The sequence below is a fragment of the Pistacia vera genome, unplaced genomic scaffold (assembly GCF_008641045.1).
Source record: "Pistacia vera cultivar Batoury unplaced genomic scaffold, PisVer_v2 Contig938, whole genome shotgun sequence".
NCBI lineage: Eukaryota > Viridiplantae > Streptophyta > Magnoliopsida > Sapindales > Anacardiaceae > Pistacia > Pistacia vera.
In genome coordinates, this window is record NW_022196821.1 from 223,446 (window position 1) to 295,534 (window position 72,089).

Sequence of the window (72,089 nt, forward strand, 5' to 3'; positions counted from 1 at the left end):
GGTAATCAAAGAAGACAAGCTTTTATTATCAAATGAATAACTCGTGATTCGGGGAAGAAAGAAAATTGGTACAAATTTGTTTATTGGAGAAGAAACAAAATTGATTGTTTTGTTTGGTGGGGAAAGAAAAAAATTAGTTACAGAATTTTTGTTTGAAGAGAAAAAAAAAAAATTGAGAATTTGGTTTGGTGGGCGAGAAAAAAAAAATTAGAAATCTGTTTGAGGGGCAGAAAAAAAAAATTTCATTTTGAAAAATAATAGATAAAATTATGTTTATATTTATAATGAAGGTTGAAAATGTCATTTTACCGTTTCAACATTTTGATTTCTAACGGTCCGTAAAAAACGGGGGTTAGCTATGTAATAACAAAACTAGCAGGTGCTTAAATGTTAGGCGAAACCTGTGGGGGTGTACTAAATAATCCTATGAATTATCTATTCTATTTATCTCTTTAATGGAAACTATATCACTTATCTCCAAGCCTCTACACAAGGTATCATGAAATCATTCACCAAATTTTTTAATACACCAAAAATCTAATTAATTCTCTATCTATTGAATTACTTAAAACATTATATCCAATCATTCCCAAACACTACAACCACATAATTAGTATCTAAACACCATACAAATCGTCCAAAACAGATCAAGATTGCTTATTATGCAAACATCAGGATACGATCACCTTTCCAAGTTTTTCTTTGCTGCCTTTTTACACTGTTTGGAGACCTTTTCATACTTTTATATTTTCAAGTCTCTCTGGTATCTTTTCCTAGGTCACAACACATCTTTTAATAAACAAAATTGAAATTGAAGACAAAAATCTTGTAAATCCTATTGAATTTCTATTAGTTGTTTAACATAGTTTATGTTAAACCAAACAATAATATTATACTTAAAAAGATTTTCATACAAAATGGAGTGACAAAAAATGATCAGAAGAATGAAACAAAAAATTAAACTCATTATATTCGTTTTTCCATTCATTTTTTGCCACATCACTTTGTATAAAAATCTTTATAAGATTTCATTATAAGTGTAACATTACTCTAGACCAGAACACAATTTTTCCCATTTTTTGCAATTTTTGAAATATGATTTTTATTGCTAAACTTTGGCTTCAATATCATTATTACATATTTGCTTTCCCTAATTGGTTGGATGTTTGACCCCCACACATTTTATTCATAAATTGTCTTTGGTCTTTTTTGGTTGATTTTGCTGGCGACAAGTTTATAATGGGATGCTCCTTGAAGTGGACACTTGTAAGGAGGTTGCGGGTTAGCTCGTCGTTAGTCAAAGTCAAAAAAGAAATGCAATGATCCACAACTAGACCTATTCATAGTAGACTCAATTTTTTAATTTTTTAATTTCTTATTTTATTATTATTTATACACAACCTATTTTTATGCAAACCGATGTATTTTAAGTAGAGCTGGTCAAGAACCGGTCCAAAGCAGACCCAGGCTTGGGCCTGTTTGGGATTGGTCTCATTTGGAATTAGTCGCTCACAGTTCCAAGCCCATGAGCAATTTTAAGACCTGGGACCGGTCCTATGGGTCTGAAAAATTTCTTTTTTCCCTTTATCTTTTTTTTATATATATATTTTAGGGGCGAAATAAAATTCTGTAGGGGGGTTTAGTAATTTTTAGGGGTAGATTAGTAAGTTTTTAAAAGTTTAATTAATTTTAATAAATAATAAAATAATAAATAAATTAATGGTTAATTTTAACATAAATGTAATATTCACACAATCACACATTCACACTTCACAAATAAAAAATTAAATAATTTTTTTTATTAAATTATTCATCTTCATCGTCAACAATATTTAAATCATTAAAATCTATGTACCTAAAGAGTTCTTCAGGGTGTTGTTGTAGTCTTCTCTCTGCATGAGTCCAATCCCGTAAGCATGTTATCACTTCAATTATCTCATCGGTTAAAGAGCATCTTCTGTCTTCAACAATCTAGCCACTCGTTGAAAATGTTGACTCCAATGCAATTATAGAAACCGGTACAGATAAAATGTCACGTGCCATTTGGGCTACCATGGGGAATCGACTTTTATGTTGGTTCCACCATTGAAGCAAATCCATCTCATGTTTCTCCTTCATCGTCATATAGGACATGTCATTTGGTCCGCCATATATGTATGAGCTGGAGCTGCTACTTCCGCCATGTTCCATATACGTCCACATGCTCGATCCTAGATGGAGGTTTCCATTAGGGTCCTGATCGTCTCTCCTGGATGTTCCACTTCCACTTCCACTTCCATTGTACCTGTTCTGATATAAAGAAAAAAGGTTTTCCAATTTTTGCTTAAAGTGAGTCAAATAAGACGTATAATCATGTCCTAAATGCTGGCCTATCTTAGTAATTATACAGTTAACTACATATAATTTAAACCTAGGATCTACAACAAGGCCTAATCCATATAAGAATGGAATATCTAACCAATATTTCTCGTATTTTTCTTCCATCTTTAAAACAATTTCCATTAAAATGTCATTATATTTATATTTAGCAAAAGTTTTAGAAATTTGAAATAAAATATCTAAAGCTAAATTAGTAGTCGAATAATAAATATCACTTAATGTATTATTGGAATCATAAAAAAATTTAAGAAATTAATAAAAAAAAGTTCACAAACCAACCAATCATCATAGCTGACAACTTCCTCTAGATAGTTCTTCTGGTTGACGAAATCTATAATTTGTTTTGCGGTTGGCAAAGCTTTTTCCAACATTAAGTAGGTGGAGTTCCAACGGATAGGCATGTCCGTACATAACTTCAAAGGTCAAACCAGTGGGTCCTCTTGCCTTCAATATTTGATGTACTCCTACCATCTTTTATTGCTACCGCCGACAATAAATCTGATAGCCGCGCACACCCTCTCCATCTTCGAATGTATAGTATCTAAACTTGCTTTAACAATCAAATTGATGATGTGGCAAGCACATCTCTGGTGAAAAAATTTGCCTTCACCATGCGGATCTAATCTCCTTCAAATAAAAAGATTATCACGATGTTAGCAGTTGCATTATAAAGCATTAGCACTACAACTCTATCAGTTAATACATATTCTTGAAAAACTTCAAGAATTGTAAAATAAATAGTGTCAGCACTATGTTTTTCGTATAATGGTTTAAAATCCATCAATTTTTGTTGTAAACCCCAATTATGACCTAAGAAATGTATTGTGACAGTTAAAAAATCTGTTTTTGATCTACAAGGCCATATGTCTGATGTAAGTGCAATATAAAAAATTTTGAAATTCATTTTTAACTTTATTATTTATTTTGTTATAAAGTTTTAGTATATCTCTTCTACTTGTACTAATAGGGGTATATGCTGGACAAAATGCAGTTTTAATCATGTGAATAAAATAAGGATTTTCGGATAAACAAATGGGAGAGTCCGTAGCAACTATGAATCTTGCTATTTCCTCTCATGTAACATGTGCATTGTATTGCCATGTTGTGAAAGTTAAGGATTGTGGATTAAAATTAAGTTGAGTTTGAATTTGCCTACCTGATTCGGTTGAAGATGTACCGGACAGCTGCATTATTTGGGGGTGCTTCTTCTCCAAGTGTTGTTGCATCGTCGAAGTCTCATTCTCAGCGCCAATAATGGTTCCACAGAAATTACATACCCCTCATGATTCTTCCCTCTCCCCATTTGTCTTTTGCCGTTTTAACTTGGTGAAGTGGCGCCATACATCGGACACAACCCTTTTTGATGGTTGGGAGGGTTGGGCCATGCCCGTGCCCGTTGAGTCGTAGCTTGCATATGTTTGGCTACACCTCGTCCCCCTAAATGTGGTTGTTGAATTGCAGTTGCTGCCTCTACAGGAAAGGGTGAAAATGGATTGCACCCTTCCATTTCTTCGGTGGATGGAATGTAAAACTCATTTGGGGATGATCCTCCGAATGCATCATTTCGGGAATCCATTATGAATTTATAATAAAATAATAAATAATTAAAATGCAAAAAATTAAATAATAATATGAATAAGAGATGATATTGAAAAATATAAATAAATAATATGAATAAATTATAAATACAAACTAAGTGAGAATTTGATTGGAGATTTAAAGTAAATAGTAGAGAGATTGAGTGGAAAAAAATGAGAAATTTAGGTAATATTTATAGTTTTTTTTTTGGGGGGGGGGGGGGGGGGGGGGGGGGGGGGGGGGGTTGTTTGTGCGCTGGAATGTGAAAAAATAAACCTTACCCCCCCGGACTGTTGTCTGTATCAAATGAATTTTTTTTCTTAAATTTTGTAAAAAAATTTTAACCCCTACAATTTCTGTTTATTTCAAAATTTACAAGGGATTTTATGTAATTGTACAGGGGGCTAAAAAAAAAAAACCAAGCATGAGCCTTAGAGGAAGGCCCAGTGGAGTGACCGAGCCCTCCTCCTTAGGCCTGGTCCGATTTTGGGACCAGGCCTACTAGGACCGGTCCTCTCAAGGACTGATCCTAAGACCGGGTTTTTGGACTCGATCCCAAATGCCCAACTCTAATTTTAAGATGATTGAGTAATTTTAAATTTAAAAATGAATTAAATAATTAAAAGGGATTATATAGCAAACATGTCAGCCTATCACATTGGTTTATATGGAATAGTTTGTTTATACAGTATAACATTATTCTTAACCAACAATGGATTGGCTGAGTGGTAAAGGCTTGGGGTCAAAAGGTTTGCTTCTCTTGTGGTCTTAGGTATGAATCACAAGAATGGTTGTTCTTATTATTTTGTAGTAAATAAAAAAAATGCACCAACAAATTTTTAGTAAATTTCATTGTGTAGGGAAATTTATCATTCACCTATTAATTTTTTCATAAGTAATGATACACCTACTGTATGGACCAAAATTCGTATTGGGCCTGACGAGGTCCAACCGTAACAGTGATAAGTGATGGCCCAGAGCCTTGGCCCAATCCCGATTGGACCCACGCTTAGAATACCTTGGGAACTGTCTACTCTATGAGTTGGGTCATCCCCCGAGTTAAGCTAAACTGGGTCCGGCCCATTCACCCGCAATAACCCATAACAAGGATCAGAATCTTAACCAAATTCCTCTTTTGACAAGGTCTCGTGCCTCACCCAAAAAGGAAAGCCTTGACAGATAAAGGCAAAGAATCTAATCTCTTCCCGAAAAGAGAGTTCCCCTACCAAGTAGGACTCAAAGTCTTACTAGGATTCTTGCCCCTGCCGTTCACTACATAAGCTAAGGCCAATTCCCTCATTAGGGATCCAGAAAACACCACCCTTAAGCCTTGATTCTCATATCGCCAAACCTATGATCTACTTCAATCCCCTCGCATCGTGAGGACTCCCTTAGAGACACGAGGCAGGTCCATCAAGGTTGTTAGTGGCTCTTTTCACAAGATTCAATCTTCAATTCAATTGTAAATTTTAGTGTTTACGATTTGGCACCCACCGTGGGGCCTTGCCAACCAAACAATCCAGTGTGACCTGTTGTTCAACCCTTCCCATACCGTTCGGCTCCCATGGCCAATCACACCGAAAGTGCAGCGCCAGATGCTACAGTCCAGATCGAAGCACTCACCGCGTTGGTGCAGGAAAGCAACAAGAAGTATCAAGCCCTGGAGACGCAGAATGCCACCATCCACGCTGAGAATCAAGCTCTCTAAGATAAGGTAAAATAATTTTACTCCTTAGATTGGTCATTCAACCAGCGTCATGCATCTACCTCCCGACCCCCCATTCAACCCAGACAATTGTTCCTAAGCCTAGAAGTCAGCACCTTCACCAGCTTCTACACTAACAAAAATCCCAACCTCCCTACGGATGTGGTCGAGCCAAATCAGGAGGAGTATCCCCACGAATCTACCCATCCAACTACTGTGACACATGCCCACACGGTGCCTCCCCAGCAAGTGGACACCCCTCTCGCACACCAACAAATGCGCCCCTTGTAGTCTTTAACCGGAATGACTGACCAAGCCATGCTATTCAGCACGACCATACGCATCAACCAAGAGTGTTCCCCCAATTCCTCCAGAATCTCAGTACCCTTACTCCAACTGCCTTGGAGCAAACACTAACCAAACGACTAGCTGAAGTAAAAGCCATGATCCAATGCATCCTGGGGGTACCAATGCCCCTAAAAGAGAGTCAACCTCAGAGCTACCCCGAGTCGCCATTCGTGGATACCATAGCCTCATAGATATGCCCCGCAAGTTCACCTTCCCAAACAAGAAGCCGTATGACGACACTATCGACCCGGATGACCATATAGCCTCCTACAAGCAGATAATGTTTGTCGCCGCCATACCAAAGGATCTCCGCAAAGCATGCATGTTCAAAAGCTTTGGTTCCAGCCTAATAGGGCTCGCGCTACAGTGGTACACCAACCTCCCAAACCACTCCATCACCTCATTCGCCCAGCTCACAGATACCTTCATGGAGCAATTCGCTAGCAACAAAAAATTAGAGAAGCTATTCGGTGACCTCTACCGTATCCGACAACACCATAGTAAGCCTCTGCGAGACTACATGGGACGTTTCAATCACTGAAAAGGTCTATATCCCATACTGCAACCAAGAGCCCGCGGTCAATGCCTTTAGGAAATGCCTACTCCCAGATGGGGAGTTGTACAAAGAGCTCATTAAGTTCAATTGTAGTACCATGGAGGATGTGCTAGCTCGTGCTTGGGTTGAGATAATGTGGGAGGAAGATAAGGCTCATCGAGCCAGATAAAGCGCCCACAAGGATTGCCGCACTCGACGCCTCGATAAACGACAAGATACGAGACCAGTAGAGCCCTACCCAGTCAGAAAAGTTTTCATTCGAGACAACAGGCACCAGTTGGACCATCATTTGGCTCGGAACAACAAACCCCACATGCCACCCAAGTATAAGCTACCTGATTACAACCTCAATATTGAGCCACCTGAAGTGGTAGTGGTGACAAGGAGATGGGAAATGTGGTCAGATGGCTAGCCAAGCCGAAACACCCCGGAGCCAAACGAGACACCACCAAATGGTACGAATTTCACGGAGATCATAGCCATAACACCGTCGATTGCATTGCACTTTGCCTCAAAGTCACCGAGCTACTAAAGAGAGGACACCTCCGTTAGTTCTTGACGGACAAGGGAAAAAACACACTAACCAATAGAGATTGCCAGGTTACTCCGCTAACAAAAGCCTCTTTAGCAGATGCAATGTGCGGGGTCATTTCAGGCGGATCGAAGGTCAGTGGAGATAGTTACTCCACAGCGAAGCGCCATGCTCGAGCTGCAGCCAACTCACAATTTTAACACTCTAGACCGCCACAACAAAGAGCTACCAACCTGACTATTGAATTCATGGATAAGAAGCGATAACACTATTGAATCCCCATATGATGAGCTCGTGGTCACCCTCTAGATTGCCAACATCATTGTCAGAAGAATACTAATAGATCTCGGTTCCTTTACTAATATCATGTTCCTCGAAGCATTCAGGGTGATGGGGCTGGAGGAGTCTAACATCAACCGCCACCCAACGATTCTCGTGGGATTCAGTTCGGAACAAAGATACACCTTGGTAGAAATTGCCCTACCAATCTATGCCGAAGGGATTAACCAACAAACAACCTTTATGATATTGGACGCCCCTTCTCCCTACAACATGATCCTTAGTTGGCCATGGATTTATAGCACACGAGCCGTACCCTCGACCTTCTACCAGACAATCAGATTTTCCACCAAGTGGGGCATCAAAGAGATAAAAGGAGACCAAAAAACTTCCAGAGATTGCTACCAAAACGCCTTCAAACCGAACCGTGGCACCTCGTAGCAACTACAAATAGCTCCAGTTGGACAGATAGAGCTGAACCAACCAACGATAGAGGAGTTAGATGAGGTCCAGATACACCCAGAGTTTCCAGACTGAAAGACACAAATAGGGGCTTAGCTCTCACTTGACATCCACAGAAAGCTGATCGACTTCCTGGAGAAGAATCAAGATTGCTTTGCTTGGTCTAACTCTAATATGACCGGGATCGACCCCGAGGCCACAATGCACCAACTAAATGCCGATCCGGGCGTCCATCCCGTAAGATAGAAGAGAAGAAGATTCGCCCCAGAGAGAAATAAAGTGATCAGCAAAGAGGTGGAGAAACTGCTTGGAAACGGCTCGGTTTGAGAGGTTCAATACCCAGATTAGTTGGCGAACGTGGTGGTAGTGAAAAAGAAGAACGGAAAATGGAGAGTTTGCATCGACTTCACCGACCTGAACAAGGCCTATCCAAAAGACTCCTTCCCACTCCCCCACATAGATATGTTAGTGGATGCCACCGCCAGACACGAACTGTTCAACTTCATAGACGCCTTCTCTGGATACAACCAAATACTTATGCACCCAGATGATCAGGAGAATACTAATGCCTTCATCACAGAGCGAGACATATATTGCTACAAAATGATGACGTTCGGCCTGAAGAATGTCGGGGCCACCTACCAGTGACTAGTGAACAAAATGTTCTCCAACTTGCTCAGAGACTCCATGGAGGTCTACATCGATAACATGCTGGTAAAGTCACTAATCGCCGAACAACACCTCGAGCACCTTTGGCAGGCCTTCGAGGTGTTGCAAAAATATAACATGAAGCTAAATCTGACCAAATGCTCCTTTGGCGTATCCTCGAGGAAGTTCCTCGAATATATGGTAACACAGCACGACATTGAAGTCAATCCAGACTAGATCGAGGCAGTCCTATGAATCCCCTCTCCAACCATCATAAAAGACATTCAACGCCTCACAAGAAGGATAGTCACCTTGAGCCGCTTCATCTCTAAGTTTGTAGAAAAATGCCATCTCTTCTTCACAGCACTTAGGAAGTAAAAAAAGTTCGAATGGACGAAGTAATGCGAAGAAGCGTTGGTCCAAATGAAGTGGTACCTAACGTCGCCCCCACTACTCTCCAAGCCAAAGATAGGTGAACATCTCTTCTCCTACCTGGCAGTATCGGAGTCATCCATATCGACAGTCTTGATCCGAGAGGAAGAAGGAAGGCAACTCCTAGTCTACTACACCAACAAATCTCTTCTCGATGTCGAGAGTCGATACAGCCAACTCAATAAGCTGGCCCTCACTCTGATCATAGCCGCCCGAAAGTTGCGACCGTATTTTCAATGCCACCCTATAATAGTCTTAACATCCTACCCATTGAAAATGATATTGCATAAACCGGATCTCTCGGGTCAGCTCATTCAATGGGCAGTGGAATTAAGCGAGTTCGACATCTCATTCCAACCCGACACCACTATTAAGTCTCAAGCGCTAGCTGACTTCATTGCCAACTTCGCACCTAACAGCTCCCTTTAGGCAAAAAAATAACTCTTATGCCTGACTGACCACACACTTTCGAAATGGACCTTGGCAGTGGACGGCTCAAGTAACGCCAACGGTAGCGGCCTAAGTCTGGTACTAACCTCCCTAGAGGGAGACATTCTGCACCAAGTCGTTTAGTGCGACTTCAAAGCAACCAACAATGAAGCCGAGTACGAGGCGTTGATTGTCGGACTCTTGTTGGCCAAAGGAGTGAGGATTAAAAAGATACAAGTGAAATCGGATTCAGAAATGGTGGTAAACCAACTCCAGGGCTCCTATTAGGCACAGGACACCAAGATGAACTCGTACCTGACCATAGCCAAAAGACTCCAGTCATATTTTGAAGAATGCATGATTAGCCAGGTCCCGAGGACCGAAAACTCCTATACGGATGCCCTCGCCAGCATTAGCTCAGCTTTTAAGGCCGAACGGCCAACAACAATCCCATTGGTACATTTACAAACATCAGCAATTGCTCCAAGTCTGACCAAAGTCGCCCTAGTCAGCTCAGACGATTTGTGGATGACACCCATCCTGCACTACTTAGAGAACAATAAACTCCCCAAAGATAAAAATGAAGCACGGTGGCTTAGAGCCAAAGCGGCACGGTTCACCATTTATGATGGCCACCTACTTAGAAGATCATTCTTGGGACCATACCTCAAATGCATCACCCCAAAAGAGGCAAAGTACATACTCACGGAGCTCTACGAAGGCGAATGTGGCAATCACACCAGGGGGCGAAGTCTCACAAACAGGGCATTGACAGTCGGCTACTACTGGCCCACCATGCGCTCCGACACAGCCAAATATGCGAAGGAGTATGACAACTGCCAACGCTTCTCCAAAGTTTCACACCTTCCACTGGAGCGGCTCAGCTCTATAATCACACCATGGCCCTTCATGAAGTGGGGAATTGATATCATCGGAAAGTTACCAACAGCGTCAGGGTAACGAGTGTATATGCTTGTGGTCACCGACTACTTCACTAAATGGATAGAAGTAGAAGTCTTCACCCAAATTAGAGATCGAGAAGTTAAAAACTTCATCTAGAAGAACATCATTTGCCGGTTCGGCCAACCTAAGGAGATAGTCACAGACAACAGCTCCCAGTTTGTCAGTTTTGGCTTCCAAGACTTCTGTAGGACATGGAACATCAAACTGAGTGTCTCCACATCTCGATACCCTCAAGCTAATGGACAAGCCGAATCCTTGAATAAAACCATTCTCCAAACATTGAAGAGAAGACAAGGGTGTTTGGGTGGACTAACTTCCTAGAGTACTATGGTCCTACCGCACCACCATATGGTCGTCAACTGGAGAAACACCCTACTCGTTGGCTTACGGCTCGAAAGTCGTCATCCCCACAGAAGTAGGATATCCCTCAGCATGACTTTAGTGGATAAAAGAAGACGGCAACAGTCAACAACTTTGCCACAACCTCGACCTCACCGATGAGCTACGAGACCAAACGTTGATCCGCACTGCTGCACACCAACAAAAGGTAACCTAGCACTACAACAAGAATATCCGAGCAAGAATCTTCAAAGTCGGCGATTGGGTTTTGCGACAGGTCTTCCAAAACACAAAGGTGTCAGGTGCTAGCAAGCTTAGCACCACTTGGGAGGGACCCTATAGAATCATCAAAGTCATAGGCAAAGGAGCATACCAACTACAAACACCAGAGGGCAAGAACATCACTAACAGTTGGAATGTCGCACACCTAAAAACCTATAGTTGGAATGTTGCACACCTAAAAACCTATCACTTTTGATAGTCAGCCGGTCGGGCTCCACCTGCTCCTTTTTCTCTTCAACGGGGGACAGAGTGGGCTTGTCCACTCCAACACCCCCCCCCCCCCCGCCCCCCCCAAAACAAAAATCTCCGTTAGACTTTTTTGTTTTCTCCAAAATAGATTTCGTTGTCACCCAATTAATAAAAAATGTCATTCAAGTTTTATAATTTTTTAAGAGTGGTGGATTTGCTAAGCCAAAGTGATTGACATCCCCAACAACCATTCGGGCCATCCAACCTCAACAAAATTTAACAACTGCCACAACAGAAAATTAACACAGGTCATTCCTATATTGACACCCTATAGGCTAAAATAAAACATCATTCAGTGCACTTAGCACTTACAAAAAGTGCACTCAGCACTCCAAAAAATTTGTCATTATAGAAAATGTATCTAAAGGTCTTTAGTGGTAGATCCGCTTAGCCCGGATTCGTCCCCTATTAGTTGTCCACTCAGCGCCACTTCATTGTCAGTTGTCTCTTGTGGTCCTCCAGCAGATTTGCTAGCGTCAGCCTCCAGCGCCTCAATTTCACCCCCACAGACATCCGATTCAGGTCCGAGATCTCGCTCCATGAGGAATGCTTTGTACTCCTCTATGTCCTCATCCGACTCCTATTCGCCCTGTTTCCCCACCTCTTCCATCAGCTTTGAGCGAGTTTTCAGAACCGCCTTTATAGAGATGGTCTCCAGCCTGCAGATGAGCGAAGCCCTTTCAGCTTCCCATTCGACTCGAGTGCTCTGTAGTTACTGAGTGAAGTCCGTGTGTTCTTTCTCTAGCCGAGCTTCCCTTTCATGTCCCACACGAAGCCTACTTTCCAGCTTAGAGGCAGTATTGGTGAGCTTCTTGTTACGCCGTTCTAATTCCTTGTTCTTTCGATCCTGCGAGTTGACTTACTTCTGGAGATGAGCACCTTTAAAGAAGGCCTGAAAGCACGAAATAATTAACGAATTAGACAAAGTAAAATGGGAGGAAAGTGGCAGAACAGGATGGGATGAATCGCTTGAAAAAGTCGCGCCATTGTCTAATCGGCCGCCTGCAATGCGCCGAGCCTCCTGAGTTGGCCCTCATCCTCGGAAGGAAGGAAAGAATCTACCACGGTCCCGATAAAGGACGTATCGGAGTAGGTCGAAGCGTCAGATGGAATAACGATCTTCACATTATCATCATATGGCACCACCAAGGTAGCAATCAGCAGCATCTTTTACGTGGACTGGGGAACGTCACCCAGATTCGTTTTCGTTGGAGCCGATGAGCTTCCACCCTATTCGGACCTTCGTTTCTATGCCGACTCTGACCAACGCTTCTCCTTTATCTCTTTCACCAACGACACTTTGAACTTGCTCGACATCCTCTCTTCTACAAGACACAATTCTTCAACGGTTAGTGGATGACGTACGGATCTACTAAAGACAATGAGGTTGCTATACTAAGCTAGCAATACATAGAGCAACAGATGTCCGAGTGGAACAGGATACCTTCCTACACCTCGGGAACCTGACTCCACAAAAGAGTTCTCCACAAATTCGCCTCGCTTAACACTTGGTGGTAGTTCCTCTCCTTTTCCGATAAATTTAGAATCGGTCGGCTCCTTTCCTCGGCACAAAGACCCAGCAAATATCTGTTGTAGTTGAGATCTGCAAAAGAAGAAATAATGAGATTCAGTACTAACACTCGAAACAGAAACCAAGCCTTATCACTTGTCGACTGCTAGAAGAAAAGGATGCCCTCGGCTCACTCCAAAAACCATCTCACCCCTGACAAAAAAGTACCCGTCCTTCCACTTTTTGTCATAGGTCTTCAGCCTAGTCACCAAATGCTTCCGGCCATGCCGAAACATGAAAAGGTATCGACCTCTCTCATTATCGTGCTCTTTCAGGTAATACGAATGGAGTAGATCCATTGCCCTGAACTCTACACTATGTTGAACGCTTAAACATTTTGTCGACATGAGCAACCACTAGACATTCGACATCAGTTAGCTTGGAGCGATACCATAGTGACTTAACACTTCACGTACTAGCCGAGGAATGGGGAAACGCATGCTCTCCACCAAGGTCTGCTCATAGATGCTGATCCAGCCCAATACAGACCAATCGACTCTCTCGAACCAGCTTGGCATCCTCATCTCTGTCGAAGCTGGAATCTTGTATAGATACCAAAGCTTCGTAAGTTCCACCAGTTCAATCCGTGATGGAGTGTTATTAGCCAACATCCCTACACTAGGACTACTCAACTCATCCTGACTAGCGCCATTGGTTGACGGAACCTCACTACCGTCAGCCCGACCCATATTGGCAGTGTCTTCTTGTTCAGACTCATCACTAGACCCTCCGTCGGTTAACTCATCATCGCTTGGCTCTACGTCAGTACCCATTCAACTCATCACCAGGACAAAAGGCGATGCTTACCCCTTTGGATGGAGTTGCCTCATCGCCTTCCGAGATCACCATTATGGTTGGTGCATCTTCATACTCATTCCCTCCAGACATCACTGCTTTGCCTTGTTGTCTTCTCTCTTTGTCCATCTCGGCACTGTCCAAGTTGCCCGAAAATCAACCCCACCCAACTCAGATCCTGACCCGAACCAAATAAAGCCCATTTTCTCTGTATTCCTCCCAGATCTAGCTAGAAAACTGCCCCGTTTTACCAGATACAAGCCCAAAACTCCCAGAAACCACCTTTTCTCCAAAAAGTGTAGGATTTCAAACCAAAAACTAGCTAAAACACTCAAAACAGTCTCCTAAACACTATTTTCCTCACCTTTTTGATATAAAAACAATGAAAAACCAAGAAGAAAGACAAAAGAAGCAAAGATTTACTGGATTTAATGGCAGAAAACACAAAACTCCCCAAGGAAACGAGCGAAGTCGACATTCTTTCTCTCCTAAATCAACCTGGACTCAAAGAATGGCAAGAATGAAGAGTCGCCGCCTTTAAAAACTCAAAACTGACAAGCGACAGGTGGCGCAATCCCATTATTCCGCATGTGACTTACAGGGAGCGAGAGGCATATGCGCATTAACCACGCTAGCTCAGGCCCCTTTTAGCTCCTTCGAGCTAAGCTGGCTAGGTCAATCTAGGTGAAATGCCTCGGTTGCACGGCGAGGATCCATGCCATCATGCCTGTGCCCGCTCGGAAGATCGGCGACTACCTCAATAAGCCCCATCAAGGTCGCCAACACGCACCTAGCTGGTTGAACGAAGCCCAAAACATTGCGGGCTAGGTTAACGTCAGATAAACAAGTGGAAACGACCCCAAAGACAAACTCCTCACCCCAATCGGATATCCTTCCTCAAGTTAAACCTCGCCAAGCCGAGCAGGCACGAACTTCATAACCACAACCTCCAAGCCCTCTTCTTTGTTTGGCTCGGCAATTCGAACCGAGCCAACTCATGTGCATCCCACTAGCGCCTTTGACGGCCAAGCGATCTGCTGAGGAGCCATGGCCTATCCACGTCTCGTATGTAGGTAATTGATTCTACTCTGTTAAGCTAAATACTCTTTAACTTAAAAGAGTGGGGGACAAACTGTATGGGCCAAAATTGATATTGGGCTTGACGAGGTCCAACCACAACAGTGATAAGTGACGGCCCAGAGCCTTGGCCTAATCCCGATTGGACCCACGCTTAGAATACCTTGGGAACTGCCTACTCTATGAGTTGGGTCATCCCCCGAGTTAAGCTGAACTGGGTCCGGCCCATTCGCCCGCAGCAGTCCATAACAAGGATCAGAATCCTAACCAAATTCCTCTTTTGACAAGGTCTCATGCCTCACCCAAAGAGGAAAGCCTTGACAGATAAAGGCAAAGAATCCAATCTCTTCCTGAAAAGAGAGTTCCTCTATCAAATATGACTCAGAGTCTTACTAAGATTCAAGTCCTTGTGGTTCATTATATAAGCTGAGGCCAATTCCCTCATTGGGGATTCAAAAAACACCACCCTTAAGCCCTGATTCTCATCTCGTCAAACCCCTTATCTACTTCAATCCCCTCGCATCGCTAGGACTCCCTCAGAGACGTAAGGAGGCACCCCGTAGGTCCATCAAGGTTGTTAGTGGCTCTCTTCACAAGATTCAATCTTCAATTCGATTGTAAATTTTAGCGTTTACAAGTTAAAAAAAAAAAAAGTCGCCATGACATTCACTTTTATCTCTTGAGGTTAGCCGTAATCACTAATCACAGGTGATGATAAAGGTTAATATCATCCATACATAAAAGAGGAATAGGCAAATAATTGTAGTTGATGGGTTGGATTTTACTTGGTCCAATATTGAGTCTCTCGATTGGGCCTCAACTGCCTAAATACGCTTTCTACTTTCTAGAGCACAATGGTTCGTACCATGGAATAGGAAACCAAAACGACAGCGCTTCCCTATTGTGGAATTAAATTACAGAAGATATAATTGGTGCCAAAGACAACAATTTCCTCTACAACCAAAACGCGAAGGTAATCATCAGAAATCTTTCAACAGAGATCTTGATCTTGAGAATTAGAAGAAAGTATGGTAAGTAGTTTCTCATATTTAGTTGATTATTCTTAGATTCAATATTTTGTGCTTTTGTTTGATTTCTCGTTTCCTTCGCTACAGTTAGGGTTTATCATTAGTTTTTAGGGTTATCAATTGATTGCAGATCTTATAGGATTAGACGGTGATGAAATTGAAGGCTCTTAATTGAGTAATTTCTAGTTTCATTTTTTTGATAAATTATGAGTATTTGATTTTGGGTATGATCACGAAAAGATCGTACATAGAAAATTTTGATCAATTCATTGTGTGAAAATTTCTTATTAGTACATCAAGGCTCAAGAATATTTATTGGAAATTATGCGTAATGAATGACCAAGTGTAGGATTGGCTAATGTTTTATGACCAGAATTTGGTTCTTGGCAGTTTGGTTTGCAGAATATGACTAATTGTTTGCAGATTTGTAGGCTGACATAGTGAATTAGGGGAGACAGATATGTGCAGTTAAAAAAGATCCTAGTTTATTATAAAATTTCAGTGGAATGAAATTGAGTTAGTTTTTCTTTTTTTTTTTTTGGTTTTTGTATGTCTACTTAGTTATTGTAATTTTTCTGTTACTTTATTGACAAGTAATTCGTATGAGTCAAAATTGTGTCCTGGATTTGGAATTTTGGTTTATCAATCATGTTTGATTGATAATTAAGTTTTTTCCTGGGTTAAAAAATGATGTTATGGTGTTTTGATTGCTGGCTTTGCCCCTGGATTCTCATCAATTTATATTGTTTCTAAACTTTATTTTTTGTGTTTATGTAGTCTTCACTTGCAGCTGCTAGAGCAGACAATTTTTACTATCCTCCAGAATGGACACCAAATCAGGTATGTGCATGCATGGTGCCCTTGCACTTTTTTAGTTGTTGGATGAGTTTACGATGAAATCTATATTGTGCATTCTCATATTGCTTTTATTTTTCAGGGTTCTTTGAACAAGTTTCATGGTCAACATGCTTTGAGGGAGAGAGCAAGAAAAATAGATCAGGGCATTTTGGTTATAAGGTAACGAATTTTGTTTTCCTGGGAGTTTTAATGTATGACTCTTTCTCAGAATGCTTGATTTGATATTTGAAAAATACTCGTGCTATATTGGCTTCTATGAACTTATTTGATAGTGGGAAATGATAAGAGTTCATGACCGTGCTCAAGTGTATTTTATAAGGATAGCCATTTGGTAATAAAAAGTAACAGGGGTTGTTATCTAGAATCTTGTGATCTATGCATGTGAGGTTTGTAAGAATAAACTTTTTGAATAGGAGCTAGTTATGTTATTTACAGATACTATTGTTGCAATTATGCTGGTTAGCAAGTGATCTTCTAAATGAGAATGAACCTTTGTGATAATGTCTATTCAATAGCTGCTATGTACTTTCTTTTTTGATGTGTCAGAAATTAAATTTGATATAGATAGAGTGGAACAAAAATTCTTCAACAAATATAACAGTTTGGAGAGCACCATTATAGATTAACATATCATTTTTGGAACTATACTCAAGTTTAAAATTGTTTTCACTTAAGAGCTTACCTTTCTCTGAGTATTATAGCTCTGCACTATAAGTGCTAATCTTCAGATTAGTAGTATCACATCCGATCTTTATCATTGGCTTTTTATGATATTATTGTAACTTTTTTTGACTTAAAATATTACCATGCAGAATGTTTTATGCCCAAATGTTAATTTCTGCATCTATTGATATTGTTTTGTTTTCAGGTTCGAAATGCCTTTCAATATATGGTGTGGTGGCTGCAATTCTATGATAGCAAAGGGTGTTCGGTTCAATGCAGAAAAGAAACAAGTGGGAAATTATTATTCTACGAAGGTATGTTTTGCTACTGTTTGCATATTCGTATTAGTGTCAAAGTTAAGAATTGAACACGTTAAGGATTTTTTTTTTAAGTGATTCTTTGTGTATTATTTGGATGATAATTTTGCTTGTACCCATGTTTGTGCTGGCACACTATTTGAAGGAGCTTAACAGTCTCTCTTAACGGATCCTGTCCATATGCATTGACATTGAGATTTTACTTTATGTTATGCAAATTTCATTTGACTCTGTACTGGTACTGTTAATCTGAGTCAATATGAGCAAGTGTGCTAGAGGTTTATCCAATTTGCCCATTTGTGGTTACATTTTCATTATATGCTTACGGTCCGTAGTCATTCATGTATGAATTACTTTTGGTTGATGGGAGAATTACTTCTTAGCGGTAGCTTCTTTTCTTAGAGATTATCTTTCTTCATTCAGATATGGAGCTTTTCCATGAAATCGGCATGCTGCAAACATCAGATTGTTATCCAGACGGATCCAAAGAACTGTGAATATGTTATTATTAGCGGTGCCCAGCGGAAGATTGAGGAGTTTGATGTTGAGGATGCTGAGACTCTTGAACTCCCTGCAGATGAAGGTTAGTAATACGTGTGGTGTAATTAAAGTTTTGTATATCTTATGGAGATAGAAATAGAATTGAGTCCACCCTGTCTCAGAGCTGGCCATCTTGGTTTCTCTTTCTTGGACCATGAGTGTTATTCATGTCAAAGCCAACAAATTAAAGTTTTTTGTAAAACAAAAGCCAGTTATTTTGATAGGGTGCAAATCATTGTTTGTCTTATTGTATGGAAGCTAATAACTGAAAATATTTTATTTCGTGCAGAAAAGGGTAAGCTTTCAGATCCTTTTTATCGTCTTGAGCACCAGGAACAGGACATGCAGAAGAAAAAACAAGCGGAGCCAGTACTAGTGAGCCTTCAGAGAGTTTCTGATGCCAGGCATTCAGATGATTATGCTCTCAACAAGGCTCTCAGGGCTAAACTTAGAGTATGTCACTGAGATCAAATTATTCTTTTGTTCTTCATTTTTCCTACATTGTGCTAAATTCACTCTTTATTTTCAGTCTCAAAAGAAGAGAGTTGCTGAAGAAGAGGCCTCTTCAAGGAAACTGGGTCTTGGCTTACGACTGCTACCAAAAAGTGAAGAAGATGCTGCTGTTGCAGCAAATGTGAGGTTTTCTTCCAAGTTTGAAAAGAATAGGAAGGATAAACGAGCATTGATTAAAGCTGCTTCAATATTTCCCGAGCCATCTGGGTCTTCCATGTCAAATAAGAAACGGCTGGAGCTTGAAGCAAAGCGAAGGAAAATTTGTGCAGGTGCAGCATCCAACTTGCTCACAAGAGCATTTAAACCATCATCATGGTCTCAAAGTCCTATGCCGTCAAGCAGACATAGGGGTACTTCAGTTTCAGCAAGACGGTTCTAAGTGACAAATTTCCTAGAATTTAAGATTCTTGGCAGGGCTACTGGTGTGGGTTATGTGCTGTTTGCTTTTGCCTAAAATTGGCGTTGAAGGATGTACAGATATAAATCTATCGCTTGTAATCTTTTCTATATTTACCGGTTCATAGCATTTTGATAGTAATATTTGCTGGTTTTGTGCTTGATTTTCTTTTTATTAATGGATGTGTAGCCTCCGAGCATTTGCCTTTCTCTAATAGACCCGTGTGAACATTATTGTAGAAGTTGCTACTGCTGAAGTTCAATTGAGCGGTTGAGTTCGTGATCATTTGTGTACCGTCTAATGGGTGGGATAGATGTTTATACCAATGTTTTAATAACCAACCTGGGGTGAAACCTGACAAAGTTGTCGGGTCTCGGATTGACTAGTTTAATCGGTTTGACCGATCAGTCAAATTGGGTGACAAAACTTTTAAAATTTAGCAAATACCCCCTAAAAATTAAGGTTAAGTCTTTACAGGTTTGAAATTTAGCAAACACACCCTAAATACAAATTGGCCAATGACAGATTGGTGGCGACGGCAACACCCCAAATGCAATCCTAATCATCTCTTGAGCCATTCCCCAGAAAAATCTACCAAAGATCAATCAATTTCGGCCAAATCTCACCGCTACCGACGTTGACATTTCAGGTCAGATCTCATCCACGTCGACATCAACAACCCTCCCAATCACCACGAAAATACTTCCCTCTTTCTCCCAACCAAAACCCACCTCACCCTTACCGTCGTCTTTTTTTCAATTTTTGGTTGATTCACTCACTGGAAATCAACTCCGTTGCCACCATTGCACTCACCAGCACTTTCTCTTCAAAAGCCCCAACATCCAAGCCTTCAATTGTTCGCCAATCGTCATCACAAATTCTAGGGTTTTGGGCTAATAGAGAAATTGATAACCCTACCTGGTGGAGCTCTCGGTTAAACTGACCAGGGCGGGTCAGGTTTTAAAACATTGGTTTATATGACATTCTTTTCTTGTATAATTAATAGTTTCAAATTAAGATAATTCAAATATAAATTGTTAAGTATATATAATTTATTGATAACTGTTAATTGATATTAATTGAAAGTAATTATTCAGTTTTTATTTACAATAATGTAAATGAATAATTAATTAATATACAAATTAAAAATGATATAATAAATAATTACTACACATTTTCGCATCAAATCAATTACAGTAGAATCTCTCTATAGTCATAATGTTAGGACCAGCTAAATTTATTACTATGAAGAGGTTATAACTTAATAGAGGTGTAGTTACAAAAATTATTATTTTTTAATTAAAAAATTATTGTTTTGATTTCTTATTTTATAATTTATATTTTTGTAGTATTATGATTTCAATTCATTGCTTTAGTAGCATTAGGATAGTACATAAATAGATATCAAAGAGTCATTACAGAATTGAGTGATTAGATTCGACAACTTCACTATACTAATCAATTGGATATTAATGTCTTCCTCAATCATCCAAATGAGCAAAAAGTTGTATATCCTTTAACTGAAAAATAAATCATTACTAGAATTAGACAAGAAGAGAAAAAAGACAATTTTGAGGATGATAGTACGAAAATATCAAAAGTTTTCGTGCCAAGAAACTCTAAACATACTTGAGAAACTATAAATATTTTAACTTCAATAAGAAGGTGTTCATGTTGGCGACTTATTATGTACCCGCAAAATAAATGATGTAGTAACAACTCTAAAGCATAAACTATTGTCTCAAACAACTTTAAATAAATATTTTATTTTAATTAAACCTTTAATATAACAAAATATATATTTTTTGCAATATACATATAATATTATTATGTAGAGATCTATAAAAATCATAACTTATTACACTATGAAATTTATTCTTATATAAAACTGGCTCAAGTTGGGACTATAATTTTTTATGATTACATGGAGGTCTTAGAGTATCACTATATAGAAGTTTTACTGTATTTACTTTGTTATATTGTTGAATTATCTTAATGTGTCTTGATGGTATATGTTAAAGTTATTAGAAAAATAATTAAAAAATTATTATATTAATGCATTGAAATTTTCTTTTTCAGTACATAAATTTTATCCAATTAAGTTCTGTTTTCTAAAGACACACAACAATCCTAAATCCAAAATTTATTTAAATTTACACCTCAAATTTGGAGGCAAAACTTATGGGAACAAGAGCTCATAGCAATTTGCATTTTGCAGAATTTTATTTGTTAAAACATTTATTTAAGTTAGACCTGAGTTAAATTAAAAAAAAAAAATGTAAACATCAGCATCTACAACTATTAATTATCTAATATCACCGTTATTACAGCAAATACTAATATCAGGAATTCAATTTAAGAGAAAAGTTTAAACCATAATAAAATAGAAAATAATAAACATTTTAATTATGGATATTATCCTATTTAATTAAAACAAAACAAACGATGTAGACAATTTGTTCTCAACTGCCTAATCCGTTAAGAGTTCTTACATCTTCCTATTAATCTTAGAGAGCATCATTTAATTTGTGTTTGCGTAGGAAGAAGGGTACGTAATATCAATCAATCAGTCAATCATCAATTACTTGATGAAATTTCATCTCAAAATTATGATTTTATAATATTTATCAATTAAAAGTTTGTGATGGATGGTGTATGGGCCAAAATTCATATTGGACATGACGAGGTCCAATCGCAACAATGATATGTGACGGCCCAGAGCCTTGGCCCAATCTCGATCGGGCTCATGCTTAGAATACTTTGGGAATTGTCTGTTCTATGAGTTGGGTCATCTCTCGAGTTAAGCCAAACTGGATCCGGCCCATTCGCCTACAGTAGTCCATGACAAGGATCAGAATTCTACCCAAATTCCTCTTCTGACAAGATCCTGTATCTCACCCAAAGAGAAAAGCTTTGAGAGATAAAGGCAAAAAATTCAATCTCTTCCCGAAAAGAGAGTTCTCTTACGAAGTAGGACTCAAAGTCCTTCTAGGATTCGAGCTATTAAGGTTTACTATATAAACTGAGGCCGGTCCTCTCATTAAGGGAAAAAATAAAAAAGACCACCCTGAAGCTTTAGTCTACGTACCTTCAAGCCTTCCCTCGCTTCATTAAAGTTCCAATTGATACGCAAGAAGACGCTTCGCAGGTCCATCAAGGTTGTCAATGGCCCTCTTCACAAGATTCTACCTTCGGTTGTAAATTTTATTGTTTACAATTTGGCACCCATTGTGGGGCCCTGCCAACCATACGATCGAGTACGACCTGCTGTTCAACCTTTCCCTCCTGCCAGACTATCATGACCAACCACACCGAAAGTACAGTGCCAGACGTTGCGACTCAGATCGAAGCACTCACCGCTTTGGTGCAGGAAAGCAACAAGAAGTACCAAGTCTTGGAGACGCAGAATGCCGCCATTTGCACCGAGAATCAAGCTCTCCAAGATAAGATAAATCAATTTTACTCTTTAGATTATTCATTCAACCAGCATCACACATCCACCTCCCGACCCCCCATTCAACCCAGACAATTGTTTCTAAGCCTAGAAATCGGCACCTTCCCTATGCCTACACTAACCAAAACCCCAACATCACTACGGATGTGGCCGAGCCGACTCAGGAAAAGTATCCCCATGAACTTGCCCACCTAACTACCATGACACATGCCCAAACCGTGCCTCCCCAACAATTGGACACCCATCTTGCACACCAACAAACGCACCCCCTACAGTCTCTAACCGAAATGACTCCCCAAGCCATACCGTTCGGCACGACCATTCACATCAACCCAAGAGTGTTCCCACAATTCCTCCAGAACCTCAGTACCCCTACACAAACCGCCCTTGAGCAAACATTGACCAAACGACTAGCCGAAGTAGAAGCCATGATCCAACGCATCCCGGGGGTGCCAATGTGCCTAAAAAAGTATCAATTCCAGAGCTACGTCGAGTCGCCATTTGTGGATACCATAGCTCTCGCAGATATGCCCCGCAAATTCACTTTCCCAAACATGAAGTTATACAACGACACCACCGACCCGAATGACCATATAGCCTCATACAAGCAGAGAATGTTTGCCGCTGCCATACCAAGGGATCTCCGTGAGGCATGCATGTACAAGAGCTTCGGCTTTAGCCTAATAGGGCCCGCGCAGGGGTACACCAACCTTCCAAGCCACTCGATCCCCTAATTCGCCCAACTCACAGATACCTTCGTGGAGGAATTTGCAAGTAGCAAAAAGTTGGAGACACTATCCAGTGGCCTCTACCGGATCCTGTAGCACTGCAGCGAGCCCTTATGAGACAACGTGGGACACTTCAATTGCAAAAAAGTCTCAATCTCGTACTGCAACCAAGAGACCGCAGTCGACACCTTTAGGAAGGACTTGCTCCCACATGAAGAACTGTACAAAGAGCTCACCAAATTTAACTACAATACCATGGAAGAAGTGTTGGCTCGTGCTTGGGTTGAGATAAGGTGGGAGGAAGATGGGGCTCATCTAGCCAAACAGAGCACCCACGAGGATTGCCTCTCTCGGCACCCTGAAAAACGCCAGGACACAAGACCAATAGAGCCTTACTCGAGCAGGAGAGTTTTTGTTTAGGATAATAGGCGCCAACTAGACTGCCCTTCGGCTCAGAACAGCAAACACCGCACGCCACCCAAGTATAAACTACCAGACTACAACCTCAATATCAAGCCACTAGAAGTAGTAGTGGTGATGAAGGAGATGGGGAACGTGGTCAGATGGCCAGTCAAGCTGAAGCACCTGGGAGCGAAGCTGGACATCACCAAGTGGTGCGAATTTCACGGAGATCACCACCATAACACCATCAATTACATTGCACTTCACCTCGAAGTCGCCGAGCTGCTAAAAAGAGGACACCTTCGCGAGTTCCTAACGGACAAGGGTAAAAGCACATTGACCAACAAAGATCGCCAAGTTACTCAGTCACCAAAAACCTTCCTGGCAGACGCAATGTGCGAGGTCATCTCAAGCGGATCGGAGGTTAGTGCAGTCAACTACTCCTCAGCGAACTGCCATGCCCGGGTGGTAGCCAACCCACGATTCCAACACCTAAGACCGATACATCAAAGAGCAACAAACCTGACTATAGAATTCATGGACAATGAGGCGGCAACGCTATTGAATCCTCATCATGATGCGCTCGTAGTCACCTTCCAGATTGCCAACATCATTGTCAAAAGAATCCTGATAGACCCCGACTCCTCCGCTAATATCATGTTCCTCGAAGCATTCAGGGTGATGAAGTTGGAGGAGTCTAGCATCAACTACAGTCCAACGCTCTTCGTGGGATTCAGTTCGGAACAAAAATATACCCTGGGAGAAATTGCCCTACCAATCTATGCCAAAGGGATTAACCAGCAAACCGCTTTCATGATATTAGACGCATCTTCTCCCTACAACGTGATCCTCAGTCAGCCATGGATTCATAGCATGCGAGCCATCTCCTCAACCTTCCACCAGACGATCAGATTCCCCACCAAATGGGGCATCAAAGAGATTAAGGAAGACTAGAAAGCTTCTAGAGATTGTTACCAAAACGCATTCAAACCGAACTGTGGCACCTTTTAGCAACTACAAACACCTCCAACGGGACAGATAGAGCCGAACCAATCAGCAATGGAGGAGTTAGACGAGGTCCAAATACACCTAAAGTTCCCAGACAGAAAGACACAAATAGAGGCTCGGCTCTCACTTGATATCTGTAGAAAGCTGATTGACTTCCTGGAGAAGAACCAAGATTGTTTCGCTTGGTTTCACTCTGATATGACCAAGATCGATCCCGAAGCTATAATGCATTGACTAAATGCTGACTCGGACATCTCTTCCGTGAGACAGAAAAGAAGAAGATTCGCCTCAGAGAGAAACAAGGTGATACACGAGGAGGTGGAGAAACTATTCTGGAACAGCTCGGTTCGGGAGGTTTAATACCCAAATTGGTTGGCGAACGTGGTGGTAGTGAAAAAGAAGAATGGAAAATGGAGAGTTTGCATCGATTTCACCGACCTGAATAAGGCTTGTCCAAAAGACTCCTTCCCACTCTCCTACATAGACATGTTAATGGATGTCACCGCCGGACACGAACTGCTCAACTTTATGGATGTCTTCTCAAAGTACAACCAGATCCTAATGCACCCAAACAACCAAGAGAAGACCGCCTTCATTACCGAGCGAGACATCTATTGCTACAAAGTGATGCCGTTCAGCCTGAAGAATGCCGAGGCCATCTACCAGTAACTAGTGAACAAAATGTTCTCCAACTTATTGGGAGACTCCATGGAGGTCTACATCGACGACATGTTGGTAAAGTCACTGATCACTGAACAACACCTCAACCACCTTCGGCAAGCCTTTAAGGTGCTACAAAAATACAACATGAAGCTAAATCCGACCAAATGCTCATTCGACGTATCCTCGGAGAAGTTCCTTGGATATATGGTGACATAGTGCGACATCGAAGCCAATCTAGACCAGATCGAGACAGTCCTGCGAATCTTCTCTCCAACCAGCATAAAAGACGTACAATGCTTCACAGGAAGGATAGTTTCCCTTAGTTGGTTCATCTCCAAGTCTGTGTAAAAATGTCATCTCTTCTTCACGTCACTTAGGAAGTTAAAAAAGTTCGAATGGATGGAGGAATGCGAAGAAGCATTAACCCAACTAAAGCGGTACCTAAACATTGCCCCTACTATTCTCCAAGCCAAAGGCAGGTGAACGACTCTTCTCCTACCTGGCAGTATTGGAGTCAGCTACCTCTGTAGTCCTGATCCGAGAGGAAAAAGGGAGGCAACTCCCAATCTACTATACCAGCGAATCTCTCTTCGACGCCGAGAGTTTGTATAGCTAACTTGAGAAGCTGGCCCTCGCTTTGGTCACAATTGCACGGAAGCTACAACTATATTTTCAGTGCCACCTTATCATGGTTTTAACATCTTACTCATTGAAAAAGATATTGTACAAGCCAAATCTTTCGGGTCAGCTCATTCAATGGGCGATTGAACTAATCGAGTTTGACATCTCCTTCCAATCCCACACCGCTATTAAATCCTAAGCACTAGCTTACTTTATTACCAATTTCGCACCTGACACTTCCCTCTAGGTGGAGAGAGAGAGCTCTTATGCTTGACTAACCACACACCTTCAAAATGGACCTTGGTAGTGGACAACTCAAGTAACGCCAACGATTGTGGGTTAGGTCTGGTACTCACCTCCCTAGAGGGAGACATTCTATACTAAGTCATCCGGTGTAGATTCAAAGCAACCAATAATGAGGCCGAGTACAAAGCGCTGATCGTTAGACTCTCGTTGGCCAAATGAATGAGGATTAAAAAGATACAGGTAAAATCAGACTCACAATTGGTGGTGAACCAACTTTAGGGCTCCTATCAAGCACGAGATACCAAGATGAACTCGTATCTAACCTTAGCCAAATGACTCCAGTCATCTTTTGAAGAATGCACGATCAACCAAATCCTAAGGATCAAAAACTCCCATGCAGGCACCCTCGCCAACATCGGCTCGACCTTTAAGGTCGAACAGCCAATGAAAATCTCACTAATACATCAACAGACATTGGCAATCACCCCCAGCTAGACCAAAGCTGCCCTAGTTGGCTCGAACGACTCGTGGATGACACCCATCCTACACTACTTAGAGAACGATGAACTCCCCAATGATAAAAATGAAGCAAGGCGGCTCAGAGCCAAATCGGCACGATTTACCATATATGATGGCTGCCTTTGCAAAAGATCATTCTCGGGACCATACCTCAAGTGCATCATTCTAGAGGAAGCAAAGTACATACTCTTAGAGCTCCACAAATGCGAGTGTGGCAAACATGCTGGGGGGCAGAGTCTCGCCAATAGAGCATTGACAGTTGGCTATTACTGGCCCACCATATGCGTCGATGCGGCCAAGTACGTAAAGGAATGTGATAGCTACCAGCTCTTCTCTAAAGTCTCACACCTTCCGCCAGAGCGGCTCATCTCTATACTCACACCGTGGCCATTCATGAAGTAAGGAAGCAAAGTACGTACTCGCAGAGCTCCACGAAGGCAAGTGCGACAAACACGCCGGGGGGCGGAGTCTGGCCAACAGAGCATTGACAGCTGTCTATTACTAGCCCATCATGTGCATCGACGCGGCCAAGTACGTAAAGGAATGTGACAGCTGCTAGCACTTCTCCAAAGTTTCACACCTTCCGCTAGAGCGGCTCATCTCTATACTCACACCGTGGCCATACATGAAGTAAGGAAGCAAAGTACGTACTCGCAGAGCTCTACGAAGGCAAGTGCGGCAAACACGCTGGGGGGCGGAGTCTGGCTAATAGAGCATTGACAGCTGTCTATTACTAGCCCACCATGTGCATCGACGTGGCCAAGTACGTAAAGGAATGTGACAGTTGCTAGCACTTCTCCAAAGTTTCACACCTTCCGCCAGAACGGCTCATCTCTATACTCATGTGGCTATTCATGAAGTAAGGAATTGATATCGTCGGAAAGCTACCAACCGTGCCAGGCCAATGAGTGTACATGCTAGTAGTCACTGACTACATTACTAAATGGATAAAAGCGAAAACCTTTGCCCAAATCAGAGATTGCGAAGTTAAAAGCTTCATATGGAAGAACGTCATTTGTCGGTTCGGCCCACCCAAAGAGATAATCACAAACAATGGCTCCTAGTTTATCAGTTCGGGCTTCCAAGACTTTTGCAAGGCATGGAACATCAAGCTAAGCTTCTCCACGTCCCGATAGCCCAAAGCCAATGGGCAAGCTGAATCCTTAAATAAAACCATTCTCTAGACATTGAAGAAGAGATTACAAAAAGCAAAAGGCACTTGGGTGGACGAACTTCCTAGGGCACTATGGTCCTACCGCACCACCGCACGGTCGTCAACAGGAGAAACACCATTTTCGTTGGCCTATGGCTCAGAAGCTGTTATCCCCGCAGAAGTAGGATGTTTATCGGCACACCTCTAGTGGATAAATGAAGACGACAACAGGCAATAACTTTGTCACAACCTCGACCTCGCCGACGAATTACGAGACTAAGCGTTAATTCACAACACCGCATACCAACAAAAGGTAGCTCAACACTATAACAAGAATGTCTGAGCAAGAATCTTTGAAGTCGACGATTGGATTTTGCGCCAAGTCTTCCAAAACACAAAGGTGTCAGGAGCCGACAAGCTCGGTCCTACTTATGAGGGACCCTATATAATCACAAAAGTTGTTGGCAAATGGGCATACCAACTACAAACACCAGAAGGCAAGAACATCACCAATAGTTGGAATGCCACGCACCTAAAAACTTATCGTTTTTTATAGTCAGTCGGCTTAGCTCCACCTCTTTTTTTTTTTCTGATTTTTACGGGAGACATAGTGGGTCTGTCCACTCCCCTCATCTCCGTTAGACGTTTTTTGTTGTCTCCAACTTAGACTTCATTATCACCCAATTAATAAAAATTTTATTCAAGCTTCATAATTGTTTAGGAGTTCTGGATTTGCTAAGCCAAAGCGATGGACATCCCTATCAACCTCTCGGGCTATTCTACCTCAACAAAATTGAAACAACCATTATAAGATAAACAGAAGGAGCCGAACTCCCATACAAACGCCCAACAGACTATAATTAAACATCATTCAATGTACTCGGCACTTACACCCTAAAGGTGCACTCCGAAGCTTCAAAAAAAAAAAAAAAAAAAAAAAAAAAAAAAGATGTCTGGTTATCTTCAGTGGCTGAGCCGCGCCGCTTGGACACATCCCTAGTTAGCTGTTCACTTGATGCCACTTCATTGCTGGTTGTCTCCTATGGTCCTTCAACCGACCTGCCAACATCAGCCTCTGGCGCTTTGATTTCATCCCCAAGGACATCCGACTCAGGTCTGAGATATCGTTTTGCAAAGAATGCTTTGTACTCTGCTATTTCATCATCCGGCTCCCATTCGACCTATTTCCTTACCTTGTACTCCTCTATGAGTTCCAAGCGAGTTTTCAAAATTGCCTCTATAGAGACGGTCTCCAGTCTGCAAAGAAGCGAGGCCCTTTCAGCCTCCCACTCGGCTCTAACCCTCTGTAGCAATCGAGCGAATTTCGTGCGTTCCTTCTCTAGCCGCTCTTCTCTTTCTTGCCCCGCATGGAGCCTATTTTCCAACTCAGAGGCAGCATCGACGAGCTTCTTATTGCGCCGTTCCAACTCCTTATTCCTTCAGTCCTACGAGCTGACTAACTTCTGAAGATGAGCACCTCTAGAGAAGGTCTACAAGCGTGAAATAATAAACGAATTAGGCTAAGTAAAAAGGGGGCAAGCGACACAAGAGAATGGGGTCAATCACCTGAAAAATCCAAGCCACTGTTTGCTCGACCACCCAAGTTAGCGCTCATCTTTGAGAAGAGGGAAAGAATCTGCCACGGCCCCAACGAAAGACATATCGGAGTAAGTTGAGGCGTCAGACGGGATGACGATCTTCACATTATCATCATCTAACACCACCAATGTAGCCGTCGGTAACACCTTTTGCGTGGACTAAGGAACATTGCCCAGATTCATTTCCATCGGAGTCGACGAGCTCCCACCTGGTTTTGTCCTTCTTCGCTTCTACGCCGACTCTGATAAGCTTTTCTCCTTTATTTCCTTCATCGACGACACTTTGAATTCGCTCGTCATCCTTTCTTCTGCAAGGTACAATTCTTCAACGGTTAGTGGATGGCGTATGGATCTGCTAAAGAAGATGAGGTTGCTATACCGAGCCAACAAGACATATAACAATTGATGCTCGAGCAAAAAAAGTGTACCTTCTTGCACCTCGAGAACCTGACTCCACAAAGGGCTTCGCCGCAAATTCGCCTCGCTTAACACTTGGTAGTAGTTCCTCTTCTCCTCTGATAAAGCGAGAATCTCTCGGCTCCTCTCCTCGGCACGAAGACCCGATAAATGTCTATTATAGTTGAGGTCTGCAAAAGAAGAAACAATGAGATTCAGTACTCAACACTCAAAACTGAAACCAAGCCTCATCACTTGTCGTCTGCCAGAAGCAGGGGATGCCCTGGGCTCCTGCTCCAAAAACAATCTTGTTTTTGACAAAAAAATACCCGTCCTTCCACGTTTTGTCATAAGGTCAGCCCAGTTACCAAATGCTTTCGGCTGTGTCGAAGCATGAACAGGTATCGGCCCTACTCCTTATCATGCTCTTTCAGGTAATATGAATAGAGCTTTTCCATTGCCCTGAACCCCACCCCAAGCCGAGCACTTAAACATTCAATCAACATGAGCAACCGCCAGATGTTTAGCATCAGTTGGCTTGGGCCGATACCATAATGGCTTAACACTTCACGCATCAACTGAGGAATAGGGAATTGCATCCCCTCCACCAAAATCTGCTCATAGATATTGGTCTAGCCCGACACGGACCAGTCAATTCTCTCATGCAGACTCGACACCCTCATCTTGACGAAAATAGGTATCTTGTATAGATACCTAAGCTCCACTGGTTCAATCCGTGATGGAGGATTATTGGCCAACATCCCTATTCCGGGACTGCTCTACTCATCCCTGTCAGTGTCACTAGTCGACGGAATCTCACTGCCATCAACCTGACCCACGTTGGTGGCCTCTTTCCACTCAGACTCACCACTAGACCCTTCATCAGTCGACTCATCATTGTTTTTCCCAGCACCATGACCACTCGACTTGTCGCCAGGACAAAAGGCGACACTCCCCCCTAGATGGAGCTGCCTCATCACCTTCCAGGATCACCACCATGGTCGGTGCGTCTTCATAGTCATTCCTTTCGAACATCACTACTTTGTTTTGTTGTTTTCAATCTCCACCCACCTCGGCACTGCCCGGTTGCTCAAAGATCAACTTTGCTTGGCTTAGACCCTGTCCGATTCAGCTCTTTCTTGACCCAAGCCAAAGAAAACCTCCTATCTTCGTCTTCCCCCCAGAAGAAACTGGAAAACCACACTGCTTTCAGAATACCAGCCCAAAATTTCCTGAAACCACATTCTCTCCAAAAGACGCAGGAGATGAAGCCAAAAAAGGAGCTAAAACCTCTGAAACAGGCCTCCAAACACTATTCTCTCTACCTTTTTGATACAAAAACAGTAAAAAACCAAGAAAAAGGAACATAGGAAGCAAAAATTTACCAGATTGAATGGTTAAAAATGAAAAACTCCCAAACAAAATAAATGAAGTCGACGTTCTCTCTCTCCTAAGCGAGCCCGAATTCGAAAAATGGGGTGAATGAAGAGTCATCACCTTTAAAAACCCAAATCTGACAAATGATAAGTGGCATAATCCTACTAGCTGTCAAAGGGCGGAAACTTTTCGTTTCCCACCTCTCCTATTCCGTACGTGACTTACAAGAGGCAAGAAGCACGAGTGCCCTTACCGTGCTGACCTAGGATCCTTCTAGCTCACCGAGTCAAGACAGCTCAGACGATCTCAGCGAAACGCCTCTATCACGCGTCGAGGATCCATACCTTCACGTCTACACCCCTTCGTGAGCTGGACAATTATCTCGGTCAGCCCCACCAAGGTCGTCAACCCACACCTAGCTGGCCGAACAAACCCTAAAACGATACGGGCTAAGCTAGCATCGGATAAACGCACGGAAAGGATCCCAACGACGAGTACCTCATCCCATTCAGATATTGTTCCTCGGGCTGAATCGTGCTAAATCGAACAGGTACAAGCTTTGCAACCGCAGAGTACTCATGTCTTCTTTTTCGTTTGGCTCGGCCATTTGAACCAAGCCAACTTATTTGCGTCCCCTTAACGCCTTTGATGGCCTAACTATCCACCTAGGATCCATGGCCTATCCGTGTCCCTGACGCCAGGTAATGATTATACTCTCTTAAGCTAAATACTCTTAACTTAAGAGAGTGGGGGACAAACTGTAGTGGCCAAAATTCGTATTGGGCCTGACGAGGTCCAATCGCAACAATGATATGTGATAGCCTAGAGCCTGGCTCAATCCGATCAGGCCCACGTTAGAATACCTTGGAAACTGTCTGCTTTAGGTTGGGCATCTCCCGAGTTAAGCTGAACTGGTTCGGCCCATTCGCCCGCAGCAGTCCATGAAAGGATCAGATCATACCCAAATTTCTCTTCTGGACAAGATCTCATATCTCACCCAAAGAGGAAAGCCTTGAGAGATAAAGGCAAAAAAAATCCAATCTCTTAAAAAGAGAGTTCTCTACCAAGTAGGACTCAAAGTCTACTAGGATTTGAGCGCCCTAAGGTTCACTATATAAATTGAGGCCAGTCTCTCATTAGGGGGGGGGGGGGGGGGGGGGGGGGGAAGGAACACCCTGAAGCTTTGTCTACGTACCTTCAAGTCACCCCTACTTCGCTAAACATTCACAATTATACGCAAGAAGATGTCCTCAAGGTTGTCAATAACTCTCTTCACAAGATTCTATCGATTGTAAATTTTATCGTTTACAGATGGCTTGATATTTAAAAATTTGCTAGAGAAATCAAATCAAATACTTGGGTATTTCGGCTTCTGTCTCCGCCAAAAAATCACATAATCTTGTACTAATTTTGTTTGATCTAAGAAGCATTTTAATTGAGCAACACCAAAGAGTTATTACTAATTGTGCCAAATCAATTTGTAGAAAGGAGGAATTAGATAATATCCCATTTCAGCTAGAGAATCTTGCGTCTATGTTTATTGGTTACTCATATTCTTACCAACAGCGCGTCAACCTATACTTTTAAAACCCTAATAAAGATGCACCGCTACAGTACTCGACGTACAAACAATTACTGAAGATGGCTTAAATCACGGCTCACTTTGGATACTTGAAAATAAACTAGTCTTTTTCTGCGGTTTAGAATTTTTCCCAGTTTTTAATTATAATAGAATGGCTAGTTAAATCAAAAAACTACTACTCAGCAGCAGAATAGCACGTACGGTTATAATGCTTTGGACACCTAACACTGCCACAGATCACGCAACTGAGCTAGAACAAGCAAATCTAAATAACTAACCTTATAAAGATTAAGAGACAGAATCGCTGAGCCTTGTCAGTGATGGATTATTTTATCACTGCCAGTATGGTGCAAAGCCATAGATCATTGTATATGACAATATCTGCGTTTTATTAATGCTGCTCTTCTTTTCTCTCTCTCTCTCTTTTCTTACTTTTTTTTCTCTCGTCAAAACTTCTTGTGTTCGTCGTTGCAGAGAGATACCTCTGTTCCGGCTTTGGACGCTTCAACAGTGCAGCTCCTCGTTATCTTTCTCCTGAATAGTCTCTTTCACTGGCTTTTCTTCTTTATTTTTTAGGTAGAGTAGGATTCTTTGGCCTTTGTATCATTGTATGTCTTTTATGTGCCAGAAATTGTTATAAAATACTGTATCTAATAGTGTTTCAGTCTTGCCGTGGGTATCATGATTCTAGCATTTGCTATCATTGTGTGTGTGTGGCTCCATATTCCTGTCGGGTAATGAAGAAAGAAACATGGGTTAAAGGACGACTCAAAGCTTCTCAGGTTAGTCTAACCTATTTTCTTCCTTTTTTTGTTTTTTGTTTTTTTGTTTTTTTCTATATATCTGTATATATTTTATCGTTTCTGTCTCTGAATTTCTTTTCCCTTTGAGCTCTCACCACTCTACAAATTAAATGATAATGGCGAATCTTATTGTGCCTTCTTTACTTCAAACTTGTTTGCTGCTGTTTTGTATGTAAGATTTGTAAGGTATTGAAATATATAATAAATAAATTCTCAGAAGGGCCCCATGCTAGAGGTTTTCAGTGATACACCATGATGTCGCTAGGTTGATAGAGAATTTCCCTAGAACAAAGAACATATAGATGTGATAGCTAAGTTGAAAATCTGTACTAAATTATAAATCCAAGTTAATGTCATTAGGTTTTTACGTGTTCTTCATTTCATGTTGAACTATTTCACGGTTGTACAGTAAAAAGATAAAAAGCTTAAAAGTGATAATAATGGTCTGTGCTACTACTAGTCTAATACAATCAGTCTATTAGGCAGGGAACTAAAGTTCTCGCCTTGATCAAATTGGCTAAGTACCCAACCTGCTGCCGCATACACTACCTCCTTTACTTTAACGTTACTCTACAGCTACTACTTTAGTTTTCTTCTCAATTTCCCCCTTTTTTATCTTCTTTTAGGGGAATTCCATCTCTAATTGTCCCAGAACTTCACAAATTTCTAGCTATTTCGTCTTCTTCTACTGGTGCTTCCTTTTCTTATGAACGTTAAGATTATGAGTTTGTGGGACTGCTACTTGCTAGTATAGATAATTTCGCTTGCATTTGAGGTTGCTAGATTAGTAATGTAACGATTAGGAAAAAACCTATGTGTGCCATTGTTTTTTCTTCAAACTCAACTTCTCTTCAATTTCCTTGAAAAACTAAATCACCTATAAGTGAAAGTTTAAGTTGGAGGCGGAAAAAGTTCATGGAAAATTAAAATCTATACTGTCGCTAGATTTGATTTATGATCTATTGATCCAAAATCTAAGCACATTGGAAAAGAAACATATGCCTGAAGCAATGATGAAATACAGTAATTTAGTGGAGGCATGAGAGTCTTAGAAGCTAGCCGAATTAGACAGTGTTGTGGAATTGATGGTTCTCCTTTGAGAGGGTCAATCACTTTCCATACCATAGGAATCGCAACATGGTCTTAATACTATCTGTAACATCGATCCTAAGTTCAATAGTAGATATAATCTAATATCGGCTTCAAAGCAATTAAGCATAATTTTAATCCTCACAATTTTGGTTTCGGCTTTACTTAACTGTGTCCTTTTAAAGCAAATCAAAAATTATAAGTTAGTCCAAGCTCACTTTACGTGACAAGACTCAAGGGTAATTTTGTTAGTTTGCGGAAGATAGTCATAAATGATATATACATCATAAGTTTATGAAAAGTCTGTAAATGTCTTGTAGTCAAAGACTTAAAGTTAAGAGTTGGGTTACATGATGAAATTATTAGTTCTATCACGCATCAGCTATACGCATTTCGTATGGAGAAAGGTATTTTTAATTTAGACGAGTAGGAGTACGTTGAAAAACGACATGGTCATCAAAATACAACTCCAGTTTCGGGAAGGGTAACATAGACTATAATCTCTAATGAAGAAGATGACTAATAGCTACATACAAGCAGAAAGATTCGAAAAAAAAGAGGTTGGACAAGGTAAATTAAGATATAGAAGCTAAAATGATAGTGTGATTGTTATAATAACAAACGGACATTACAGGAGGTATGAACCAAAATTTCAAGTACAGCTACCCTGTTGCAGAATGCAGATGATAATTCAAAAGAGTATAGTATTTGTTTGGTTTAATATTGGTGACTTATCATTAGCTCCATGGATGTATCCTTGTTTAACACATTCGCAAATGCATCATATCATGGTGTTCCTGTTGAGACAACATTAATATTCCTCAGGTGCATGGTAGTTAACGAGAAGATTGGTAAAATATGTCTACACGTTTCATATCTGAAAAGGCATACACCTGATGTATTGGGTTGTAAACTTTATATTTTCAATTTCAACCTCTAGCTAAGCTAGGAGATTGAATATGGACAAATTGAGTAATGGTTAGTCTACTTTGTCTAACTTTACATGACCTATTAAGCTAGGACCTGTTTTGGGAGCAGTACATTCAAATTCTTTAGGGCTACCCTAATTAGTCTCCGCTCACAAACGTTGCCAATGAAAGCCCATGGACTCTATCACCTCTGATAATCTATAGGTTAGGTACTCGGGTAGTCGGGTTTATAAATCCTACCCAGTAGGTGCAATTTAAGCCCTAATTGGCTGGGGTTTGGTACTTGATCATTAGGGTTATTCGCCCCCTTCAAAAAATGGTGGGTCCACTCCCCCGCCCCACCCCCACCCACCCCCACCCCAAAAACAAAAGAGAGAAAAGTCTCAAACTTGAACTGGCAAGTCAATGGGCGTTTTATACAGATATGGCTAGTACTTGACTTCAACAATTACATCCAACCTGCCTTCTTGGATGAAAATAATTTAATGGCTAAATTTCATTAAATTACAGTTTCACTTTTCCAGTTTTAAATTAAATGATATAGTATCTTCTAATAAATTTATTCCTAAGTGCTTAAAGTATTCTATGAAATTTGCAATATTTATTGAAATTTTAGGGGATCTAAATGCCTATATAGCTAATATCAAAAAGATGATATTTTATGTCAACATTTACCATATTCTGCAGTTTACGGGAGAATGGCATGAAGAGACTTCGCACCCAAGAGGTTGAAATTTTCAAAACTCAAGGTAAATAGATAGAAAATGATTCTTCTTTGATACGCAAAGACTTCGGCAGGGATTTTTTTTTTTTTTTTTTTGTTCTGCAGAATTACGTAGAAACTTTACACTTTTTTGTTTGTTGGTTACTGTCGACTACCAATTAATTGCGTCCCATTTTCTTTGGTAAACTTATTAATTTCATAGTTCTAACTTTGTACAACAATATATAATTGATCATTTGATGTTCTTCTTTGTACTGAGGTGGCAAGGATAACATAATAATATTTCCTGCCTTTGATTAATTTGCAGGCAAAGGAGGAAAGTTAAGTTTCATTTTCAAGTTGCATGATATAACTTGGCACTTTACTGTAAGTATGCCTATACTGCAAACTTTACTGTGTTCTATTTCTTAAGCATAAATTCATTTTGTCTGTTGATTCACTGCAATTTTTAAGGTAAAGATATCAGATAATATTTTGCATGCGGATGTGAAAACATATTGATTTTTAGGTTGAAGAGAAAATGAAACCTTTAATTAATCCTGGATTTTTGGCTAATGTTGTTGGAGAGGAGCAAGAGTGATGCAGGAGCATAAAAAACGAAATATAGGTTTTACTTGTTTTAGATGTATTATCCTAAACTTTTTCTTTTAGATATGTAGGCGAGGAAGCCTGCAGTTGATTCTAACTTCTAAGAATACAAAGGCAATGAAGAAAAATAAGGAATATCAACAGTTTAACAAAATTACTTCACTCTTTTAATTCAAAGGTTAATAGTGAGAGTTTAGAAGAAAACAACAACACAACTCTGTCTACTAATTGAAGAAAAATGTTGTCCATCCCACAAGTTTATATGACAAGTTTTCCTTCTAATTAGGGCGTAGCATTGTTTTAGAAGTACATAGAAACTATATGGTGCATATCAAGTAACTCTAAAATAATACCACATCACTTGATATATAAAACTTAGAATGTATACTAATGTTCTTAATTGAAATAACACAAGCATGCATTCAAATTGAATGCTGCAAAAATCTCTATTTATAAAGTCACAATAAACTTTTTTGAGTAGAGAAACAATATAAGAAATTTAAAGCAAATTGGAGAAAAAATTGAGTAGATTAGCTAGCTTCTATTTGGTTTGTGATCCGAAAATATTTAAAAATGAAGTTACTATTAAAAGCCTTATTGTATTTCAAAATTTTTAATTTTTAATAGTTGAAATGTATTTAATATAGTATTCAAAAATTATTTTTTGGGTTAAAGGTTTAGAGCAATTTTTTTTTTTTTTTTTTTTTTAGTTTTCAAATGTTACACTGGTTGTTAATATTGTAATCTAAAAAGTATTTTTGAAAATATTCCATTTATTTTAACCAAAAGTAAGTTGTATTTCTTATTCTTAGAAACATAAAGCTATATTTTAACTCTGTATTCAACAAGCCCTAAACTAGAACTAAAATTACGTTAGGAACGTAGGGTTCTAATAATAAAAATTTAGAAAATTAAAGAGAAAGAAGAGAATCTTGATCACTTCGAGTGGATCTTCCTCCACTTTGTCTGAGGCTAATATGTTATTTTTATTGAATGAATAACCTATAGGGTATTACATTGTATTTAAAACATATAAACTCTAATATAATAAAAACAAAAAACAAAAACAAAAACAAAATTTTGGAAACTTCACCTCATGCTCTTTTTTTAGATCCTCTCCATTCGATGAGTGCTCAAATGTGGACATTTTCACTTCATCGTTACCATGAATGGCCATCTTCTTCCCTTTCATGGTAAAAATGCATAGTGGTTTAGAAAATTTCCAGGCATGTCACCAAGGGTTTGCAACCAACTAGCCCCAAGCACTAAGCCACATCCTTCTAATGGCAGCAAAAATAAATCAGCAATAAGAACTCTCATCAACAACCTTAACTTCAACCTGCTTGCAACTAATAATTGGATAATCAATTTTCGTAGTGATTCTCAAATAAAAAAAATAAAAAAATTATCGGTGCTCCTAAAAAGTTTTGGTGATTAAACAAAATTTTGAATGAATCATGTTAAGAGATTGTGCATCGGAAAATATACCTTCAAGATGAATAATATATGAATAAATCATACCACACAAAGAGACAAGATATTTTACGTGGTTCGGCATAACCCACCTACATCCACGGATGAGAGAAATTCACTATAGTTTTATGAACACGATATACAAGAGTACACAACACCATAAACTCAGGACATAAAATAGAGCGAAAACATCCTAGTTTTTAACTACGCTCAACCCAGTACCTAGAGTGGAAACAATCCCAGTTTCTAAGACACTCTCTCCATTGTGTTTAATAACCCTTACATCAAATACTCTGTGTTCTCACATTCTCTTATTCTCTCATAACATTGAATTGATTCTCATCCCTATATTTATAGATAGTATATGTTATATTATATTCCTAATATGATTCATATTTCAATTCCTAATAGGACTCTCATAATTCTATTCCTACTTAGAATTGTATTATTTACTAAAGAGTTTTCCTAAAGACATACAATTTTACATGGAAACAAATAGGAAAACGAGCCACAATATCCCAACAAATCATATTTGTGTTATCTTTTAAGGTAGATCTAAGTTATTGAGTTATTTATATACTTTATTTGGAGTCCAAAAATTTGGGTTTTATTTTTCCTTTCTATTTGAAAAAAGTTCTATTGGACCCTCCTTGTCAAGCCAAAAAACCATACTTCCTAATAACAGCTCATTTAAAAGTTTTAAAAATGGTTTTTGCTATTAAAACATCCAAAAATTTCATAAATTCCCTTCCTTTATTTCTTTAAACCCCTTCCCTTTATCTTTTAATCAACCGAATTATAAAAGTCAAAACTTCCTTTGTCAAAATGAGCAATTGGAGTCTATTAGAAACATTAGCCTATTTCTAATAAGCCTAAAAATGGGGTGGGGTGTGGGGATTGCATATTAAAAGTTTCATGTTTTGTCCTTGTTGTATGAATGACATATTGTGAGTAGAATTTACTCTCAGAAACAAAAATAGATAATACATCTTGTTAATGATTTGTCTTATCTGGGGGATGGTCAATTTTGATTGTAATATTAGTTTACGAAAATATACTTTTTTCATCATTAATTTTTTATTATTAAAGATATAACTTAAATTGAAAAGAAAAAAAGAAAAAAAGAGAGAAGTCATGATATATGTACAGTTATATACTATAACTTTTGATATATATTTTTTTTAAACTTTTTTTTTCTCTATTAAAATAACTGTTTTTAGTTCTAAAAAATATTTCAACTTTATCAAAGTAGGTTTGAATAAAATTTATTAGTAAATTGGAGTTTATGTATACGTGAGTGGGGTGTCAAAGTTGTTTATAAAGAACAAGAGATCAAAGGTAAGTTTAATAATTTAATTTAAAGATAAATTTGTAATTATAAAAAATATTTAAAAAAATGATGTTTCTTTAGCTTTATGAATGGATGTCAATTGTTATTCACTCGATCTTTGTTTGAATACATGTTTCTAAAATAATTCCTAAATTTTAGAGGCCTTTTCCTTTCTCTCTTATAGTCATCTAGATACCTATTTTTTTAGGCTAGCTATTCCATGTTATTATATGAGTAAATTCAAAGATTTTATCTGTAGTTAATAAAAATGAAAGAATAACCATATATGTACAAAATTTAACACATGACACACAGATTTGAAGATTTTATTTTAATCATATATATTATATCATTGTAGGGCAAAGATAATCGTAGACTAGCATCTGCAAGCAGCAAGCTAGACTGTATAAGTTATACATAAACAATCAACTTTAGCACCAATATTTAGTCATGACAGGATTACGTTAATGCTTCCTTTGGATTGAAGACAATGGGTGAAGCACAGTGAAATTGAGTGAAATATCAAAAAATTTCCTGTTTTCACTTTCTCATTTTATCCGTCTTAACCTCTACTTTAAAGGCTTTGGATCTTGATTATTATGTGTGATTATAAGTTGATCACCATCTTTTATATATCTCAGCCTATGTTATTTTCTATACCAATTTAATCACTAACTCTCTTCATACCCAGATATGAATTATAAAACCTGAATATAATTGTATCAACTCATCAATAAGGTAGGTACTCATTTGAAAATTGCTGGAAATCAAACTCAAAAGTTATATTAAAGTGATTAATTTTTCTTGGTGGAAAAGAGAAAGAGGACTATTGAAGTGCCTTGCAGAATGTTGTCGTTATTGCTAGAGATGATGGTTAGGGAGACTAAAGAGTAGCTAGGGACAAAACGTATTCAGATTGAGTTATTGGTATATATGTATATGTTCATTATTATTATCAGCTATACAGTAACAAATGAGTTTGACACATAGAAACATAACAAAAGACAGAAGAACGACAAGCTAGCTTTAGAAAGAAGATATATATAAGTCTCGAAATCAGAAAGTGGGGTACCTCAATTATTTTTACCATGCAGAAATGTCGGGATCATGGTTCAAGGAATCGATGACCATGATCCAATTATCCAAAAAGAGGATAATATTATGTCTATAAAGATGACTTGATTTGTTGTGCTAGCAAGTACTTACAGCAATTACTAAAATAATTGGTGGATTATAGAAGTAGGGCAAATTCTGATCTCAGGCCTTATAAGTAGACTTGAATGTCAATATTAGACTTGCTTGATAGTTTATATATTATGTTAAAAGATGTCATATATTTAATTTTGAATCACGTATATTTCTCAATTTCAATCACGTTAATTTGAGTTCAATACTCAACATCAATGTTTTAAAATCGGATCAATCGGTTCGACCGGGAATCAGACCCTTATCCAGTTCGAATACATCTTAAACTTGGTTATAGCAGTTAGATCGGATTGATCTAAGGTTTGACCAACAGAACAATGTTAAGTTATTGGTTCAACCGTTGGGTCAGAGAACCAGTGGCTAAGTTGGAATCCTAATTCCTAAAATTAAAATTCCTAAATTCTATCCTTCAATTTCATCTCTTCATCTTCACTCCTTCAAATCTTCTAATCTTCGATATGGATTGTAGTCTGCTCTGCCTCTATGTTGCTGGCCTTCAGCACTTCAGTTTACCCGGCTTCCCGCCTCTGCCAATCCAATCTGAACTCCGCCCGTCCATAGTTTAGAGTCCACACTTCATTGGCTTGATCTCTAAGCCCTCTCCCATTTGCAATATATGGTAATTTTGGAGCTTAAAATGAAAGAAAACTCTTTAATGAATGTTCAACTCTAAATAGAAATTATAGAATTAGAATAATTGAGAAGATTTTCAAGCTAATGGGCATCCATATACTTCATTATATCATTGAAACCATGTTAAATAATGTCTTCGAAAGTAGAGCAAAATTAATGTTATTTTCTAAAAGATTTTTTTTTTCTTTTACTATATAACTTAAATTTTACACTTAATTACATATGTACATATAGCTTTATTTGCCTATATCTTTCTGTTAGCTTGCTGTAAAATTGATTTGGTTTTTTTTTTTAAAAAAAAAAACATTGACCTCAAGAATCCTACTGGTTGATGACTTGATTTGGATTTTCAATTTATTTTATTTATGTTATATTATTATTTGAATTTTGGATTTGGATACAATTATTTTACAAATTTAAAATTTTATCATACTATATTGACGTGATGTTGATGTCACCAGTTACATTGACCGACCCAGGAACAGCCCCTTGACTGCGTCAAGGCCCGGTTCGGGTCTTACAACATTACTCAACCGTCTAACCAAATTTATTATACAGAAGATCACTATTTATCTGGAAAAGAAAGGTGACCCTGAATCAGTAGTTCTAGATTGAAATGAAAGTTCGAATATATATAGGAGGTACGCTACCAGTATAAAGTGTACTAAATATATTTGAAAATTTGTCTGGTGAGTATATTCATGCCGCCGTTATGCTTGATGCCTCATCGTCGATGCTTCTTTAATTTCTCCTTGTTCCTAAATCAGTGTTTGTTTCATGTTATTTATTGATTCTCTAATCAGTGATGGCAAGAGCATTGGGGCTTTCAGCCATTATTACGAGAAAGTTAGTGTATGATCGATAATCATAATTGGAGAAATGGTATTAGTTTCCAGGGTTGCTACTGGATAGACCATGCTCAGGAGCTTTTAAGTTTTCTACTTCTGTCCTTCAATGGGAACATAGTCAAAATTTTCTTGAACAAATCCGCCTAGCAGGCGCAAGCTTGAGAAATAATAGACGTCAAATATCACAAAAATTAATTATAAATACGAAAAGCAAAACAAAAAACACCACCTGCACAACTACATACAGTCAAACTGAAAACTGCCAAGTTCTGTAACTCAATCCTGTCGATAATTAAAACCTGGACGCTATGAATTATTATCAGGGATTAGTAGGAACAATATATTAATTAGTTCACTAGAATTTTTTTTATGGCCGTAGGGATATTACTTAGAAGTGAAGTGAGATCTTCCAAAAAAAGAAATTGACTGGGTTGACAACTTAGGTCATATATGGTTCTATTACATCTATATATGGACATAATAGATTCTTGCAGATCTCTACTTTTATGTTGAATTAGAAGCTAGGAGTCATACAAACTTTATTTGGTCCATTGTCTGCTTAATTAGCTGCAGTTATTGTCTATAATTTATAACAGAGAGAAAGGAATTGCACCTCCCTGGTGATTTTACTTTGAGAAATTAATAATGAAAGTACAATATAAATTTATTTATTATTGTCACATAAATGGCCTTGTACAACTGTTGAACGTTTCTTCTAAAAGTCTTCAAGCTAAAAAAATTAATGTCTTTTATGTATGATATTACATCAGTGCATAATATTCCAGTAGACTAATTTACTGGAATTCAGAACATTATTTAGATATAATTGACAGTCCTAAATTCTCGGACAATAGGGTCAACAGCTACACTCACCTGAAACACAGTTCTAGGAAGAACATCATCTTTGACTGTGTGGTACAAGGTTATAGTTTGCCCAAAGACCAGAAAAAACGGATTTCCATATTAATCATGCTACAAAGATTGTTTTATAATGATTTAATCTCAGTGATTGCTTCACTCAACAAACTATATGTTTCATCGTCGTGCATTGTAGTTCATATGATGTCACCCAAAATTATTAAATTGATCTAAGTAATATACATTTAAGATGCAAAATTTGTAGATAATTACATAATTATAATTGAATCGAAGCCTAAAGCCTTTAGCAATGAACTGAAAAACATAACTATATATAAAATACTCTTCTATTTATTAGAACATGCAAAACACCAATGAACTACTGAAGAAAAATCAGTCAAATAGGTTTTGGTACTATTATTGGACCTTTTAGCTATATATACTGAAATCCTATGCTTATAGCTAAAAGGTCCAATAATAGTATTTAAGTATTAAAAAAGACTCTTGGACACCTACTATTAATTAATTGTTGATAAATCATGCACCAACAGTTTAGTCATTCAATTTCTATTAGATTCAGATATGTTATTAATCATAACTGTGTTAGGAAAATGGAATGCATCAAGAGAAAAAGAATCTAATAATAATCAGAAATATTTTACCTGCGATAACGCAGCTAGCTCGGAATCTGATTGCCTAGATAAGTTTGAATTTCTGTTGCAACCCAATATGATATTGGGGCCAATAGTCCATGTCAGGCTCTTGAACCCGTGAGGCAGTGTACTCTCATCTAGGCAGGATAAGAAAGTGCATTTCCTTCTCCACAATCTATATGAGAACAAGAAAATATAAAGAAACAAAAAAGAATCAACGAGGCCAAGCACGTTTTCAGTTCTACCTCTCCAGGATTTCTATTTCTAATTTATTTATTTTTATATATTTTTTTTTTGGGGTGGTGGGTGGGGGGTGTTTCCTTTCTAAGCTATTTAATCTCACGATGGTGTTCTAGGTCCTAGCAAACATATCCTTTGAGCTAATTATGAAGGAATAAAGAGATCCAGCTCAAAGATTTCAAGTATATATCTTTATTCCTGCGTGAGTTTTATCTTCATTTGATCATACTCCTAGATCACAAGACAAAATATACATGGAATTATTTTTCTTTTATTTCTGTTAGTATTGTGCTATCCGTATTTATTTAATTCTACTTTTGAGACAGAAGGAAAATACCAACATGTCAAAGTTATTTGCATCAGCCTTTCTGCTGGTATGTATTTCCATTTAAGGATATCTTTGCTACTGCAATCTAGAGTTAACATGATCATGAATAGTTACCTCATAATGGAGAACAAAAGGATGAACTGGATAACTTACAAACCAAAACAAAAAAAAAAAAAAAAAAAAAAAAAAAAAAAACATGATAGAATTGATCACAATAAAGATTAAAGACAAAACAACATATTTCAATTTCTCATAAACTAGAAGAAATACATAAATCCTAATATTTAATCATCCAAACAGCAAAGGACCCACTAGATAGAAGTGGAGATGAGCCAAACAATTTTTCTTGTTCAGATACTTAAAAAGAGAGTCTTTCCTCTTCAATACAAACGGTAATATTTGTTGGAAACATTGGGGTTGCTGGAGAATTGGTTTTCTAGCAGGTGAGACTGCGAATCAATATTTGAAATGATGGGAATTGAACTAGGGTTTTGTTCATGGGCATTTGAGGGAGACATGAAAATTGAGTTAGGGTTTTGGTGATGGGCATCTGAGGTGGTCATGAAATTTGGGCTAGATTTTTTAGCTTGGTCATTCTGGTTGATCATGTGGATTGCACAGGGGTTTTGTACTTGGAGATTACCTGCTAATTCCTTCACGTTTGTCTTTGTACAGTAAGTATACTGAAGCGCATCATTGTTGGTATTGTCCCAATTTCCTGTATAAACTGCATTATTTTGATGAAATTTTCCGACGCTTGATTCTGCAATGTTGTGTGAGTACCCGAAGGCCGATGATGATCCTGGTGTGATTCCAAGAAATTTCTCTATGATGCTCACAGGGTCCATCTCTTGTTCCAGCAAGTGAACAGTGCCGGCTTCTTCTTCAGCCACTACCTTCAAAGAGGAATTCATTTCTTGGCTACAAGGACCGAAATTTTGAGCGGTCTGAAGGGCACTAGATGACCCTAATGGTTCCGAATCTTTAGGGTTTGCTTCGTCAGAACAATGTTTTGATCTTTTGATCTTCTCAATTGTTCTTTCCCTTGCCCTTGCCCTTGCTTTCTCTCTGGATTCCTTTGCTTTTTCTGATTTTTTGTTCTTTGCCTCTCTGGGGGTGGCCATCAAAGATTCTCTTATAACCAGAGCTCCTCCGCTGTCCTTTAATCCTGAGACTACTTCGCTTTCGGAAGTAGATGAAAGACTCTTTCCATCGCCAATACATCTTTTTTTGAAACCTGGCAAACTCTCAGTGAGTTCCTTGATTGCGGCTTTGGATTTGGAGAATAGCCACTCGATGGTTTTGCTTGCTTTATCAAAGCCTAACATGTCTTGAAGATCAAAAAATTTACGAGCGATTTGAAGGGACAGCCTCATCCGGCGATCTCTCGGGCCTTGAGCCGTGTGGATCTTGCTGTGCCTGTCCTTTTTCCCAGCTCTCTTTCGAGGAATCGCCTGCTTTTCACTATTGTTCTCACTACTAACTCTTTTCTTCTTCCTCGTGGTTCTCTTTGTTGCTTTCATTGGAGATGCCATTTCAATCTCAGTCTGAGCTGCCAGATTCGAACTGCAAGACATGATTTGTTGCTGTGATAGAAATTGACTCATAAGCAATTCATTATCATCAGAAAGGAAGGGTTCAGAGAAGGGCAGAAATGGTAAGGGATGATGATGTTCCTGTGAAGAGCTAGGGTTTTCATTGTCGGTTCCAAGCATGGTTTGATTGGTGAAAGGAAAGGGTTCACAGTTGCTACCTGAAGGAAACATAGCTTAAGAAGAGGTATTGAAACTGGCAAAAGGATAGGCAAAAAGAATAAGAAAGTTTAACTTAGAAAGTGGTATTTATGAGAGAATACGAATCTTTTTTCTTTTTTTTTTCCCCTTAAGGCCTTTAAAGTGTATTTGTACTAGAACTACGGTGCAGCTAACTTAGAAAATGAGAGAAAAGGGAAAGAAAGAAAGATCTAAACTAGGGGCTGAAAGAGAGCGAATAGTGGACTCAAAACACTAGTGGTCGTGCGAAACAGAGGAGCTCTGAAAGTGAGGTAATAATCAGAATTAAGCCCCAGCTACAATTGCGACATTTCACGTGGGTTGCAGGTAGTTGCTTGACAGCAACCTTTCCTATTCTTTCTTTTCTCATACAATAGAGATGGGGAGATTGCTAGGGAGAGATAGAAACGAAAGGGTTTGAAACTGAGAGAGTCAGACTTGGCCACCCACCTCTAGAAAACCTAGGGAGAGATTGGAGAAAGAAAGAAAGACGGAAGGAAGGACAATTATTCATTATAGCAATTGAACAGAGGCATATACCTATTGGCTTTGCACCTGCTTTTACCACCCATGGAGGACAGGAGGAGCAAAGTTCTTTGACTGTAAGACCAAATGTCACTTTCATTTCTCTCTCATTGCATGCCTCTTCATTATTCTTGCGGATTTTTCACTCGCTACCTTTACCTTATCCGAAACCTCTTTCCTATTTTTTTCTAAAAACCCATATTACAGTTAACGGCAGTTAAAAAGTTGGGGAATGTATCATTTACTTATATATATTTATTTAGAATTACCATGAATATATATATATATATGTATAGTTCGGATTTTTACTTTCTTTTCTTGTAGCATTCTTAGCCTATATATAAACATAATATTGCACTTCACTTAGAATTTTGAATCAACTTAAACGAAACACCCTCGTAACATACATATATCAGTTATTAAATATAGAGTTTGATTCATTCATCTCTTTGCATTGCAAATTCCTAAACAATATATGCTATCATGAACGTTAAAACTTTCTGCAAATTAATCTTTAAAATTCAAATACTGTCATGTAAAAATTGAAATGATGATATTGTGCAGAATTAGTCTTTAAGGAACTTGTCTCCACATAATAATAATTATCTGTATATTACAAAAAATATATGTTATATTACATTAAATGTTTAAGATGAAATAAAATATTTATCTAAAGTTGTTTGGGATAATGATTTATGTTTTAGAATTGTTACCATATCTTTTAACTTGCGGGTACGTAATAACTTGCCAGCATAAACATTTTCTTATTGAAGTCAAAATATTTCTAACTTCTCAAGCATGTTTAGAGCTTTTTGGCACGAAACATATTGTATTTTCATACTATCATCTTCTAGATTATCTGCTTCATCTTCTTGTCTAATTACAACAATTATTTCTTTTTCAATTAAAACATACATGATTTGTTGCTCATTTGAGTAATTGAGAACGACATTAATAGCCATTTGATTAATGTATAATAAAGTTATCGAATCTAATCACTCAATTCTGCAATGACTCTTTGATTCTAGTTATCCACTTATTTGTAACTTATAATTCATCGACATCAGGGGTCTTAATTTTGCAGTGCTTAAAATAACTCGCAATTGTCTATGACTTCACATCGATTGATCATGTAGCAACAACATTTTCAATTCTATCAAAAACATTTATCTTTTCTAGTTTCAAGTAATATTCCTATATTAGAAAAAGTAAATAAGAAATCCTAATATTACTAAAACATGAATTGAAATTCTAATTGTACTACTAAAACATAAAATATAAAATAAGAAATCAAAGTAATAATTTTTGTAATTATACTTCTACTAAGTTATAACATCCTCATAGTAATAAAATTAGTTGATATCGTCATTATGACTATAGAAAGATACTATTGTATATATAAACAGAAAAACAAAAATACATGTACTCTCCCTCTCTTGGTTGGGGTGTTTTCATGTTACTAAATTGGATAAATTGTAATAGTGGATAATGTTATTCAGTCTCCACTTGCTTTTTAGCATTAATTCAAAGAGTAATGCAACACTTACAAGAGTGAGTATAATGAGTTTGACTTTTTATTTTACTCTTCTATTCATTTTTTACCACCTCACTTTATATTAAAATTTTTGTAAGATTTTTTTTTTTATAAGTATAGCTTTATTGTAATTCAAATACCTATATATCTGCCTAATTATGGAACATTTTCAGATGCGTGGGAAGGAGTTCATGCATATAAACTTGTATGAAGAATCCACCGTGAAGCTATCCGCTAGAATCTAGGAAAGTCTTTGTTAAAGGTTCTCTCTCTTTCTTGTTGAGCTTTTTTTGGTGTCTTTGTACTGTCAATTATCAATGTTCTGATTTTTCCAACATTGAGCTGGTCTAGCTAGCCTACCCAAATTAAAGCAATGGAAAAAGAAAAATAAAATATCGGAAGACCTTGAGCAAGTTGGCTAGTATACTTTGATACTATTTGATCACTAAAAGCATAAAGTAATTAAACCATCTGGATGCATCCGCATTATATTTCATCTGGAATGGTCCCTCCTGTACCTTATGTTTTTCATCTGATGCAGTTGTTTGGTACCCACCACAAACAAATTATATCTTACGGTCCGATAACAGGTTCAAATAAATATGCTTTGTGCATATGGATAAAGGACCTCTACAAGTGTTCAGTATCATCTTATAATTAATTAGCTATTGTCAAGTTCCCCTGGTTGCATTCGTGTTTTTTTCTAATACCCAAAAGTCCCTTGATCTTCTTCACATATTGATTGAGTTCTAAACTAAAGTCTACTTTCAATAATTTATAACATCAATTTCAATGCCTACAATCCTATTATTTCTTAAAAATGAAAAATAAACTAGTGGAATATATAATAATCCCAAATAGTTAGCCATAATTGATCCCTTAAGCTTTTACTTTTACGGTTTTTACCTTCAGTTGAATATACTTTAGAGTAACCACCACTGGGTGGTTAATTGGTTAATTAAGACTTTTAGATATATTACTTAAGAGATCTTGAGTTCGATTCACCTCGATCCTTAATAGGAGTGGTCACTGAAAGTTTATCTGGTCATTAACTTCAGGGTTCTTGAGAATTAATTGATTTGGACACAAATTGGTCCGGACACCCTCCATCAACAAAAAAAAAAAAAAAAAAAGAAAGAAACTACGCTTAGAGTCAAAATGCTATGTTGTTCACTGTTCCTGATGTCCCACATAATTGTTTCCCAAAAGCTAAACGTAGATGAACGGGCATAATATGAAAATAATATATGTGTTTCTATTACAGTTACCTACGGATGAAAAAAAAAAAACATTAAATCTCCCTCTAGATCGATGTTAAACAAATAAGGTTTTTGTAATCTTTTCTCATCTTATCTTTGTTCTCTTTAACTTTATCTTTTTCTTTCATTCGTTCCAGGGCATTTGGTGGAGAATGATGCTAATGAATAAGACTGGATTTAAGGAGGATAAAGCCTGAATTTATTACATCTTTCATCCAATGTAAAGCATGAAATCATAATATGTCATAAGAAGCCTGAATTAACAATGCATTGATTAATTAGTGCTGCTAATTAGTCTACCAGAAATTTTCCTTGACTTATTATTAGTGTTAGGTTATGGATCATTACACATGGCACTTGTAATTAAATTTGATTGCTCTCTTTTAAGAAAAAAAAAAAATCATTATCAATCCCCGAAAGGCATCTACATATGCTAAAAAAAATAACAAAATCTCAAAGGTTTAGCCTGGTTTGTAAATAAGACATATACCGTGCTGTAAATTAAATGCATTGTTGCATGAAAACACTTTTATGTTAGCTTATTTTAGTTTTAACTTTTGTGTTAAGTTGCTTTAGTTAGTTGGCTGAAGTTAACGTTTATTTGCAAGAAAAAAAATTATATATGATATGGCATGTTGGAAAGAAGGATGAAAAAATGCAGCACCTAGCCCTTGTTCTTCTCAGTTGTTCTGCAAAGACGTGCAGCTTTCTTTCTTTTCATAACAAGTTTGATTCTTTTGGGATTCTGTACCAAATTGTAAGCATAAAAACAGGGCAACGGCCAACAAGTAGTACTAAAATAAGAAATTGTTTAAAGCAACAAGCAAAAACTACAAATGGAAAAAGGAAGAGGCGTAAAGCAGCGCATTAAAATAACTGTAGCAGTTGCTTACGATTTAAAAGGAGCTAGAAAACACAGGTAGTGATTATTGGTTTAGTTTTCGTTAAATTTAGTTGAATTCCAAGTTGTTTTTTTCTTTTCCTCTCTTTTCTGTTCCAAAAGATTTTTTCAGATTCCACTTTTCATTCTCGGTTTGGTTTATAAACTATATATGTATATATATGATGCACACCATCATTTTACAATTAATATCATCTGTCTGATCTCCTAAATTTTTCTCTATACTTTTTTTCCCCTATATAGATTCGCTTTGACTACAAATAGATTCCAACTCGCATTTTCCAGTGTTGTTAATAATCATAAGATCATCACGCGAAACCTAATTTAGGGCAATCGTCAACTTTGTAACTCATGATCTGATTCAATATGTAAGCCCATAAGCCATAAACTCCAGATTTGTTGGTATTAATTTGATACAGGATACCAATAAAAATTCTCATAGATGAATTTAGCATAAGTGCATAAGATTTGTGATTTGGATGTATAATTAAATTAAAAAAAAAAATATATACAGGCCTGGATTTGAAAAAAAAAAAAAGGAAGAAATATATTTAGATATATATGTACATTTTTTTTTTTTTTAAATCCTAATCAAGTTCCATCACAGCAAGTACTTGTGTTAAAAGACAATGTTTTGATTAATTTCTCTCACAAGGAAATTACAAAATACATTTATACATTGCTAGAGCCACATGCTTGGAGGGTTCGATTTATGCATTGATACTGAATTTAACATTAAATATAAAACTGATGTAATCTTTTAGAATATATGAAGTGAGAAATATAAACTGAAGTCAAATCGATTTATATTTAACTGAAATAAATATTTAATAAAATGACAATGAAAAATGTGATAATAAAAGAGTAACGTAACATCAAGTTGTATAAAAGATTTTACACACATACAAACTTTGTGTATGTATTTAACAAAATGACAATGAAAAATGTGATAACAAAAAAGTAACGTAACATCAAGTTGTATAAAAGAGTTTATATACAAAGTTTGTATGTGTATGTATTATTCTATAAGACATAACAGTAAAATCAAGTCAAACTAAACTTACCAGTTTTTTTTTTCTCTTTTGTCGACAAAAGATCAATCTCATAAAAGTTATTTTCAATACACACTACAGAAACTAGAATAAATCAAAATTAATTAGATTTTTATCTTTTGTAAATTATTTTTTGCTACATTAATCTTTCTTTTACATGGATAAATTTTAATGTTATTATCTTACATTCATTCATGAGTCACCCCTAAAACAAAACTCTTGTTCAACAATTAATTTAATGAATATTTCAAACATTATGGAACCGAATTGTCGAAAATGAAGGTCTTACTGGCATAAAAAAGAAATGATAACACACGGGAGTATTAAGAATTCAAAAGGCTTATATCAACAAGGCGAAAGACATATATACTTGATGTAATAAGTGGTGAAGATATTAATCCAAAGAGTATATAAATATGTGCATGTGGAGGGTAAATTTTCCTCGCATTGGTAAGACAGTGACAAGCATATAACCAGTTTCAACCTTTGGGATTATTGAATGGGCAAACACAATAAAGATAAAAGGAATCACTACTCACTAGTTAAGTAGTGGTCCAAAGAGTCGACATTAGTTCAGCTTATATTCAAATGAGAGTATGATGATGAAATGATTTCATCCTAGAATGCTGCATTTCATTGGGAATATTTTGATGTGTTTATTTTGGAGAACTTCGTTCTAGATGACGAGATAAAATTAAGCTTAACTTTGTCACATCTCAAACCTTTTTTCAGTGCTTTATTGTTTCTCTTTGTATTACAAAAGAAAAGGCTTGTTTTGTGATAGCCTCTCCTATTTAAGAGTTTATTTTGTTGAAACAAATTACAGTCCTAAAATAGCATATAGATTTTTAAATCTACTTGATTTTAATGTGCTTATATTCGTTCCATATATTAAACAAAATGGGGGTAAAATAACAAATAGCTGAATCGAAGTAAAGTGGTTTTTGTGCAATACTGGATATAAATTTTACTGGAAAAACATAAGAGCCTACTAAACCTGAACTTCCTAATGGTCACCGTTCATGCTGATGGAAATTATTAACTGTCTAATATTTTTAGGCCACTCAATTTTTTAATTATTTTTCCTCTTCTGAAACTTTCAAATATAATCAAACCCCTCAAATTATGCTATAAATGGATTTAATCTCAAGATGTATTTTACAGCTTCACACGGTCCAACCAATTAAATTAATTATTCTAATTAGTAGGGGTGTTAAAAAAAATGCAAAAATTGAACCAAACCGGTTTTTCAGTTATCCAGAAAATCGGTTCAGTTTCGGTTCTGTTAGAGTTGGTGAACTCTATTTAACGTTTAGATACTCATTTTTAAAGACGCAACAAAATTTACCAAGTTGATTAAGCAAGTCAAGTTAGAACAAATCACAAATAATAACAAGCTAGAACAAATCACAAATAATAACAAGCTAAAAATGTAAAGCACATTAGCATATACATAGTTCGACTAAATCCACTTTTAGCCTACATCCATGGGACCTCATCCAGATCGAAGCAAATCCATTAATCAACAAACATTACAAGATATAGTTCAAAGTTGATCTAAGATACAGTAAAAAGAACTCCCTGTTCAACTTTACACTTAGCACTACACTCTGAATCTCTAATGTCTTGTTGCACCACAGATCTCTTCACACTAGATTCACTCTTGGAAAACGCTTGAGCTCCAACCAAGCTTCAGTTGCTGAAGACACGCTCCAGCATCAACAAATGAACCACGTTCTAGCCGCCATTCAACAACGAAGATAAACATGAGAGTTTCTAGTACAAACCCATATAAAAGAACTTAACCAAGAAAAACTCTCTGAAAAGTTCAGAGCACCAACGAAATAGATATTCAGGTTCAAAAAGAAAAACAAACAAAGAAGAAGATGAACTTCCTTTTAGGTCAACAAAGATGAAGGATGATAAGTGTTTAGCACAAAAACATATAGGGAACCTTTAAGGAAAAAACTCTCTGAAAGTTTCAGAGCACAAGGCAAAAACAAACACAAAGGTTAGCCAAACAAAGTCGCAAGAATGGAGAAGATAAATCCAAATTCGTGCACTCCAATTCTAGCCAGGTCAGCAGACAAAGGCTGACATGTGTTGGTCCAAAAATAGAAATGCTTTTAGCTTTAGTTTAGGACCACAAACGAAAGGGGAAAAAGGTTGATTTTCCTTGGACCACTAAAGGATATTGGAACACCTGTAAGTGGTCCAAATGACAACACAAAAGATGCAAAGAAAGTATCACAGTTGATAAAGAGAAAATCTCAACTTGTGAAAAATGAGTCAGACATGCGATGTTAGCACAATAGAATTGTGTGTGCACACACGATGTAAAATGTGAAATGATATGCAAAATGTATATATTTGACATAAGTGTGCAAGCACACATCCACTATGAACACACATGAAATGAAAATGCAAGAGGCATAAGCCTGATATAGCTGAACACGTGGAGGACAAAAAGGATTCCAACTTTTTGTGGGATCACAAACATAATTTTTCTCTTTCTTGCAGGACCACAGACAAAGTCTTACAACCTTTTAGGACCACAGACAAAGTCTTACAACCTTTTAGGACCACATAAGGAAATTGTGACACATGTAAAGTTAGCTCACACAAAAATATCATGAATCAAAATAAACTTGATGGGCAAGACAACAAAGAGAAAATGCCACTTGGCAAAATGTGTCACAGAACAGAAGTTTGACAAAAATATCAACAGGTTCAAATAAATACAAAAATTGGTTTTTTGGTTTGGTTAATTACTGGTTTACGAGAATATGGGAACCGGTTTATTATAAACATATTAAAATAAAAAATCCCTAAATCCCCTTTTCATTCTCGCTTCTAATCCATGTATATTCGTTCTCCACATTAGAGGCGAGCAACTTTTCCTTCTTTGTCGTTCTTCGTTCTCACCTCCGACAACAACTTTGTCGTTCCTTCTTCGTTCTCACCTCCGACAGCAGCTTACTCTACCTCATTCTTCGTTTGTCTAGCCACTCGCCACTCTTCACTCTTCAGGTTTATTATTAGTTTTTTTTTTTTTTTTTTTATATTTATTAAACCTAAAGAGAAATGTCTTTGAAGGCTTGGAATGGGATTGAGATGAAGGTGAAGAGCTGTATGGGTTTGGGTTCTAGCTAGAAATCCTTCTTCGATGAGAGGAACCTAGATTCTTATCGCAGGTTTATTTATCGCATCATCTTATCATTCATTTATATCACATTTTTAGATCAGTTATAATACCTACAATGCTTTACCAACCATTGGAAGGTAGGTGTTGCTCATGGTAATGGCGTAAGCCTGAAATTTTACATTATTTAGGGGAAAACCGGTTTTTCCTAAGAACTGGTTTGGTTTTGATTCAGGAAATTTCCTGAACCAAAAATCTGGTTCGGTTCAAAAATAAAGGAAACCGGTTATGAGCACCTCTAATAATTACACCATGTATAATTATTAATTCCTTTCCTAGCTACCTAAGTGAAGAATTTTAAAGAATCGAAGTAAAAAATTTGAGAAGAATCAATGATCTTATTAATTGAACTACCATAACTATTGACTATAGGTCTGACCGGGATTACAAATAGTAGTTGACATGACCCGCCTCGACCCTCTCTATCCCACAGGCTCCAGGGGAACCCATGAGACTCAAGTGAACAAGATTCGCCATGTTAAATATGTAAAACCATAAAAACCTATATTTCTAAAAATAACATCATAAAACATTTCCTCTTTGCATCATTATACATATACACAAAATAAGTCTTTTACAAAATAAAAGATTCTAGATTCATTTACAATCCAAAATAAAACATGAAATGACACATGATGGAGCAAAACATAAGCCTTTGCAGTGTAAAAGTGAAATCCATCGATTACACACTTGGCAAAAAGGAGTTGTGTGGCCCAACCTCCAAGTGGATATCACTCATTTGCACAATCTTCTTCTTGACCGGGGGGGGGGGGGGGGGGGGGGGGGGGGGTGTTGTTTTGAAGAAGAGAGGTGAGCTAGAAATACCCAGTGAGAGGAGGAAAGGAGAAAACATTTTAATATGCTATTAAAAACATTCATGCACATGAAATCTCATTTCCAAGAAGAGAGGTGAGCTAGAAATACTCAGTGAGATGAGGAAAGGAGAAAACATTTTAATATGCTATTAAAAACATTCATGCACATGAAATCTCATTTCCATACTAATACTACATAACATAAATCATCTCTCAATCACATGTGAAAACTCTCACCACAACTGGTAACCAGGGGTAAAATCATTCTACCCAACAGCACCCTACATCGCTTGAGTATAACCATAAATCAATCTTGCCTAGCGGCATGATGTTAGAGTAGGTGCCCTAGAGCCAATCTATTATTATAAAATTGACTCTGTAATAAATGTTTGTTTATCAATAAAAGGCATATTCTTCTATATCGTGTATGTAATAATATATGTCCTTAGGATAGTAGAACCGTGACGAGGGTATCAAGTGTTTCAAATCTTGATAGTGAGAACCCTATGATCACATATGGTGGTGATTCTATAAATGTTCGTAGCCCCAATATTATTCTGACCAAGGAACAGATAATACGGTAAGGCTATCATAGTATTGAACGACCCTGTCAAAAGGTAGTGACTGATCTCACTTGTCAAGGTTGTTTGCCGACAACTTGGTGCAATGCATGGATGTTTGCTAGAGGCAAGTTCACTGGACAGACCCACTAGAGCATTCCATATGGATGGTAACCCTAGTGTCTATGGAATAAATCCTCTAACGGATGGTGGTGCATGTGATCCTTAGATTTGAGATCACCGGAGTGTCTTGTGTACCAATTGGTGTAGTTTAACATTAGTCCAACGTAGTTTTATTCAGAGCTATCAATACGGTAGTGATTGGCTATATTAAGAAATGTATCGAGACTATGGTGGATCGACAAAGGATTCATCACTCTTGGGTATGGGAAAAGTTATCTCACTGGGTAATTAAGTAAATGGCAATGACACTAAATCTGTGGCCACAGTGGGATTGAGTTGTTGCTCAATCCAATTTCATATTCTTGTCATTGGTCCAGTAATTAAATACAAACATGTCGAGGATATATGAGGTTGACACTATTTTTGTACCTCAGTCTCAATGAGATAACAGTTGATGAAAGGATTTGATTGTACGGTAGGTCTGTGTATTGTAAGACAATTAATTAGTGTTAATCGCGATATTACATACAGTCGATATGATGAGGAGCCTACAGGTCACACACTTAGAAGATAATTTAAGAATCGTTTTTGTGAAAGAGGTATTTTCGTCTTTTATGACGAAATGGTATTTTGGTAATCTTACAGTGTAATTAAATTTGCTGAGGTTATTTCCTGTATTTAATTTTAATACTAAAATTAAAATCAGTGAGATTTTATTTAAATATATGTGTGCATATATTTAAATGAATTATTATTATTAATTAAATGTTAATATATTATTATATTTTAATTCATTTTAATTATATTAATAATTAATTAAAATTAAAATACCAAAAAATGGTGTGTTTGGTTGCAAGGGTGAATTAGGGTTGGAGACCATGGCTAAGGGTGTACAAAATAACCGATCGAAATCGAAATCAACAGGTACCCAAGGTCCGATTCCGATTCCTACTTGGAACCGGTAGTGATAGGGTAGGTTCTGCTTCCAAAAAACTAGAACCGACACTGTGCGGTTCCACTGGGTAGGAACCGACAGGTACCTGGGAACCGGAACTTAAATAAATTATATATAAATTTGGGGGGTTATATGATATTTTACACTAAAACTTTAAATTAGTGCAGACTAAAATTCCCAATTCGACTCTATAACCCTAAACGCCAAATTGAAAAAAATCCATTCACACTTTACTTTGGTTTTTCATCACAACAACAACAGAGCATTGTTTGGTTAAGGATTGCTACTTCTCCCTCAGCTAAAGTGGGATTCCTTTAGCTCCAAGTATCTTGTTTTCATTTCTCTTTCTAAGACCCACTTGAACTCTCTTCTTCTAAGACCTTTTTGTGTTGACAGTGTTTTTCACAAACACTTTATAGGCATCATTCTTGTGTTTAAAAGTTGTGAAATGCAAGACACATGTGCTTACTGCTTCCCACTATGTTGACTTACTTCCCCATCCTATTAAGTGTTGACAGATCTTTATTATCAAATTAAATTCGAAAAACAAAACAGATAGAGAAGAGAATAACACAATTAGACCCACCAAATGAGACTTGCAGCTAAATTTGACTTGGTGGTTGCGTAAGAGACAAATATAGTTGAGAGATTCTTGGCTGTGTTGGCTTGTTGGGGGCTTGGGGCACAAAGCCACAAAGTTAAGGCATTACTGTATTAGGGCCCTAATGGTACACCACTTATTAATTAAAAAGTATAGCTTGCACCAAATTTTATGTCATTGATATTGTTTATTGTTGGATAGAAAAGTGATTGTATCTGATGGTAATGGTTTAGAAAGTAGAAAATATTTACATTGTAAAAAGTTTAAGGCTTTTATAATGTATTTGTAATTTTATTTTTTGTTCCGGGTATCCTGTATTTTTTTAGAGAATCGGAACCGACGGTTCCTTAAAATTTGGAACCGAAATCGGAATCGATGGCTATTCCTTATTGGAATAGGGTTTTAATTGTTGCACTATATAAGGGCAACTTAAATTAAAACAAAATACCATTATTCAATAATTAAAAAGCCTAGCCACCCTTTTACTCTCTCTCTCTCTCTCACACCCAACTCATTGATTGAAGAGAAATATTCTTTCTCTTCTTGACTCATTGAAAAACCTTTATTTTTAAAGCCATCAAGAGGATCTAGCAAATCCCTTGATAGTTCTACGGATTGTCTTCATGTGGATTTATGTGAATGCGATCCTACATTAGATCGATAAGCGAAGATTCACGTGAACAGTGTCGATGAACAATATCTGATGAATAGTATCGATGAACAGTAGCTGGTGAACAGTGTTGTGAACACTGTTCATGAGCGTAATCAAAGATATTCGAAGGAGCCTCCAAATGTGTGTAAGCATTCTGAATCCTTGTATGGATTTATCATATTGTTATACTGCAAAATTTATAAACACTATAATCTTATCTAGATTTGGGATTAAGCATATGATCGGTTTTTATTTGTTTTAAAACTGTATTTTTCCGTTGCGCATTCCCGATCACATGCTAACACATGCATCCTACATCACTTAAGCCCATACAACAATCCATCATACTCGGCGGCATCCTACATCGCTCAGGTGGAATCACAATCAATCAAATGGGGGGCATGGGTAATACGTAGGGTGGTTTGAAAACTACTAGCCTCGTAAACATACTTTCAATTCACCATTTTTCATAAATCTCATGCCATTATTCATGATGAAAACATATATTATAACATTAAATCATCGTATACAGTATAGTGCAAAAATACAAGTTGTCAAACATGATTTTATAATAACAATTTAGCCCAATTTTCGTATTATCAATGATTCTTGCCCAAAACATATCAAAAATCCAATTTTTCTCATATCAATTCACAAATCTCAACAATAATTTTGCATTAAACACATTCCATTACAAAAATCAAAGAATTTAAGCAAATAAAATATTAATCATGCTTGAATAAATAATTAAAGTAACTTTTACTAAAAATAAAAGTTACAGTTTTTGGATTATCCACTCACTCCCGTGAAGCTTGTCCCAAATAAAAAAAGTTCTCAAAAAGCTTGATTCTCCTTTTATTTGAACCAATCTTGAAGAAATTAGTTTAAATCCCTAAACCTAGAATAATGAGAAAAAATGATGAAAATTTACCCAATTAAAGGCTTACCCATGGATAATGCTCGCCCAAAAATCGTTTCCCTAACAGTTTTTTAGTCAAAACCACCTTTTTCCTCTTTTCTTTCTTCTTCTTTCTCTTTTCCCTCTTTTCTTCTTCTTTTTCTTACCTTCTTCCTCCTTCTAGTCGACTGAAACTGGGTTTAATGTGGGTGCCTGGCAAATGTTAAGTTGCCCCTTGAATTTTTGTGCCATTTTCAAAACATATCAGTATTTCATTACAAAAGACCCTAAATTATCATTATATTTGTAAGGTCCCAAGGTATTAACTATTTTCACTTGGACCCCAAAAAACTTATGAACACTTGCAATCTACCCCCTTTTTCACCCATTACAAGCAACAACTCAACTCTACTTATACTACCAACATAGAAAAGTCATCACTTTCTAAACCAACCACCATACATCAACTTCATACTCTAAGGAATTGAATTTTTCTACACTTCCACAATTGCAAAAACAAGTCAAAAGTGAACATTCCCACACAATAACTATGTCACACCTCAAGTTAACCAAAACACAATTATGCAAGATATGAACAACAGGACATACACAACACTCCCAAGACTTCCTTCTCACAAGCAATAATCCACAACTCAAATCATTCACATATGATTATCATATATAACACACTCATTTCCCCTTTTTCACATACAAGTAATTTAAGGCATAACAACATACATTACATTCTCAAAATATCATTCCAATTACAATTAAATTAAAAAACAACTACATTAGATTACGGGGTTACAATTCTCCCCTCCTTATAAAAATTTCATCCTCAAAATTTGACTTATCAGTTCAAAATAGTTCAGGATGATGTGTCTTCATAAAATCCTCTTGGTCCTAAGTTGCCTTCTCAATTCCATGGTTCCTCCATAACACTTTTATCCATGGAGCACTTGTTCCTTTTGATCAATGATCACAATCGGCTTCTCGTCATAGATAATTCTTCTCTCAATTGTACTAGTTGTTGCTATAACATATGGGAGGAATCCTGTACATATTTTGTAAGCGTGGACACATGGAAGACATTATGAATCTTTGCCAACTCAGGTGGTAAGGCTAGCCTATAAGCAATTGTCCCAATTCTTTCAAGAACCTCATATGGGCCAATATACATTGGGCTCAACTTGCTCCGATTCCCAAACCTCAACACACCCTTCCATGGCGAAACCCTTAGGAATACCTTGTCACCTACTTGAAACTCAAGGTTCATTTTCTGCTTATCGACATAGCTTTTTTGTCCATCTTGAGTCGCCTTAATTCTTGCCCTTATCACATCAATCTTCTCATTTGAATCCTATACAATCTCAGGGCCAAACAATTTCCTCTCACCAACTTCATCCCAATACACCTTAGTTCTTCATTTTTGATCATACGAAGTTTCATATGGTGGCATCCCAATGTTGGATTAGTAGCTATTATTGTGGGCAAATTCCATCAAAGGTACATACACATCCCAAGTACCCTTGAACTCTATCACATAAGCCCTCAACATATCCTCTAGCATTTGGATAATTCTTTTTGACTACTTATTTGTTTAAGGATGAAAGGCTATACTAAAATTTAACTTTGTACCCAAGGCCTTTTGCAAACTTGGTCCAAACTTGTAAGTAAATCTAGGGTCTCGGTCCAATACTGTGGAAACTAGGGCACCATGGAGTCTTACTATCTCTGCCACATAAATACTCGTCAATCTATCAAGTGAGGATGTAGCCTTAATTGGCAGGAAATGGGTAGACTTTGTCAAACTATTGATGAGAATCCAAGTCCACTGTGTTCTTTAAACATGCAAGATTATATATTGAAGATTCAAGAGGCCCAAGCCTTACAAGGAGGACAACATTCGACCCAAGCACTCAAGGAAGTTCACAAACTTGTCCAAAATGTGTTAAGGTCCAAGACATGGCACAAGCCTTTTTTTGTAGCCTAAGCCGTGGAGATCAAGTGGGGAAAAGCTTAATTGGTCCAAGCCCAATGTGTGGATGCTATTTGGTCAATTTGGTGAAGGAAAATCAAGCAAAATGCTATTAGGAACATAGATCCTTAATTTAATAAGTGGTTGTCCTTTGCATTAAATGTGTATGGTTTGCATTTTTGTAATTGAATGGTGGAGAATTAACCCTTAATATTTTGCGTAAGATTTTGCAATATTTATGTAATATTTGTTAGGGCAATTCTTATGTTTTGTAAAGCCTATTTGAAAGCCACTCTTTCATAATATGAATTAGACAATGAATATTGCATGAATAGTATTTTCCTTAGAAAATTGTTTTTCTCTTTGAATTCTTTTACCCAAGTTTTGGCCAAGCTTGGTGGTGGATTGATTTTTCAAGCTGGTTGAGTTCCTTTAGGCTTGAATGATCCTTGGCCATCTATCTTGTAAGTTATTTCCACTTGGTTACCATTCATCTCAATTTCGGGTTTGGCTTGTTTTGTTTGTGTTCCAATTTGTGTTGTGTATTTCAAGTGGAATGAGTTTGTGTTGATTGAGAATAGATAAAAGGTGTTGTTCTAAAGTTGTCATAAGAGTTGTGTGTGCTTGTGGAGTGTTGCCCAGATTTGTGTTAGGGTGTTGCAAGTGAATCTTAGCTTAGGTTGAGTTGAAAATGGTTGAAATAAGATGATATATGAATTGAGATTGCATGAATTCATATCAAATTGGTATCAGAGCCATGTTGTGTATTGAATTTATGATGATTGGAGTTGTGTTGATCAAAAAAATTGTATGGAAGTGTTGAGTTTGTATAGTTTTGGTTAAACCATCCATTGTCATTTCTTGTGCAAAATTTTTTTCTCTTTCATTGAATACTATTCCAATTACCAACTCTAACCACCAACTTGACACCTCATCCAAACTTAACCAATTCCATCCAAATTTAACTAAAACCAATTTCATTTCAACCAAAAACCTTAAACACTAACCATCTATCTAAACACCATTCATTAACCTAATTATCATTATTCCCAAACACTATTCACCAAAACCAAATTACCTAAATTTCATCATCTCACCTTTCACACCTCAAATAACATTATTCCACTATTCCAAAGTGACATTGTTCACCTGAAGTTACTGCTCACAGAACCTAAAACTCACTCAATTCTCATGGCAAACAAAACAACATCCTCCCCAACTTCACCCCCACCACCATGGGAGTTAGCTAACGTAAAAATTAAAGAGAAACTTGATGATGTAAAGAACATAATTAGCATGATGGCTTTGATGGTTAACATGTCTAAGGATATTGCTAATCTATCCCAATCCAAATCCACCCATGAAGAAACCCAATACCAATCCCAACAAGAAGGTCGACCACACTACCGCCAAAAAACCATCATTAGGACACCACTACGTATGGAGGACTTAAGAGATAGTAGTGCCTCCTCCAATGAATCCGAGGTACTTAGGAGGAGAAGAATTGATGATGATAGGGGTATCAAAATATATTTGCCCGAATTTGAAGTTAGTTTAGACCCTAATGATTTTCTTGATTGGTTGAGTGATATTGAAAGAGTACTTCAGTTTAAGGGGTATTCGGATGAGAAGAAATGTAAGGTAGCTATTCTTAAGTTTAAGGGATATGCTTCTTTATGATGGGAAAACACTAGAAAGAAGAGAGAAAGAGAGGGGAAAACTAGAGTAAAGTCATGGGATAAATTGAAGAGGATGTTGAAAAAGAGATTGTTGCTTGATAATTACAAGCAAGATCTCTAATTAAGTTTGTACAATCTTAAGCAAGGGGATAGGTAAGCAGAGGAGTATATAAGGGAGTTTGAGGGCCTTATGATGAGAAATGATATTCCGAAGGAAATGAGCAAACCATCACTAGATTCTTGGGAGGTTTGTAAAATGAGATAGCTCACAAGGTGGAATTGCAACCTTATCATTCCTTGGGAGATGTATGCAAGTTAGCCAACAAGGTTGAGAAGCAACTCCAAAGCTCGAAACTTTCAGCCCCAAAGCCATATTTCAAGGGCAGTAGCACCTACAAAGGATCTTCATCTTATTCTAAACCCTATGTCAACTCTAACAAAGATAAGAGCAAATTAAATGAAGCAACCAAGGAGAAGCCACGATTTGTGACTCAAGGAGACACCTAAGGGATTTTAAGGATAAGAAATGTTTTAAATGTTATGGCTATGGACACTTCCAAGCTAATTGTCCCAACAAGAAAGTAATGTCAATCAAAGAGATCCAAGAGATTGAAGAAGTTATCCAAGAAAAAAATAGTGAAAAGGAAGAAACCAAGAGTGGTGAAGAGATTGTTGAAGAAGCTGATGTTGGTGATGCATTGATTTTGAAGAAGGTTTTGCATGTACAAGTTGACTCTATCGAAGAACAAAGAGGAAAATTGTTCCAAACCTGTTGCACCATCAAAGGAAAGGTATGTTCAGTCATTGTGGATAGTGGAAGTTGTACTAATATAGCCTCCACCGCCTTTGTTGAGAAATTGAAGCTTCCCACCCAAAACTGTAGTCACCTATACAAATTACAATTATTAAACAATGAAAGCATCATTAGTGTTACCAAGCAAGCTGTAATTCCTTTTTTTATAAGTAAGAGATATGTGGATGAAGTGGTGTGTGATGTGATACCAATGGATGCTTATAATTTGTTATTAGGGAGACCTTGGCAATATGATAGGGAGGTTGTTCATGATGGAAGGAAAAACACTTACACCTTTAGGTTCAACAAGAAAACAATCATCTTAAGCCTTTTACCACCCTAACAAATACTTCCCACACCTACACCAACCAAAACCGAAACCTCACAAAAGAACCTATTCCTTAATGACAACCAAATAGAAAAGGTCATCACCAAACACAAACCCATCCTAGGCTTATTTATTGCCAAGAGAAAAGAAAGTGATGAGAGTGCACCCTATCCCCTAGTCCAACCATTACTCCAAGAGTTTGATGATGTTTTTCCCAATGAGTTACCACCTGGACTGCCACCTTTGAGGGGAATATAACACCCCATTGATTTGCTACCTGGGGTATCCTTACCAAACAAACTAGCTTATAGATGCAATTCGGAGGAATCCAAGGAGTTACAAAGGGAAATGAATGAGTTGATTAAGTAAGGGTATGTGAGAGAGAGCATGAGTCCTTGTTCGGTTCCAACCTTATTGGTGCCGAAAAAGGATGGGAGTTTTCGAATCTGTGTAGACAGTAAGGTCATCAACAACATTATAATCAAGTATACATATCATATACCTAAGCTTGATGATATAATTGATGAGTTGCATGGTTCTTGCATTTTCTCGAAGATTGATTTGCGGAGTGGGTACCATCAAATCTGAATGAGAGAAGGGGATGAGTGGAAGACAACCTTCAAAACTAAATGAGGGCTCTCCAAGTGGATGGTTATGTCTTTCGGCCTTTCCAATGTACCAAGTACCTTTATGAGATTGATGAATGAGGTACTTAAACCTTTTTTGGGTAGATTTTTTGTTGTTTATTTTGATGATATATTGGTGTATAGCTATAGTGGGGATGAACATAGAAACTATCTTAGGCAAGTGTTTGAAGTGTTGAGAAAACAAAAATTGTATGCTAAGATGGAGAAGTGTGAGTTTTTCATGAAGAGAGTAATCTTCCTAGGCTATGTAGTTTCAAGGAAGGGTATAATGGTTGATCAATCAAAGATAGATGCAATTAGGAGTTGGCCTGAACCTAAGACCATTAGTGAAGTAAGAAGTTTTCATGGTTTAGCCACATTTTATAGGAGATTTGTGCCCAACTTTAGTACTCTTATGTCACCCATCACCGAATGTTTAAACAAGGGGAATTTTGAGTGGATAGGGGAGGCAAAAGATGTTTTTGAGGTGATTAAAAAGAAGCTTTGTGAACCACTTATTCTAGCTCTACCCGATTTCTCTAAGGTGTTTGAAGTGGAGTGTGATGCTAGTAGAGTTGGAATTAGGACAGTCCTTACTCAAGATAAAAAGCCATTAGCATATTTTAGTGAAAAGCTCAATGATTCTAAGAGGAGATATAACACTTATGATAAGGAGTTCTATGCAATTATTAGAGCCTTAGATCATTGGAGTCATTATTTAAGGCCTAGACAATTTGTGTTATATTCGGATCACCAAGCTCTAAAGTTTATTAATAGGCAGTATAAGTTGAATTCAAGGAATGTCGAATGAGTTGAATTCCTTCAATCCTTTTCATTTATGTCCAAGTACAAACAAGGGAGCACTAATATAGTGGCAGATGCATTGTCAAGAAGGTACTCCATTTTTTCCATTTTGGATACATAAGTACTTGGGTTTAACATGATGATAAGAAGCATTACAAACAAGATGAACAAATGGCTGAAATCATAGCTAAGTGTTTAAGGGGCAGTTTTGAAGATTATGTGGTTCAAGAGAGATTTTTGTTCAAAAGCAACAGGTTATGTGTACCTTAAGGAAGTTTTAGAGAGTTGCTTGTGAGAGAGGTGCATGGAAGAGGGCTTGCAGGTCATTTTGGGGTTACCAAGACCTTGGAGATTCTTAAGGATCATTTCTTTTGGCCGAAGATGATTGGGAATGTCTAATCCATAGTGGCAAGATGTGAGGTTTGTCATAAAGCTAAAAGTCATTTCAAGTCGGGGATGTACACTCCATTTCCCATTTCTAGCCAACCATGGGAAGACTTGAGCATGAGCTTCATTATGGCATTACCGAGAACTAGGCCTGCAATCGAACCGAACATGAACGAACAGGCCCGTTTGAAAATTGTTTGATAAGCATGTTCGATTGTTCGTGTTCGTGTTCGAACGAACACAGGATGTGTGTTCATGTTCGTGTTCGTGTTCGTGTTCGAACGAACATAGGATATGTGTTCGTGTTCGTTCAATTAACAAAAAGCTCGTTCGTGTTCGTTCGTAACTCGTTCGTGTTCGTTCGACTAACTTGTTCGACTAACTCGTTCGACTAACTCGTAAATACTTGTTTGACTAACTCGTTCGATAATTTGTAAATACCTATTCGAATAACTCGTTCGATAACTTGTAAATACCTGTTCGAATAACTCGTTCGAATACCTGTTCGAATAAAAAATATACACTAACTTTCCAATTCATGCTCTAAAAAACAAATATGCAACAATTTATAATTCATACCCATTTAATTCAACATTTGAAAATAAACCAACTCTCTATCTATATTTATATTTTAAATAAATCAATAAAAACTCAGTAAATTAAAATAACTAACCATCATAAATAATAAAACTTCAAAATAAATTAAACAGAACAATAAATCGTTCAAAACAAATTTAGTTCCATATTAAACATGACACAAACAAAAGGAATTTGCATTTTGCATAGACATTACAGCACAACCAAAAGGATTCTAAGGAGTGAATATGCCACTATATAGTATGTACAAAATTATTATCATACATATATTAATCATAAATTAAATATGTTTAATATGTTATGAAATTACCAAAATTATAGGTTATCATATATTTATTATCATTACATAAATTATCGTAAATGTTTTAAATGTTTACACATATATTTTGTATCAACGCCCATAAATTCATAGTGCAATGAGGGTCTATTATAATATATGATCAATACATATGTGTGATTAATTTGTTATATATAATGTGTAATTGTGTATATACAAAATTATTATCATACATATATTAATCATATGTTAAATATGTTATGAAATTACAAAAATTATAGATTATCATATATTTATTATCATTACATAAATTATCATAAATATTTTAAATGTTTACATATATATTTTGTATCAACACCTATAAATTTATCGTGGAATGAAAGTCTATTATAATATATGATCAATATATATGTGTAATTAATTTGTTATATATATATATTATCATTACTGTCTACATGTATATTTTGTATCAACACCTATAAATTCATAGTGGTATGAGGGTTTATTGTAATATATGATCAATACAAATATGTGACTAATTTAGGTTTAATTAAGCTATTATATTATTAAATTTGTTATGCTATACATCACTTGATTATACAATATGTTATGTTTATCAATTTACCATACTATATTTATTATTTATTAATTGAAATGCTATCTTATAATATTTAATTATTGATTACATTTAGAAAAATATGAAGCTATTATGTTATTGGATTTACTATATTATATATCACTTGATTATATAATCTATTATGTTATTAAATTTGTCATGCTATGTATCATAATAATTTATTACTTTTTAATTAAAATGCTATATACTTATATATTTAATTATTGATGACATTTGGAAAAAAAAATCCAAACATATTATATATATAAGAAAAACAAAAGTATCATAATATTTTATTATTGATTACCATTAAAAAGAATTCATCCAAACTAAATCAAACATAATATAAAAATGAAAAAAAAATTAAATTATAATAACGCATAACATGTTTTTCGAACATAAACGAACGAACAATCGAACGATTATTCGCGAACGGATGGATCAGTCGAACGTATAGTGTTCGCGAACATAATCGAACGAACAATCCCTATTTGAACTCGATCGAACATAGTATCGAACGAATATTGAATTGTTCGCGAATATTTTGTTCGCGAACATTATCGAACAGTAATCGAACGAACAACGAACGTTCGTGAACTGTTCGGTTCGTTTGCAGCCCTACCGAGAACCCAAAGAGGTAAAGATTCCATAATGATTGTTATTGATAGATTCTCTAAGATAACACATTTTATTGCATGTAACAAAACCAATGATACATCACATGTGGCTGGATTATTCTTCAAGGAAATTGTGAGGTTGCATGGTGTGCCAAGGAGTATAGTGTCGGATAGGGATACTAAATTTCTTAGCCATTTTTAGAGATCTTATAGAGTAGATTGGGTACCAAACTTTTGTTTAGCACTTCCCATCACCCCCAAACTGATAGTCAAACCGAAGTCACCAATAGAACCCTAAGAACCATTCTTAGGACCTTAGTGAGTAAGAGTTTGAGAGATTGGGACAACAAATTAGCCCATGCCGAATTTACCTGTAATCGGTCCCCTAGTGCTACCACTAACCATTCTCTATTTGAAGTTAAGGCCTTAATCCCATCACTCCCATAGAACTCAATACCCCCTTGATATCCAATTGAATCTTAATGTTGAGGAGAGGGCCAAGTCCATGAAAAAGTTACATGAATCAATTAGGGCCCAAATAGCCAAGTTCAATGAGGCCTATAGGAGGAAAGCTAACAAACGTAGAAAACCCACCATTTTCCAACCGGGTTACCTTGTATAGGTTCATTTGAGAAATGAGGGGTTTCCTTTCAAAAAGAAAAGTAAATTAGCACCTAGAGTCGATGGTCCCTTTGAAGTCCTTAGAAGAGTTGGGGATAATGCATATAAAGTCGATTTACACTCTGAATTTGGTAATAACTCGACTACTTTTAACATTAGGGACTTGTCTTCATACTTGGAATATAGGAAACTTTCGAATTTGAGGACAAATCCTTCTTAACCCAAAGAGGATGATGAGAATCTAAGCTCATTGTGTTCTTTAAACATGCAAGATTGTACATTGAATATTCAAGAGGCCCAAGCCTTACAAGAAAGACAACATTTGGCCCAAGCACTCAAGGAAGCTCACAAACTGGTCCAAGATGTGTTAAGGGTCCAAGACATGGCACAAGCCCTTTTTTGTAGCCCAAGCCGTAGAGATCAAGTGGGGAAAAGCTTAATTGGTTAAAGCCCAATATGTGGATGCTATTTGGTTCAATTTGGTGAAGGAAAATCAAGCAAAATGCAATTAGGGGCATAGATCCTTAATTTAATGAGTGGTTGTCCTTTACATTAAATGGGTATGGTTTGCATTTTTGTAATTGAATGGTGGAGAATTAACCCTTAATATTTTGTGTAAGATTTTTTAATATTTATGTAATATTTGTTAGGGCAATTCTCATGTTTTGTAAAGCCTATTTAAATGTCACTCTTTCATAATATGAATTAGACAATGAATATTGCATGAATAGTATTTTCCTTGAAGAATTGTTTTTCTCTTTGAATTCTTTTACCCAAGTGTCAGCCAAGCTTGGTGGTGGATTGATTTTTCAAGCTGGTGGAGTTCCTTTAGGCTTGAATGATCTTTGGTCATCTATCTTGTAAGTTATTTCCATTTGGTTACCATTCATCTCAATTTCGGGTTTGGCTTATTTTGTTTGTGTTCCAATTTGTGTTGTGTATTTCAAGTGAAATGAGTTTGTGTTGATTGAGAATAGATAAAAGGTGTTGTTCTAAAGTTGTCATAAGGGTTGTGTGTGCTTGTGGAGTGTTGGCTGGATTTTTGTTAGGGTGTTGCAAGTGAATCCTAGCTTAGTTTAAGTTGAAATTGGTTGAAATAAGATAATATATGAATTGAGGTTGCATGAATTCATATCACCTATCTATAATCACCCAAATACTATCATGCCCACGTGCAGTATGGAAAAGTCTTATCACAAAGTCCGTGGTGATATGCTCCCATTTCCATTGTGGAATGGAAAGCAGCTGGGAAAGCCTTACTGTTCCCTCTTCATACCTTGCCACCAATAATATTCCTTCAAGGTATGATACATCTTCATACTCCTTGGATGCATGGCATAAGCTAAGGAATGTGCTTTTCAAATCTCTCTTTTCAATTCTTTATTATCCGGCACACAAAATTGATTTCCCATCACCAAGGCTCCATCCTCTCTAACCATGTAATCGGCCCATAACCCATTACTTACTTCTTTCTTCAACTTTACTAGGTTAGGGTCTGAAGATTGTATTCCATAATTTTATCGACCAAAACAAGCCTAACTTAAAAGTTGGCTAACAACACTCTCAAATCATTTATCTTTAACTTCATCCCTAAGGTTCTCAACTTCATTAACAAGGGATATCGTATCATCTTCAAATGTGTTATAACACTTAAAGGTTTTCTACTAAATGCATCTACCACAACATTGGCTTTACCTGGATAGAAGTCAATCACACAATCAGAATCTTTTATAAATTCAATCCATCTCCATTGCCTAAGATTCAACTTCTTCTGAGTAAACAAGTACTTCAAGCTCTTGTGATCTGTGTATATTTGGCAAGTCACCCCATACCAATAATGTCTCCAAGTCTTAAGTGCAAATACCACTACTACCAATTCTAGGTCATGGTTCGGGTAGTTCATCTCATGCTTCTTGAGTTGTCTAGAAGTATAGGCTACCACATTTCCGTGCTGCACCAACACACAACCCAACCCTTGCCTAGATGCATCACTAAACACCACATTTCTGTGTTGGGATATGTAATGAAAATTGAAAAGTGAACATAAATTAATTAATGAGAGCAAAAAAGAAAGAGTGATAGAGAAAAGGAGAGAGAAGAAGAAAAGGAAAAGAGTTATGGTTTTTAAATAATATATTTAATAAATTAAAATTTTTTATTTCTGATGATATCATGTTGATACATTATTAGTCTGACCGACCGATTCGACCGATCAAACTGGTCAACCCAAGAACCGGACCCTTGACTGGGTCAAGGTCCGGTCCGATTCGGTTTTCAGAACATTGCCCATCACTACATCTGGAGTGGCTTTTGCATCCTTCTGAGTAAGTGCAAACACACGAGCTTAGGCTTGGGGTCTTCCTGGTCCCCTTCGTCGGCCATTACTACTATCAGCAGCACTCACTTGTTCTCTAGCACCTACTACAACATCTCGCTAAGTTTGGGGCCTCTATTGCCCCTGATACTCACCTCCTTGGAAGTCCTATTGAACCGACCTCTGTGTTGTCTCACCACCTTGAGCTAAAGCAGGACAATTCCTTTTAATGTGGCCCTCATGTCGACAATGATAACAATCGAAGGTTCTCCTTAGGCAGTGCCCCACATGAAACTTACCGCACGTATTACACTGCGGTGGATGACTCCCACTTTGTTATCTACCCTCAGTAGATCCTTTATTCCAAATATTGCTACCCACTGACTGTTGGCTTTGACTCTGCCTCTGGCCCTAACTCGAACCACTTGAAATCCCCAAAAAGTTGCCTTCTCTCTTCTGTGTTATATTGCTGGGCCCCCCAACTGACCACTCTCTATTATTCCGCTTCTATTTTCATGGCTTCCTTCGGTCAAATTCCCCTTGGCTACTCTCGACCCTCATAGTCGCCTCTACTAATCTCCCAAACTTAGTGTAGGAGTTAACAATCACAATTGATCTTATTCTCCCTTGGAGACCCTCCTCATATTTATTAGATTTCTCCCTCTCATTAGCGACAATCAATAGAGCGAACGTGGAGAGCTCAATAAACTTTTTGGTATACTCATCCACTAACATGTTCCCTTGCGTAAGTCTAAAAAACTCACTTCTCTTGGCATCTTGGTAAACTCGAGGATAATAATAGTCAAAAAATTCTTGACAAAAGTTAGCCCAAGTAATAACGACCGAGTCTCAGTACTTATGTTGGACTGATTTCCACCAATGAGAAGCGCTACCCTCTAGTAGGAAGATGGCAAACCTAAGTTTTTGAGCCTCAATGCACTCCATGATATCAAATATCTGCTCAATTCGTTTCATCCATGACTTTGCAACTACAGGATTCCTAGTCCCATCAAAGTTGGTTGTCCCTAATTTTCTTACTCTTTCAATAGTGTTTCCAACAAACCCCCCCCAACCCCCCCCCCCCCCCAATGCCCCGTCATCCTATCTTGGACTTCTTGGATGACAAATTGAACCAATCTATTATTGCTCTAGATTAACCCTATTATCTTGGGGTCCTACCTCTTGCTCAACATTTTGTTCTCCCTCTGTATGAAT

At 37.5% G+C, this 72,089-nt stretch overlaps 3 protein-coding genes across 3 annotated transcripts; 2 read left to right on the forward strand and 1 right to left on the reverse strand.

The window, feature by feature from the left end:
* Nucleotides 1-15,497: 15,497 nt before the first annotated feature.
* Nucleotides 15,498-19,117, forward strand: LOC116120487 (coiled-coil domain-containing protein 130-like). The gene is made up of 7 exons (XM_031406434.1): nt 15,498-15,654; nt 16,429-16,491; nt 16,589-16,668; nt 17,378-17,486; nt 17,913-18,072; nt 18,319-18,482; nt 18,559-19,117. Exons 1-7 carry the CDS (start codon nt 15,652-15,654, stop codon nt 18,919-18,921), a joined length of 942 nt encoding a protein of 313 aa, XP_031262294.1. The 5' UTR covers nt 15,498-15,651; the 3' UTR covers nt 18,922-19,117.
* A 4,550-nt stretch (nt 19,118-23,667) lies between these two features.
* On the forward strand, nt 23,668-24,477 carry LOC116120486. Its single transcript, XM_031406432.1, has one exon. The coding sequence runs from the start codon at nt 23,668-23,670 to the stop codon at nt 24,475-24,477; it is 810 nt and encodes a 269-aa protein (XP_031262292.1).
* Nucleotides 24,478-44,671: 20,194 nt separating this feature from the next.
* On the reverse strand, nt 44,672-46,154 carry LOC116120482 (transcription factor TCP12-like). The gene has a single exon (XM_031406429.1). The coding sequence runs from the start codon at nt 46,152-46,154 to the stop codon at nt 44,769-44,771; it is 1,386 nt and encodes a 461-aa protein (XP_031262289.1). The 3' UTR covers nt 44,672-44,768.
* Nucleotides 46,155-72,089: the final 25,935 nt, after the last annotated feature.

What these genes read in the sequence shown, in the direction of transcription:
- LOC116120487 (XM_031406434.1), top strand. An exon ending in CAGAATGGACACCAAATCAG is followed by an intron (nt 16,492 to 16,588) that starts GTATGTGCATGC and finishes TTTATTTTTCAG; the next exon opens with GGTTCTTTGAACAAGTTTCA. An exon ending in TGAACTCCCTGCAGATGAAG is followed by an intron (nt 18,073 to 18,318) that starts GTTAGTAATACG and finishes TATTTCGTGCAG; the next exon opens with AAAAGGGTAAGCTTTCAGAT.
- LOC116120486 (XM_031406432.1), top strand. Translation starts at nt 23,668, where the DNA reads ATGGGGAACGTGGTCAGATGGCCAGTCAAGCTGAAGCACCTGGGAGCG.
- LOC116120482 (XM_031406429.1), bottom strand. Translation starts at nt 46,154, where the DNA reads ATGTTTCCTTCAGGTAGCAACTGTGAACCCTTTCCTTTCACCAATCAA.